The sequence below is a fragment of the Myotis myotis genome, unplaced genomic scaffold, assembly GCF_014108235.1.
Source record: "Myotis myotis isolate mMyoMyo1 unplaced genomic scaffold, mMyoMyo1.p scaffold_m19_p_3, whole genome shotgun sequence".
Lineage (NCBI taxonomy): Eukaryota > Metazoa > Chordata > Mammalia > Chiroptera > Vespertilionidae > Myotis > Myotis myotis.
The window spans coordinates 17479369-17551457 of NW_023416335.1; the positions used below are offsets into that span (position 1 = coordinate 17479369).

At 39.2% G+C, this 72089-nt stretch overlaps 1 long non-coding RNA gene across 1 annotated transcript; it reads right to left on the reverse strand.

Moving 5' to 3' along the window:
- Positions 1–8157: 8157 nt before the first annotated feature.
- Positions 8158–15911, reverse strand: LOC118650064. Its single transcript, XR_004965838.1, has 3 exons — positions 15806–15911; positions 11094–11195; positions 8158–8282 (listed from the first exon to the last, which is right to left on the reverse strand). It is a non-coding gene; the product is annotated as an uncharacterized LOC118650064 (long non-coding RNA).
- Between the last annotated feature and the right edge of the window lie 56178 nt (positions 15912–72089).

Below are 72089 nucleotides of genomic sequence, written 5' to 3' on the forward strand. Positions count from 1 at the left end.
GGGCCAGGGATCGAGCCCTTGACCGGAATCAAACCTGGGACCCTTCAGTCCTCGGGCCAATGCTCCATCCACTGAGCCAAACCAGCTAGGGCATTATTTCTTATTTTTCACTGTTCCTTCTATTCACTGATTTATCCCATGAGCATTTTTAAAGTAAACTTTTTATTTTAGATTTACAGAAAAAATGCAAAGCAAATACATAGAGTTCCCATTTAGACACCACAGCCAGTTTTCTCTATTATTGACACTTTACTTTAGTATGGTACATTAGTTCAGTTAATGAGCTAACACTGATGCATTATTATTAACTAAAGCCCATTTTCTATCCATATTTCCTTAGTTTTTACCTTGAGGAAGGAGGTACTAATAATATTAAGGGCTAACATTTATGTGGCTCTTATGAGAGAGAGTCTTATAAATGTTGTTTATGTTATAAATGTTTTGCATATTTATACGTGTAATCCTACTGTAAACTTAAATCTATAGGGTCAAGAAGCTGGGAGAACTCCAAACAGGATAAACCAAAGAAATCTATAACAAGACACATCATAATTAAACTTCTGAAAACTGAGGGCCCCCCCCCCAAAAAAAAAAAAATCTGGATAGCAACCAGAGAAAATTGATACCTTACCTATTGAGAAAAATAACTGGGATGACAGCAGGTTTCTCTTTAGGTAGTACTCATATATCGCCATTTATAGGTGAATAAACGGAGTCACTGAACATTCATGGTCACCCAGCCAAAAATGGAGAAGCCAGGTTGTCTGATTCCAGGGTCTGTGTTTTTATCCTATAGTCACTGAAGCCATGGTTTGGCAACCAGTATTTTTAAAATCCACTTGCATTCAAGCCAATACACCAGAATACCATGTTATATAGGGATGTGAACTGAAAGCCCCGGTTAATAATAAAATGTGATTCTATCTGAAATGTTTTTATACATATACTAGAGGTCCGATGCATGAAATTCATGCACGGGTGCTGTCCCTAGGCCTGGCCAGTGCTCGAAGCACAAGTGTCTGGCATGGAAGGACAGGTCCCAGCTGACCTCTGGGCCGTGGGCAGTACCTGCTCACACCCACCTTGGCCTGGTGCCACCTGCTCATCTCCTCCACCATCCCGCCATGGTGCCACTCTCATCGGGGCCCATCGGGGCTGGCAGCACCTCCACTACCGCACACTGCCAATGCTGCATCTCTGATGCCCACCATGTTTCTCACCACTGCTGGTGGTCAGTGCATGTCATAGCAACCAGTCGAACTCCTGGTTGAATGATCACTCAAGAGGACAATTTGTATATTAGGCTTTTATTATATTGGATTTGTTTCTTGGTACTCTCCCTGCAATTCCAGAGAAATTGAAAAATAGTGGAAGATTCAAATATTCTAGATCCTACAGAGACTCAACGTAGAAATAATAACTATATACATAACTATAAGCTTAAAAATGAGCATAACAAGCCCAGCTGGCATGGCTCAGTGATTGAGTGTTGAACTGTAAACCAGGAGGTCATGGTTCCATTCCCAGTTGGGACACATGCCCGGGTTGTGGGCTCAATCCACAGTGGGGGACATGCAGAAAGCAACAAATCAATAATTCTTTCTCATCATTGATCATTCTATCTCTCCCTCTCCCTTCCTCTCTGAAATCAATTTATATATATAACAACAATGTGGCACCTGTAACATAAAAATAGAATACCTACAAACCAACTAAAAGAAATGAAAGAAGATTTAAGGACTTCCACTTAGGGAATATGAAATAGATGCACTTTTTCCTGTTCCTTCTTCTAATTATAACTAAAAATCCTGGACATGATACACAAAACAAACATGGGAAGACTCTGAAAGACAGAAAGAAGGCAGATAGGCTCAGGATCTCAAGACCTAAGGAAAAATATGAGTTACATTAGTGGAGGTTTTTAGTTGGTTTTTATTTGTTTGCTTTTGCCTCTTATATGCCATTCTTGGAGCTAAAGAAGCTGGCAACCTGGGAATGCCAAGTGCAAGATAAAAAAATTCATCCCCGAATGACATAGAGACCAAAAAACAATACAGAAGATCAATGAAACCAAGAGCTGGTTCTTTGAAAGGATAAACAAGATTGATGAATCTCTAGCCAGGCTCATCAAGAAGCAAAGAGAGAGGCCCCAAATAAAAAAAAAATCAGAAATGAAAGGGGCGAAATAACAACAGGCCCCACAGAAACACAAAGGATCATTAAAAAATACTATGGGCAACTCTATTCTAACAAACTAGACAACCTGGAAGAAATGGACATATTCCTAGAAAAATACAACCTTGCAAAACTCAATCAGGAAGATTCTGAAAGTCTCAATAGGCCAATAATTATGGAAGAAAGTGAAGCAGTCATCAAAAAGCTTCCTGCAAACAAAAGCCCGGAACCAGACGGCTTCACAGGGGAGTTTTACCAAACATTCAAGGAAGAACTAAAACCTTTCCTCCTCAGACTATTCCAAAAAATTAAGAGGAAGGAATACTTCCAAGCTCATTCTATGAAGCCAGCATCACCCTAATACCAAAACCAGATAAAGACAACACAATGAAAGAGAATTACAGGCCAATATCCCTCATGAACATAGATGCCAAAATCCTAGCAAACCGGATCCAGCAGTATATCAGAAAGATCATACACCATGACCAAGTAGGATTTATCCCAGGGATGCAAGGATGGTACAATATCTGCAAATCAATAAACGTGATACATCACATAAACAAATTGAGAGAGAAAAAACACATAGTCATATCAATTGATGCAGAAAAAGCATTTGACAAAATCCAACACCCATTTTTGATAAAAACTCTCAGCAAGGTGGGAATAGAAGGATCATACCTCAACATAATAAAAGCCATATATGACAAACCCACAGTCAACATCATACTCAATAGGCAAAAACTAAAACCATTTCCCCTAACAACAGGAACAAGACAGGGATGCCCACTCTCACCACTCCTGTTCAACATAGTACTGGAAGTATTAGCCATTGCAATTAGACAAGAAGAAGAAATAAAAGGCATCCAAATTGGAAAAGAAGAAGTAAAACTGTCCTTATTCACAGATGACATGAGACTGTACATAGAAAACCCTAAAGACTCCATCAAAAAATTATTAGATTTAATAAATGAATTTGGCAATGTAGCAGGATACAAAATTAACGCCAAGAAATATATGGCATTTCTATACACCAACAATGAACTTACAGAAAGAGAGACTAAAAAAGCAATCCCATTTACCATCGCACCAAAAAAATTAAGATACCTAGGAAAAAACTTGACTAAGGAGGTAAAAGACCTATACATGGAAAACTACAGGACACTGAAAAAGGAGATAGAGGAAGATATAAACAGATGGAAGAACATACCGTGTTCATGGATTGGTAGAATCAACATCATCAAGATGTCCATACTACCCAAAGCAATCTATAGATTCAATGCACTCCCCATTAAAATACCAACGGCATATATCACAGACCTAGAACAAACATTCCAAAAATTCATCTCCAATAAAGAAGACCCCAAATAGCTGCAGCAATCCTGAGAAAGAAAAACAAAGTAGGTGGGATCTCAATACCAGATATCAAGCTGTATTACAAAGCCACTGTTCTCAAAACAGCCTGGTACTGGCACAAGAACAGACATATAGATCAATGGAATAGAATAGAGAACCCAGAAATCGACCCAAACCACTATGCTAATTAATATTCGACAAAGGAGGCATGAACATACAGTGGAGTCAAGACAGCCTCTTCAATAAATGGTGTTGGGAAAATTGGACAGATACATGCAAAAAATGAAACTAGAAAACCAACTTACACCATACACAAAATAAACTCAAAATGGATAAAGGACTGAAACATAAGACAGGAAACCATAAAAATACTAGAGGAATCCACAGGCAGCAAAATCTCAGACATATGCCGAAGCAATTTCTTCATTGATACTGCTCCTAGGGCAATGGAAACTAAGGAGAAAATAAACAAATGGGACTACATCAAAATAAAAAGCTTTTGCTCAGCAAAGAAAACCATCAACAAAACAACAAGAAAGCCCACTGCATGGGAGAACATATTTGAAAATGTTATCAATGATAAGGGTTTAATCTCCAACATTTACAGGGAACTCATACAACTTAACAAAAGGAAGATAAACAACCCAATCAAAAAATGGGCAACGGACTTAAATAGATACTTTTTGAAAGAAGACAGAAGAAAGGCCAAAGGACATATGAAAACATGTTTAAAGTCACTAATCATCCAAGAGTTGCAAATCAAAACAACAATGCAGTACCATCTCACACCTGTCAGAATGGCTATCATCAACAAATCAACAAATGAAAAGTGCTGGCGAGGATGTGGAGAAAAAGGTACCCTCGTGCACTGCTGGTGGGAATGCAGACTGGTGCAGCCACTGTGGAGAACAGTATGGAGTTTCCTCAAAAAACTAAAAATGTAACTCCCATTTGACCCAGTGATCCCACTTCTAGGAATATATCCCAAAAGACTAGAAACACCAATTAGAAAGGATATATGCACCCCTATGTTCATAGCAGCACAATTCACCATAGCTAAGATTTGGAAATAGCCTAAGTGCCCATCAGTAGATGAGTGGATTAAAAAACCGTGGTATATCTACACAATGGAATACTACACTGCGGTAAAAAAAAAGAAGGAACTTGCCTTGACCGGTTTGGCTGAGTGGATGGAGCATCGGCCTGTGGACTGAGGGGTCCCGGTTCGATTCCGGCCAAGGGCATGTACCTTGGTTGCGGGCACATCCCCAGTAGGAGGTGTGCAGGAGGCAGCTGATTGATGTTTCTCTCTCATCGATGTTTCTAACTCTCTATCCCTCTCTCTTCCTCTCTGTAAAAAATCAATGAAATATATTTAAAAAGAAAAAAAAAGAAGGAACTCTTGCCATTTGCAACAGCATGGATGGAAATGGAGAGCATTATGTTAAGTGAAATAAGCCAGTCAGAGAAAGATAAATACCACATGATCTCACTCATTTATGGACTATAATGAACAACATAAACTGATGAACAAAAACAGATCCAGAGAAGCATCGATCAGACCATCAAACCTCATAGAGAAGGTAGGGGAGGGTGGGGGTAAGGGGAGAGATCAACCAAAGGACTTATATGCAAGCATATAGGCCTAACCAATGGACACAGACAACAGGGGGGTGAGGGCATGTGGGGGGGGGGATAGGGGGTAATGTGGGGATAAGGACACATATGTAATAACTTAATCAATACAAAAAATTAAAAAATTAAATTTAAAAAATCATCCCAAACAAAGGTCTGCTATCTGTAGCCCAATTTCAGGATAGGGGCAACCTGGAAAGTGAAGAATTTTAAATAATTTACTCCAGCCAATCAGAATAAAATAATGGCTCCACTCATGTCAGTAAAGACTAACTGGAAAGTCTAGACTTTCACCCAAAAGGTTGCAACGAAGTGCCCCAAGACCCCTATGGAAGTAGTGTCAAAGAAGGAATCTACACTTTTACCCCCACAGAGATGTAAAGAGCTCCTACCTTCAGTGTGATGGCAGACCACCTGGGAAGTCTGGACTTCAGTACCTACCCAGCATTAATGAATCACCTCTTTCCCTCCTCATGGATGGTGTTAGCATAAGCATAATAGAAAGTGAGGACATTCACCATCACCCTTTATTAATGAGGCCACCCCCACTGTGGTGTCAGTGGAGACAATGGGAAGAGCTGGACGTGAAGCCCACCCAGCAATAACAAGGAGCCCACCACCTTGGGTACAAGCAAGGCTGAATGGGAGACCTGGACTACCAGCTCCACATCATAGTAACAAGAGCTGCTTCACCATCTGCTGTCAAAGCAATATTTGATAAAGCTAGAGAAAATAAACATTTAAATAAAAGTCAGAGTCCCATGATACAAAATGTCCATGGTTAAATAAAATATTACTAGTCATACTGTGAATGAGAATGTTCTCAAACTGAATGAAAAAGACAATCAGTACTGAAATGACAAACATGTTAAAATTATCTGACAAAGCTTTAATGTAGCCATGATAAAAATGCTACAGCAAGCAATTATGAACATGCTTGAATATAATAGAAATTACTCAATCTGAAAAACAGAGTGAAAATAGACTGGAAAAATGAACAGAGCCCTGTGTCTATGGAATTTAATAAAAGATCTAACATTCATATCATTGGATTGCTAAAAAAAAAAAAAAGAAAAGAAAAAAAAAGAAAAAGGGAGAAGTTGAAAAAATATTCAAAGAAATAATGCCTGAAAACTTTTCACATTTTGTAAGAGATTTAAACCTACAGATTCAAGAAACTGGACAAATCACAAATAGGATAAAGCAAAGAAGTTCTCATCAAGATGCATCATAATTAAACTTCAGAACACTAAATGAAAGAAAAAGTATGGAAAGCAGCAGAAAAAAATAAGTACTACCTAAAGGGAGAAACAGTCATGGCTGGTTTGGCTCAGTGGATAGAGCATCGGCCTGGGAACTGAAGGGTCGTGGGTTTGATTCCAGTCAAGGGCACATGCCTGGGTTGCAGGCTCAATTCCCACTTGGGGGCATGCAGGAGGCAGCTGATCAATGATTCTCATCATTGATGTTTCTATCTCTCTCTCCCTCTTCCTTCCTCTTTGAAATCAATAAAAACATATTTCAAAGGGGGAAACAATTTGATTTTAGAGAGAGAGGAAGGGAGAGGGAGAGAGAGAAAAATATTGATTGGCTACCTCCTGTACATCCCCTACTGGGGATTGAGCCCATAACCCAGGCATGTGCCCTGACCAGGAAATGATCCAGTGACCTATTGGTTCATGGGTCGATGCTCAACCACTGAGCCACACCAACCAGGCGCTACTATGGTTTTGTAAGATGTAAACCATTGGAAAAACTGGGTTAATGATGCATACAATCTCTCTGTATTACTTCTTACATTAAATGTACATATATAATTATCTCAAAATAAGGAAGTTAAAAAGAAATGTAGCCGAAACCGGTTTGGCTCAGTGGATAGAGCGTCAGCCTGCGGACTGGGAGGTCCCAGGTTCGATTCCGGTCAAGGGCATGTACCTGGGTTGCGGGCACATCCCCTGTGGGGGATGTGCAGGAGGCGGCTGATTGATGTTTCTCTCTCATCGATGTTTCTAACTCTCTCTATCTCTCTCCCTTCCTCTCTGTGAAAAATCAATAAAAAAAATATATTAAAAAAAAAAAAAAAAAGAAATGTAGCTTCATGGCACATGCCTATACAGTATACCAAATTTTGCTAAGGTTTATTTTTGTTCTAATTAATGTGCAGACTTTGTACAAGATAAATCACAATCCCCTAAACTTTATATTACAGATTGATCAAATGTAAACCCTCTGCATATACAGACACCAAGGGAGTGAAGGCATGAGCGGGGGTGGGGGGGGGGGAGGTAATGGGGAGATAAGGACACATATGTAATACCTTAACCAATAAAGGAAATAAAATCAATTAAAACATTTAAAAAGTTACAAAACATGAATTCAAATAAATAAAGAAAATTCTAAACCCCTAATAGAACACCAGGCAAAAATTTTTACAGAGAGTTTACACAAAGGAAAATACACATGGTCAGTAAATAGGCCTTATGAAATATTTAAAATCCTTAGTTATCAGAGAACATGAAATAAAACAATACTGCACATATCTCAACTCTCTAGCAGAGCTCTGACCAAACTATGAACCTTTCCACTACACCTGGAATACAATTTGCTAGATCATTTTTCCTCAGTAATCTAAATGAATTTATAACTATTCTTTCTGCATACATCCGTTAGAATAATTTACAAGACGCTGTACTTCCCTTGACTTCTTGGGCTAAGACTTCCTAATTTGTCTTCTTGGCCTTTCTTAGAATAACACTGTCAGGAGTCTTGTCATAGCTGGTGCTCTCCAGCTACAGGCCTGTATGTGCAAAAATACGGCCCTGCTGGCATGGTTCAGTGGTTGAGCATTGACCTATGAACCAGGAGGTCACAGTTCAATTACGGATCTGGGGCACATGTCTGGGTTATGGGAGCTATGCCGATCAATGATTCTCTCTCCCTTTCCCGTCCTCTCTGAAATCAATAAAAATATATTTGAAAAAAATAGGCCTACCTCTTAGGTTTCCAATTTTTAATGTGCTTCATGGTTCAGTCTTAATCCTCTCGGTTCCTTAGGCATTCATTGGAGAAAGTGAGATAGACCTGGAAAATTTGGTGAGTGCTCCTGTTCTTTTTTTATGCTGGGAAGGAGAGGGCAGAAAAGATACAGAAATCAGAGGTTCAGAATGTGGAGTATGTCTGCTTTTGCTCTCTCTTGTGGTATGATAGAGTGCTAAGATGGTAGCCAAAGTATTTCTCTTTTATGCTCCATCTCTATTCAAAAAGTAAGAGACAGCATTATAGTCAATCAATTGCAATTCACTTTGCTCTTCTATGAAATGTACTTCTACACAAGGCATTTCATTTCATTCTAACATGATAAGTTGCATTCAGGAGTAACTCTGATTTCTGATATTTGGTTCAGTAATAATAAACAACTTCACTTATTTATTGAATAAATATATATTAACAATTTTTGCATCAGTACAGTGTTATATACTGGGAGTATAATAGTAAACAAGACAAATATGATTCTGTTCCCATTAACTTTACAATCTAGGGGCAAAAACTGACAAAATAAGGCAAAAATATAATTATAAATTTTAATAAGTACCTTTAAGAAGGAAAAAAACGCAGAAGACTGAAATGAAAAATATATAGTGGAATGGTATAGCTGGATCTATTTCAGGTCTTTGCTCAAATAAAGATCTCTTTCAACACAAAAGACTGAAATGTAAAATATGTAGTGGAATGTGACTGTTGGATCTATTACAGGTCTTGGCTCAAATATAGATCTCTTTCTGAAAGAGGTTTTTTCTGACCTGTCAGAAATTGCAATCATTCAATTCCAGCACTCCTCATCTCCTTCTCAACTTTATTTTCTCATACACACATTTAATTTGCTTACTTATCCTGATTTTCCTTTTTGTCATTTATTGATTTACTTGAGAGAAAGAGAGATGCCCTGACCAGGGATCAAACCCACAACCTTGGTGTGTCAGGATGACACTCTCACCAACTAACCCTGAGCTACCCAGACAGAACCCTATTTAGTTTTTCTGTTTCTCTAATTATATGTAACTTCTCAGAGGACAAGGACTGCTGCCTTTTAATTATGATGGTTTTTTACTTTTTCTTCTGGGAATATAATAATGCCTGGCTCAGAGTAGATGTTCAATAAATACTTGTTGAATGAAGGAATAAATGAGACAGTCAGGAAAAGACTTTCTGAGAAGGAAACATTTAAACTGAGACCTAAAGGTGGATCTACTCATGCAAGAAGTAGGGGTGGGAGGAGGGTTTTAACAGGTGCAAAAACCTTGAGGCAGAAGAGATTGACAGAGAAGGAACTTAAGGTAGCCCATGTGCTGGAAGCATGTCTTGGCAGTGACTAGAGCTGAAGTTGGAGACATGGGCAGGGAAAAGTTGTGCTGTCTTAGAGACCAACGTAAAGATAAGGTTTCATTGTAAATATAATGGGAAGAAATATAAGCAAGACTTTAATATAATCATATTATTTCAATTTAAACATGATTATTCTAGCTTCTGTATAAAACAACTCTTGGAAAATGACAACAGTGTAATCAGAGAGACCAGTTGTGAGATCACCGCAACAACAGTGATAACATTAGCCAATATTTGTTGAACACTTACTCTTAGTAGGCACTGGTCTAAGTGTTTTATATATTACTAGAGGCCTGGTGCAGGAAATTCGTGGGCTTGTTTGGCGGGGTGGGGTCCCTCAGCTCAGCCTGTGCCCTGTCACAGTCCTGGAGCCCTCAGGGGATGCCCTACCTAAGAGCGGGCCTAAGCCATCAGTCAGACATCCTTAGTGCTGCTGCAGAGGCAGGAGAGGCTCCCACCACTACTGCTGCACTCACCAGCTGTGAGCCCGGTTTCTGGCTGAGTGGCACTCTCCCTGTGGGAGCAAACTGACCACCAGGGGGAAGCTCCTGTGTTGAACATCTGCCCCCTGGTGATCAGTGCACATCATAGCAACCAGTCATTCTGCTGTTCAGTTGATTTGCATATTAGCCTTTTATTATATAGGATTCCATTTAAGTAAAACTTTAGCTTAGCTAATTGATAGATTCTATCAATATTTGTCAAATTAATTTTCTTATGCTTTACTTTTCCACATTATAGTCTGTCTATTTTAGCATAAAACCAGATATAGCAAACAACACTTTTAACAAATTAAGGCTACTATGCTAGCATTTAATGGAACTCCAAAGAACACTATGATTTTAACATATTCTTTATCTTACAATTTTTGTAAAATGTTCCTGTAGATATTTAAGAACTACACTTGATTCTTAAACATTTGAAAATGATATCTGGAGAACAGTAATCTAGCAATGTGTGGGATAACCTGGGTAGGAGATTTCTAAAGCGGAGATTCAACTGAGACATGGGTAGGGTGATCCAGATATTTCATGATAAGCCTACACTAACATAGTCGCAGTAGGAAATCTTCAAATAAGGTAAAGGCAAGAAAAAGATACAATAAAATAAAATAAAATGGAAAGAATTTGATTGAACATGGGAAAGCATTAGACAGAGGGAGGAATTAAAAGTGTCTTTAAGGCTTTGAGAAAGAGGGATATAGTGAACACTGTTAATAACCTGCCAGATCCCTTTTTGTGCCCATTGCCTCTGTCCTCAACTGCTGTGGGTATTATTGGCTAAGACTCACACTTACCCTCTTGTCTGTGGAAATGCCCTAAGGATTGTCCTCAGCAGAGAGACTGGAGCTGCCCCTCCCCCAATAGGCAGAGAGGTTGGTTCTCCCTCCAGGGGCAGCTGACAGCCAAGGACTGATTGATATGGGCTATGTTTCAAGGTGGGACAGCTCCCAGGAGCTATTATGCTTCAGAGCTCCCTGTAGGATCAGGCTGAAGATAGTTTTCAGCTGAAACCACATCTTTGCTTAGCTTCTGCCCCTGCCTTACCTGTTTCCCTCACTTCCTTACAGATTTCTCCTGAGAGTTCTTCCTCAATAAATCACGTATACAAGAATCCCTCTCTTAGGCCCTGCTTCCATGCATATTGACCTAAAATACAAGAACAGGGAAATACCGGAGTAACTGACAGATAAGTAACTTAAGAGAGGAGTGCTAATTTGGGCTTGTTTAATGGATGGGTCAGGCTTTTCCCAGCATAGTCTGAGTTCCCTTGGAGCACCCTTCACACAGGACGGGCATGATCACAGTTGGAGGAAGGGACTGCAACATACTGAATAAGTGAGGCATAACTCAAGTTCATTCTAAAATTGACTTTCTGAAATCAATTCTTTAACTCCAGAGCCAAATGCCCATAGAATTAGTCCTAAGTACATTTTATTGAGTGACCCACATTTTACAGTCTCAGTGCTTTTGAAACAGAAAATGAAGAACCCACAAGCACGAGCACCTAGGGATCAGCAAAACATCCCCAACAATTTTTCAAACGTTTGATTTTTGGCAAAACTCGATTTAACTCATTTTGCAAGCGCTCATCCCTTCAGTTTTGAAACCCTGGGGTATTTCAAAGGAAATTTAATCCATATGTTTCTGATTCATTTACATTTTAAGTCATAAAAATGTTATTTTTGTAAAAGCTGTTTGATATCCAAAAAACTTTCTGAGCCTTTTTAAAAAAAATCTCTTTTAAGTCTTGTTGGTTGGAGCCAGGGAGCAGACATGGTGTGTGATGCACCACCCGAAAATGCGATCCAGACAGACTCAACCATAGACTGACCTCAGAACAATGCTTGCGACGTCCAGCCAAAAAAATAATGGCAACGAGATGATCAAGAAAGTTGGACTGGACACCAGGGAATCCTTGAGAAACACAAAAGAAGCCAATAGCAAATGATAATGAAGATTAAAGTGGGGTTCCCTAGTGCTCCAGGGATGTGTTGGGCATAGAAGGGCTAGACTCTTGCACATTGCCAAAAGCTATCATTCCTGGCAGCTCTCAGGGAGATCTGCAGACTTGTACAGGATAAAGTCCCATGTCGCCACCAAATGCTTCATGTGAAGAAAATTATGCCTTTTTTCAGCATTGTATGTACTAATAAAACATCAAACTAACAATATCCAAAGGGTTTTAAGAAATGCATTGCATATCTTTACTATAGAGTACTAGGCAGTGATTAAAAGAATGCTGTAAATATGTATTTAGTGCTGTAGAAAGATGTTTGTGATGCATTGCTAAATAAGAAATATGGTGACAAACCTGGTCATGGGTATTAGGACCACATTCTTTGTTAAGAAAAAAGGATTATCACCAACTGTTTTCATGTACAATAAATATTAGACAATAATCTATGCAGTTGGGTAGGATGGGGTGTTTTCCTTAGTTTGCTTGGTTTTATTTTTAATTTTCCTACGATATACAATGTGTGATTTTGAAAACACACACTTTTGCCTGACTTTAAAAATTGTATAGAATAATATTCCTATAATAGCGTAAGGGTGCAATGCCCTTCTTTTCCACCTTATTTCTTCTGCTTGGGAACAACCGTGCATGGGGTCCAAGCCGGAGGGGGGACTGCCGCAAAGGCTGGATGATCAAATCGTCTGAGAGTTGATGGAATGCAAGCGTTCCTCTGGAAGCACTGAATCTATGGTGACCATGCTTTCTGAACCCCAACTGTCACACTACCTAACATGTGAGGGGTGTCCGACAGGATAGATTATTTTAAATCAGAGCTGTTCTAAAAGTCCCGGGACATACAGTTGTTCTGGCTACAGGGCACATTGCTTCAGAAAGGAACACTCTGGGGGGGGGGGGGGGGGGAAGGCTGGTAATTTATAAAACCGTAGCTGCTGGTACTGAACATCCGCGGAGTGAGAAGAACTCTCCTGATTCTCCCTCATGTAAATGCAGACAGCATTTTAAATCCTGGACTATTACTTTCACATATGTTGGCATCTAGTCAGTTGCTGCTTAAAGTACTCCCTGTGCAAAATGTACACGACTGTCAATATTAGTTATCCCATAAATTCTGAAACCTGTAAAATAAATGCTTTCTCCTGAAGAGTCACTCTCTCTAATATCATTAGCACCCCATTTTCTCTCCCCTTTACTGCCATCGCCACCAAACTCAAGGCTGGCTCCGAATTACAAGCCATTTTCCCATCTGTTCCACGGGGCTCCTAAATTCCTCTTTGATCATAAAGAGAGGGTAAAGCAAAGCAGAGACATCCTTTTCTGAGGCCCCATTAGTAGAGAAAAGTTAGATTAAAAAACCTGTAATGTTTTCATTCTTTTTTAAAAAAGTGATTTCACAGCATTTTCATCTAAAGGAATAGGGTAAGTGGGGAAAGCAATTAATTATCACATAAAATCAAGTTATTTCAAAACTCTGGACATGCTTTCTGTGTTAACATTCTGTGATGATTCTCTTTAAATATATTGCATTCTCACATTCTGGAATGGCTGAGTTTATTTTAAACAGGTATTAACTTTGAAGCTCAAAATGTTGAAAAGCTAAACCAATTGGCCTGTTGTGGCCATCACTCTCCTACCAAACACTTTCTGCTCCACTCACAGAATGTGAGTTCTCAGCTCCAGGTTCTATGGGCCAGTTCTTAAACGCTGGGAAATCTCTTTTCCAACAGACAACATTTTCTTTAAAAGCTTACCAGGGCCCCGTTATGGATAGAAGTCATGTAGAGACAGAGTCCTCTTCAAATGAGACCTATATAAATGAACCTCAAAAATCCTTTATCTCAAAGCTATGGGGTGCTTTGCTGATTGCCTGACCTGAGAAAAGGGGTGTGTGTGTGTGTGTGTGTGTGTGTGTGTGTGTGTGTGTTTGAGAGAGGTTCACCCCACAGTGTTCCACAGTTGACAGTATGCCATGGTTTTGAATTCAAATATCACCAAAGCAGTGGCATACGACATTAGACTTGAGGTGAAATATTGTTATAAGTTGTAGGTGCCTAATAAATAATGTCATCATATTAACTAATGATTCGTTTATTCACTCATTCATTTAACAACTAACTGGAGAATCCCTAAATGGCAACTCTTAGGCACTGAGAACAGAGATGAGTGAGCCAAGACCCTTGCCCTCAAAGAATTAATACTCTAGCAGTTTGAGGGGAAAAACAATTAAATAAAAAATGCACGGGGAGTTGTATAAAACAATGAAAATTGTACATGGTACTATGAGAGGGAAGGTAACTTTCTCAGAAGAGTTGGCACTTGAGATGACTTTTGAAGGACAATTAAGAGATAGTCAAACCAAGGGTGGGGGGCAAAAGGAAGAACTTGTGCAAATGCAGGGAATGAATGAATGATATTTTTGATATCTTCTAATCATGGGTATCATATCCCTACCAATAGAGCTGGTGGGCTTATAGATTCCTCGCCCCCCCCGCCAAAAAATATAAATAACAGCTGAGCTGTGATCAGATTTCTATTTTAAAACAATCAATTAGAAAGATACATTTTAGTTTATTTAAAGAATCAGTGCACCTAATTCTAAAAAGACAAATCTTTAAATCAGAAGTCCAATGACATTTTATTCTATTGCTGCTACTGAATCACCTGCAACCATGCCCAAATTTTTCGGGAAAGCAAGTGGGAAATTGTCAATGTTTGAGAAGACTAATTTTTAACAGAATAGTATGTGTTTGAAAAAAAAAATGGCTTTAGGTTTGAATTCCAGCTTCCCCACATTAACAGCTGTGTGACAAATTAGGTTTTCTGAGACTCAGTTTCCTCATCTGTTTTATTAGTGACAATTCCTTTCCTACTTATTAGAGCTGTTGGGAGAATTAAATTAACTAATGTATAAAAAAGGTCCTAATATAGTATCTGGCACTGAGTACATGTTCATTCTGTTCCCTTTCCCTTTCCTTGGGAATGGGGACGGGGGGAGGTCCAAACAGGGGAAATGAGATAGCCAAGCTCCTCATCTTGGAAGTACTGCCCATGATCAGACATTTGCCTACTTGACCTCATGCATGTCAGCCAAGCCCAACTCAGTCTGATCATGTTCTTTTTCACAGCTGGAAAAAGAATAATATTTAGTTATGGATCTTGGATGCCAGGAGAGAGTTAGTGCTCACCAATTCATTTGCACAATGAAGAGACACCTGCAGCGTAGCTTGTAGAACAGAATTGAATTGATATAAAAAATATTTCCCATGGCAGCAAAGACACTTACAGTTAATGAGCTAATAAATATTGTCAAGTGACCTTTCTCTTGCCAAGTATTACATTGTAAAGAGAGGGGGAGGAGAGATTAGAACTGTGCATTTGCTGCAGAGTTCAAATCCTGGGCTTCTTCTGGGTAACTTTTATCCCTATTGGCCATATTTTAGGCTTGTCAGTTCACTAATTCCCCATATTGTTTGATACTGCAAGTTATCTAGGCCAGAGACCTCTTTCTTATAGGCTAATGTCTGATGGAAAGCATAGTGCTCTTGTTCATCTCAGGAATGGCCCTTTGCACATTTGCTTCTTCTGTTGATAGAGTGAAGGATGGATTGGTATTCTCTGCTTACCCACCTACTCCTGAATTTCTGACACAAAAACTGTGAGATAATATGTATTGCATTAAGCCACTAAGTTTTGCAAGTAATATATTATGCAGCAAACAATAACAAATAGAGGTAAAATATAAGATGTGTTTTTGTAGCTGTAGTGAGGCATAAAACTCCATTACCTTTGACTCCTCTCATGCTTAATTATGGATTGCAGAATCCATTTGCTCTGAACACTCATTTTTCCCAAAGAAATGGTGAGTTTCTCTTTATTCTTCCTGGAGCTGTTTCAATGTCTACCTATAAGAAATAGCAAGAAGATAATTTTATGTGTAAGTTCCAGCCCTCAGATCTCTGGGAAAAGGTATCGTCCCAGTGCAATGTGTTAGCCCTGAATGTGCTCACTCTTCCTGTGCTTATCTTCACTCTCCTCCTCTTCCCTTGAGCTCTCCTTCTCAACTGCCAGGTGTTTCCCAGGGGACAAGGACTAGCTGGGTGGGAGTGCTTGCTGCAGAGAAGGTGCACCTGGGAGATGGTTGGGTTGGGAGCCAGCTACAAGGCAAGAGCTGTCTTGCTTAAGCCTGAAGAAAATGAATGATTATTTCTAGAATGGAGACATAAAAATTAATCAAAGAGGGCCTGAGTCATAAGCAAGAGAGGGATAGAAAACTGCCTCCTTTTGGGGGTGCAAGCTTAAGATTTGGCTGGTGGGGCAGTTAAGTACTAAGAACTCTAGCAGCATTAGGATGTCCTGATGTTTTTTTCTATCATCTTTGGTGAGATCACAGGCCCCTAACTTTCCTCCCATCAAAGTAGCTGAACTTTTACTGTTTCTCCTTCCATTGATGGGTCTCTAAATGTTGGAATGCCACAGAATTTAATCTTGGGTTTCTTTTTCTATGCACTCACTAACTGACATCATCTTGACCCATGGCTTGAACCAATACGGCAATGACCCTGGATCTACATCTTTGGACACTGTTCTGGAGTCGAGATACATCCACCATATGTCTACTTGGGTATCTAAAAGACCACATGCCCCACAATTTCCACCTCACAACACATCAGCTTTTACTCTGTCTGCTTGCTCGCTTCACCAACTGCCCCAGCCCCCAATCTGGAAGTTAACTGGATCCCTCTCTTTCTCTGAATTTCCACATAAAACTCATCAGCAGCTGTTCTTTAAATTTATTTCCAAAACTGACCCTCTTCTCTCATCTAGCCTGCTTATCACAGTAGCCTAATGTGTCTTGCTCCAACTCTTCCTCTCAATGGCCTATTTGCTACTTCATAGCCAACCATAAGCATAAACAATGATTCACATCCTATTTTCCAATCTTTTTGTTTTTACTTCCCTGAGAACAAAATTTAAACTTCTCTCCTTGGCATTGTAAAGCCCTCTATAATCTTCCTCTACTTATATGTTGTCTCTCACTCACCCTTCCAAACACACTGCCTCTCTTCTGTTTCTCAAACATATCAGGCCCCTTCTTGTCTTTGGACCTTTGCACATGCTATGCCCTATGCTTGAATTCTCTCCTTCATGATATGTTACTTCTTGACATTTGGTCTTCAATTTTAGTACATTTTCCTCAGATTGGTCATTCCCAACCCCTTCTCTAAAGTGGCCATTCGGCCTCTCCCTACATCTCCTTTGCCTAGCTCTATCAAAAGTATCTGAATTATTTATTTCTTATTTTCTTTCTTATAATTTTTATCTTTTTGACTGTTAGATTTCCTTCACCTAGAACAGTTCCTGGCACAAAGTAAGGTCTCAGTTAATACTCGTGAAATAAATTAATGAATGGCGGCCCATGTCCCTATCATAAGACTCAATAATATTACCCAATTCTCCCCACTATTAAATTTTTGGTGAGCTTCTTTGATGTGTGGCAGTCAGAAATTTGGAAACAAGCAAGGGTTTCTGTCTGTCTGTTGGATGTTTGTGTCCTGAGAACAGTACGGTGCTTCATTTCCTGGAGGGCTTGGTGACAGGGCTGAGACAGGAGGCTGCCATATGGTACATTGGTATGCACCTGCCATGAGAACAGGGTGAATAGCACTCATTGGAATAATCAGGAAAATTATGGAAAGTGACTGGCTACAGAGGACTTGACATTTTGCTTCAAAGCTCTGAGGGGGCGGGGGGGGGGGGGGAGGCAGAACTGTTAAAAAAAAAAAGGTATACATATTAATTGGCATGTCATACAGCTCCCCCAAGTAACACTAATTTGAGAAGAAAAAACTTTCCAACATTTTTTAGAGCTGAATACCAAGTACTTGAGCTTTATTATGTGCAGGCAGGGGAACTTTCAGTGTGTACACATCCCAAATGCATATGTATTATGCATCTCTACTAATACCTGAAGGTGCAACTAAAAGTCACAGCTAAAAGATAAACAAAGCGTTACCTTCCACCCACCTTTCTTCAAGTTCTCCAAGGAACAGTGACATTATTTACAAAAATTATGAGCTATCATTATAATATAAAAAATGCTGAGTTGCTTAGGCAGAGGCATTTTAACTATGCGGATGGCTGGGAAATGCAAAGGCCAAATATAGTCATTTTTCTGAAGACTACTAGTACATTAGAGAATTTCAATTGCTTAATATAATATTAAAGGTTGCAAATGTTCAATAATAGCTGCTTTGACCAAAAGAAAAAAGAAGAAGGAGGAAAATAAAATAAGAGAAAACGTGAAAAAATGCCAAGTAGTCCCCTTTGTGCATGACAGCAAGTAAAAGTGGTATCTCATGAGAAAGCATCAGATGGATGAAAAACGAAGGAAAAGGATCCACTCTTGAAACTGAAGTGACTGTGACATCCGGCTTCCAGAAGCTGGACCTGGGTGTTGCCCACTATTAGTGGCAACAGAAGAATTTCTACATAAAAGTGGCTTTGGAGTTGCTGTTCTGCTGGAAGAAGCAGCTAGGAGCTTGTCTAGGAGCAAGGTGGGTAAGAAGCTACATCTGCATAGCAAGTGTACTTTTTTACCTTAGATTGTATCTTTATTGGGGTGGCCTTAGGGCATGGATAATAATTGAGGGAAGATAGCATCTGTCACAACTCCCCCTTTAGATCTGCCACTGTAGTTTATATCCATGTTCCTACCCCCTTATATACTTCTTTAAATGTTTTTATTGATTTTACAGAGAAAGGAAGGGAGAGGAAGAGAGAGAAACATTGATGAGAGAGAAACATTGATGTGAGAAACGCCAATTGGCTGCCTCCTGTATGGCCCCTGCTGACGATCAAGCCCTCAACCTAGGCACGTGCCCTGACTAGGAATCAAGTCAGTGACCCTTTGGTTCATGGGACAATGCTCAACCAGCTGAGCCTCTCCACCTGGGTACCCCTTTGTATACTTTTTGTAATGTAGAAACAACAGTTAGTTCATGAACAAATGAGATGAAGAAAAACTCTTATTAGAGCTAGAAGGGACCCTAGAAATCATGTGATCTGAAGGTCATACAGAAGCTGAACAAAATGTTGATAATTATTGAATCCAGTGATAGGCATGTAGGGATTTTATTATAGTACTGCCATTAGCATATATATTTAAAAGTTTATGGTAAAAGGTAAACAAAAAAAGGCAGGTAGAAGGAGGAAGGGAATGAGGAGAGAAGGAGGAAAGAAGGAAGGAGGAAGGAAGGAAGGAAGGAAGGAAGGAAGGAAGGAAGGAAGCAAGGGAGGGAGGGAGGGAGGGAGGGAGGGAGGGAGGGAGGCCTCAAGTCCAATGAAAAAAGGAACACTGGAAATTTCCTCCTAAGCTAAGGATAAAAAATGGGCACAGCCATGGACTTTGCACTCAGTCAGCACTTACATGTCTACATAAACCAGGACCCACATTCTGAGCCAAGCTTTAACATGCGGCTTTCTCTTTGTCAGGAATTGTCCCACCAACGGCCTCAGCACTTGGGAACAAACAGCCCCTTTCGAGATGTTCAGCAGTGAGGGTCTGGATCTATCCAAAGGCAGAAAATCAAATGTGAAGTCAAAATGCCCCGAGCATTCAGTGCTCTGACGATCTCTGTGCCACTAGAAAGGCAAACCCAGCACATCTGCCTCCCAGCTGCACAGCTTCATCACAGACAACCAGATGGGGTCTTGTTTTATGGATTCTATTTGCAATCATTGTATAGTCTCTATTATTTCTTGAAAATCCTTCACTACTCAGCAGGCCCAGAAATGCATGTCAGTTCTTCATATGCCAAATTAATAACCTGCCTTTTCGGATGCCAAGTTCAGAAAGTGTTTAGAAGGAAAATTAAGGGAACTTGACTTGATAAGTAGGGGGAGTTAGCTCTTTGTGGCAAACTGAAATGAATATCCACTTACTCATGCCTACTTTTATTCCAACCCAGGTGTTGTTTTTTCTCTCTGCTGCTGAGCACTTATCTGGCCATACACAGGCTGCAAACCCACTGGGAGTGTTGGTGAGGTCCCTTGGAATAATTTCATATATGGTCTAATCAATGAACCAAAAGGTTATTAAGAGCCTACTAGGTGCCAAGTACTGTCCTATGTGCTGGAAATAAGATACAAATGACCTCAAGGTCAAAGTCAAATGGGTAAGATTAGGAAAGCAGCGATGATAATACATTGTGACATGTACTGCTGGGCATTTACACAGGAGGAATCACACGAAGATAGAGAGAAAAGGCCACAAAAAAGGACAAATCATTAGAGGTGAGTCTTGAGGGATGACTCAGAGGGCACCTATTGATGGGATGGAAAGGGAGGGCACTGCAGGAAGAAGGAACAGCACGAAACAAGTCCCTGGACCACACACAGATGTGAAGTGTGCACACGCTATCCACTGGGTGAATGAGTCTCTGGGCAAACAGCATTATGTGCCTTCTATGTTCTGGTGGGGGTGGTGCGGACAGGAATCAGAGTGGCCCTGCATGAAGAGCTCACTGTAAATTCTGCTCAGGACTGCTAGGAGGGTCTCACCAGAGCTCAGGCTAGAGGCCAGGAAGCAGAAAGAGCTCTATTCCTGCCCTGGGCAACAGCAGCTCACACAGAATGAAACTAAAGACCCACAGGGTGTGAATTTAAGAGCTGGAGGAACAGAAGGGCAAGGTAAGCCTTAGGGACATTTTCGGAGTCAGGGAAGTATGGCTCTGCTGGTCCTTCCTCAACCCTGTCACTGGATTCTCCTAGATCCCTCCCTTCTTTCCTCAAATCCAGTTCTGGACCACCCTCACCCCCACAAACACACACACTCTCCAAAGACCCCACAACCTCATTTACCCTAGATCGCCTTTCCCAGAAAAGGCCTTTACTCCAAAACTGTGTACCTTCCCCAAAACATCTTCCATCTCTTCAGCTACGGGGACCTCATCCTGATGTTAGAGGAAAATGAGCAATGCGAACAATAAGATGTAAGTAACTAAAATTCTCTCAAATCTCCCTGGGAACTAACATTCTTTTAAATAGCACTGTTCAACTTGTACGTGGCAGTTAGGCAATTTAGAAGGGATGTTTTACAGTGGGGACTGGAAGTGGTCCTTAGAGTCTGCAACTAGAACACAGGCTCCACCACCCAGGTCTAATCTTGGCCTCCGCTGTTCTCTCCCCTGAGTTGCTCCACTGGTGTATGGTGAGCTCCGGGCAGCCCTGGACTCATCTGTATCTCCATGAAGGGCTGGTGAGCCTCTTTGAGAGGAGCCCTGGGAGAAGGCTGCCCCGAGGGCGAGGTAAACATGGCTCTGGGACCCATGTCTGCCCTGACCCTTTCCTAGCCACTGGCACCCAGCACATTCAGCCAGGACTCATGAAAGTGCAGTCTGCTCCATCAGAGCAGCTTCCTGTTCCCCACCCCCACTATCCCTCACCCCAACCTTGCCAACTCCCCTGTTCCTTCCTCAGGTGACAGGCATTGCATTGATGTTTAGGAGAATCTGATCCAAACTCTACATCCTCTCTGCTACCCACCAGGTGCAGCTCCTGCTTCTGCTCCCTCTCCGATTCTTACAATCGGTCCCGCCTTAGGTCCACAGCCCCTGTCAGTGGTGTACCGAATGCCCTATCTTCTGGGACACAGTCCTAACACAGTCATCTCAGGCTCAAATCCCAACCCTGATGGGCCTCCCCCAAGTAGAGAGTTCATCATGTGGGGACTGTAGCACCAGGCCCTCCTCAGAGCCTCGGGTCACATACCCACTGATGACCTAGCTCGTGTCCTAGGTGGTTGCTCCCGTGGCATTGCCACAGGGCTGAGTGGTCACTGAGGCCCATCCCCGGCAGCTGGGTGTGACATAACCTCCCCACCAGAACAGGCAGCTTCAAAGAAAACTGTGACCCAAACCCTGTCAAACTGGGAAGATCAGGAGTCTGGAATGTTTTCACCTCTTTGTTTCTCCAGTTTCAGGAAAGTAGACAACAGTAATCTTGAGGGGTGAAGGGAACCTTATCAGCTGAAGAGAACTCAAGGAAACCTCAGCTGTTTTGCAGGCGCGTTCCTTTGTTTTCTGTGCTGTCACCCTGATAGCCCCCAACTGCGCTCACTTCCCTTCCCTGTAAACAGCCGCCTCTAATTGAACTTGTTCTGTTGGATAAAGGTATATAACCTTGGTGAGAACAAAAAAAAAAAATGGCTTCACTCTTAAGACTTCAAAAAGTGTGTGGTCCCTTTTGTCAGGCCCGAGACAAGGTTAATTTATGCCGTCGCTATCTCACTCTGAAGGACTCTAGTTACTCCACATCTGTACTCTGTCTAATCTTGGTACACGCATTGTGGTGGTCTTGGCAGCCAAGGCATCTAGTGGTCTCTTAACTGTTTCCTGCCCACAACGACCAGGCACTCAGATTTGATTTTCTCTCACCCTTTGCCCCTGTAAAAGCCTCCCGTTTCCCCTGAGACGGTGTCCTGGCTGCTTGTGTGCTCCAACTCCAACACAAACAGAGGACTGCCCTGCTCCCCAGAGGGGCTGACCCAGCAGAGATGATGCAGCCCTGCAGGAGACAATCACCATTTCACCTCCAAAAGGAGAGGAGATGGTCTGAGAGAAGAAAGGGTGCAAAAAAATCTGGATGCTTGACAGCATTGCTATTCATTCTGGGTCTGCAATTAGAATCTTTCAATTAAACAGAATAAAAAATATCAGAGTATATTACATTAGGAAGAGCATGTTGTAAAATCTTTGCTCTGTGTGTGTGTGTGTGTGTGTGTGTGTGTGTGTTTTCTGGGTCATAATTTAAAATTCACTTCTTCCTATAAGTTGTAGCCAAAACAGTTTGAAACTACAGTGCAGTGTGTCAGGAGCTGCCTTTCGGATCGATGGCATTCCCATCTTCCCCCCGTGGGACTGCGGCAAATCCATTATCTCCTCTGAGTCTCTTCTCTGCAAACTGGAACCAATACCACATGCCCTACTGACCTCTCAAGATATTCCGAGGCCCTAATCATAAGACATGTGTAAGCTTCATACCAAAGCTCAGTACCAACCAAAATCCACCCCATAGACCAGAAAGGGCTCCACAAAGGATCCTCAAGTTCCACACAGTTGGAGAGCAAGGGAATCCTGGACACAGCCTTAGGTTCTGGCTTGGCCTCAAGTCCTCACACATTACTACACTTATTCAACCATATCCATTGGATGCCTGCTCTGCCTCAGGGACTGTTTTAGTGGTTGGGGACACACAGACAAAGTCTTTGCCTTCTGGGACTTACATTCTAGGTGAGGGAGCCAAATTCAAAAAAAGAAATAGTGTGTGATATGATGTTAAGTTCTACAGGGAAAAGTTAAAAGGTTTACTAGTAGGCCAGTGTATCTATTATCAGTTTTTTCTAAGATCCCATGCTTTCTTTGTTTTTTGTTTTAGTTTGTTTTTTTAGCAAGGTTTGGTGGCTAAAAATGCTGGAAAGTCACTGTAGAAAGTTGTTATTCTGGAGTAACTTGCTATGCAAGGTACCCAAATATCCCTTTTTCCAAAAAACACCCTCAAATGCTATCCCATTAAAATCTTCCCAGAATCATCATCTATTGCTTATGTAACCATCGGTTACATAAAAATAGACTCTAAATTAATTGTCTAGAAGAGAATAAAATATGGAATCTGTCACCTGAGCTGTAAAGCCAAAATGTAAGCAGCTTCAAGATGGGTTTAGATCAATGCAAGGATAGTAAATGCTTAAAGCCATTGAATATTTTTCAAAGACACTGTACAAACCAGGAGCCCTAAGACCCTGTGAGTGCCATAGGCTCCTTAGTGCGAGCGCTCTGCTCACTCGTCATCAGCATCAACACTGTGTAACTGCTCCCTTATGACTAATGTCTGGGTCTCAGTTTGGGGGATAATTTTTAGTAGCAAAGTTCAAAGGTTAGGAAAACAAACGTAGGGTTAGGAAACCTGAGTGCTCATCCCAGCAGGTCAGTTCCCATTTCTAAGACTCACGTTCTCCTTTGCAAAGCTAGTTAGGCTTTAATGAACTTTGAAGCCCCATTCAACACAGAGGCTTTTCGAGGTAAAAATGTACCTGTGAATTGGCTGTGATCAGAGATCTGACCATTCTCCTTACAGGAGCGGAGTCTTCAGTTTGTCAGCGCAAGAAGGTGAAACAGCTCCTCAGGGGCAGTGCACATTAACAAAACTCACTGGGATTTACATATAAAACAGAAATTCAAATTTTTACTAAAAGTGAAAAAAACACTTTTGTGGTCCCATGGTCTAGAACAAGGAAAGCAAACCGTGGCTGGTGGGCCAGCTCTGCCTGAAGCCTGTTTTTGTGAATGATGTTGCACTGAGCAGGCCCACGCCATTGGCTTACACGAATGTAAGGCTACTTTCTCACCACAGTGCAGAGCTGCGTAGGTGCAAGAGACACCATGGCCTGCAAAGTTATCTTGCCCTTTACAGAAAAAGTTTACCAAGTCCTGAATGTATTTTTGTCAATGCAACTAATTCATTCTCTCCTTGAAGGAGTAAATTAAACTACAATGAGAAGTTTGCTTAGTGGGCACAGGAGCAGAATAGGGGCCTCCTTGGGTGATATTAAGGAGTTACCATCAGCTAAGAAGGCACAGACATGGTGGTCTATTACAGGGAGTGTCTTGCCAGGGGAGCCATATATTAAAATCCACTGGACAGGTGTGTTTTTTCCTTGGGGCTGTGCTGAAATGGACACTGCCAATGCTTGCTTCTGTCTGTCTTTGGTTATTGTGCCTCCGTTGCTGAAGAATCCCCATCAGATCAATACTTTATGTAGCATGAACAAAATTGGCCGTATTCCCTCCCTCCACAGAGTTCACCTCAGCGTAGTGACACAGCTGAAAGAAATGCAGACGTGGCTCCAAAACCATTTAGTGCAACATAGATATGGACTCTCAGACCAAAGGGCGGCTACCCTTGGCAACAGAGCAAATATCTGAAAATCGTCTTTAGCTATTTCACTAATGTTATACATCCAAATCTTCTCTTTCCTTCTTCAGAATGCCACCTCTGCTAGCTTCTGTCTTCAGAGGCTTCCCCAGCACAGGCAGACTGCCTGTTTCCTTCTGAATTTTATGTCTGCGTGTTGCCAAGTCTTTCCTTGAGTACATCAGCTTAGCTCCTCCTAGTTATGGTCTTGTTCCTCACAAAGATTCCATGGCTAGGCAAACAAGAAGAAAAAAAGGAAAGGAGGGCGGAAGGGGGAGGAAAAGAAGAAAAAGGAACAGGAGAAGAAAGCTGATGATTTTAAAAATCTTACCTCTGCCATATTTCAATATGCAAGATGCTATTTGTTAAATAATTGTGTCCTCCCCCACAAAACAGATATGTTGAAGTCCCAATCTCTACCTCAGAATGTGACCTTATTTCAAAATTGAGTTGTTGCAGGTATAATTAGGTAAGATAAGGTCATAAAGGAGTAGGGTGGGCCCCGGCTCCAATATCACCAGTGTTTTTATAAGAAGGCAGCCATGTGAAGAAAGAGACAGGCAGGGAGAATGCCATGTGACAATGAAGGAAAGGTTGGAGTGATGCATCGGTAAGCCAACTACTGCCAGAGGTTGCTGGCAAACACCGGAAGCCAGGAGCAGCCAAGGAGGGTTCCCCTGCACATTCCAGAGACGCAATGGCCATGCTGTACTCTTGATTCCATACTCTGGCCTCCACGCTATGAGATGGTAAATTTCTATTGCGTTAAGCCATCCAGTTTGTGGGTCTTTGTTACAGCAGCCCTAGCCAACTACTGTAATACAGAAATGCACTGAACCAAGTAGTGCATTGCAATTCAGTGCAAGACTTTGTGCACCTCTAATCTACTCCAGGACATTGATTTTAGAGCTGAACCCATTTCTCTTTTTCTAATTTTGTGGAGCTCCTTATGTCTGGCCTCACTTACTTTCTACACTAGGGAGAGCATACATGAGCTATAAGAATTGTTTACTTCCTGTCTACCTTGATAAATGTTTTTTAGAAGAGCTTTGCACAAAACACTATGGCTTTTGCAAGAGCACATTGACTAAAAAAATAAAATGTGTGGAAGTATCTTAGACATTTGTAACACAAGCATAGTTCTCTCTTCCATGAGTGTACAGCGGGTTAAGGAACAAACACTCACCCTATCCACCCCACCCCCAGGCCCTTCCTTTTTATGACTATGATTTACTGCACTACCCATTACCTTCAGCGTCTGGCACCAGCCCATGCTCCTCTCCCAAATCAGACACAACCCATGTAGATCAACATCATTTAAGAAACATAGCAACTCGCGCAGGTTCTGGCCCCGTCACTGGTAAATAACACTGACGATGATGACAGGAGTCTTTGGCTTTTTAAGCTATAAACTTAGCTCAAGAATTTTGATTCATCGCTCGATACAAAATACTGTGCAAATGTTGATTAGCAGGTGGTCCCATCAGGTGGATGGATTGCTTACACTTTCTTATAGTTAGTCACAGTTCATTTTCCCTTCAGAATTTTTAGGTACGAGCTTGGAGCTCTAACATGTTTGGGTTTTAGATTCTGGAAGGAATGCAGTAGAAATTTTTGGCACTCTATGTTGAGTGATTTATGGACTGCTCCCACTGGATAATTTGTTTTACGCATGTGTGACAGGACCGGTGCTGGACTTCTACCTTGGAAATGTTTGTTTCCAATTTGCAATTGTTGGCCCTTCTGGACCCTGAAACTTACATTTGAATGAAAAAATCCTTTCTCAAGAGACTACACTTCACCCCATGGGAAAACGGTCTGAGCTCCTTTCTCTCCTTTTTTCCATTGGGAAGAATCATTAAGAAGCAAAGAGGAGGAACACTGATTTTAAGATTGGCAAGGAAAATACCCAGCTAAAATAACTTCAAAATGTGTTGGAAATTTCTTTCAAGAACATGTTGTATGGAGAAAATATAATTAAAACAAGAATTGCTGAGGCCTCCCTAAGCAGCAAACTCTGCTAAGGCATCTGGTTAGAGCTTCTCTTTGGTGATAGTAAATGACCAGTGGCACTTCCATTTCTGAGAATGAGCATTCATTGCCCTTGTTAAACAGAAAAAGAGTGACAAACAGATCACCTCCAACTTATACTGTTGGTAACAAGGTCGAAGCATCAGCCCCCTTGGAATAACTCCTGTCAGAGTCAGACTCTAGGACAGTAACGAACTAGCTAAATTCATAAAGAATAAGGTAAGTAACAACGTCACAGACTTTAGAGTTGGAAGGTAACAGAGATATTTCATTGGGTTTTAGACAGGCTGCCAAGTCTATTTAATATTTCAGCCCTTTTCAGTAAATAACATAATGTAGTCTCAATCTTTTTTTTTCTTTTTTTAATCCTCACCTGAGTATATTTTTCCATTGATTTTTAGAGAGAATGGAAGAGAAGGGAAAGACAGAGAGAAATATTGATGTGAGAGAACACATCAATTGCTTGCCTCCTGCATGAGCCCCAACCAGGGCCCAGGCCAGGGAGGAGCCTACAACCGAGGTATGTGCCCTTGACTGGAGTTGAACCAGGGACCCTTTGGTCCGAAAGCCGATGCTCTATCCACTGAGCCAAAAGGCTAGGGCTACAGTCTCAATCTTTCACTGTTGATTGGAAACCTGGCAGGGTGAAGGGTCAAGTCCGTGTGCAATAAACAGAACACCAATGCTAACAGAGGTCCCATTTGGCAGTATGGTTTGTCAGCATGAATCCTAGATTCACACAGAATTGAGCCCAGCTCATTAATATCTTTCTTAATCTAGGGTAACAAGTGATTTTGTAGTAGTAAGTCACCGGGCTTGGTGCCATAGGAGAAACAAATGTACTCAGATCCATCCCTGTAAAGGCAAATATTAATCTGGGTGCTCTTTGGGGGAAGGCATTGAACCAATTAGGGTACATGAGGTAGACAGATGGTGCATTAAAGAGTTTAAGCAAAGAGAGTTTAATGAAGAAACAGGGTTAAAGGAACCATCAAGAGATGTTGAAGTGTTAGGGGACAAGCAACAGCAAAAACTGTCGCCACCCCTGAGCCTGAAAGGTCACAGGGAGGGAGTAGCATTATTAGAACCTGGAAAGTTAGAGAAATGGAAGAGGGCACAGGCCCTTTTGCATAGTCAATTAAGCCACTGCCAGACGGCTGTGAGACACAAAGAAAATAGGGGAGTGAACACTTGGTTGGCCCCTCTTTCTTCCCAACATGCAGTCTTGTGAAGGTGCCATTCTAGAGCCCAAACTCATGGGAAGCACTGAGCAAGGGTGGTCTGGTGATGCTGTCTGAAGAAGGAAGCCCACTTGGGCATAGAGCAGGATAGAAGAGAGTGGAGAATGGATTAGGGGATTAGGGGATTAGGAGAAGGAAAACCAGAAAGTACTTCTGACACAGGCACCTAAAAATAAAATAACCACTCCATTGTCTAAGATTGTCACCGTAGGTTACACCTTGGGGTGAATCACTTTTGTTCTGCATAGCATCACTTGTGTGATTTACCATCCCTCCCCCAACATATATGCTCATTGTATTAGCTGTGTAAATGTAAAGTAATCAGGTATTCCTTGCTGGGTAGAGGGGAGAATAAGGAAGCTTACCTTTGCCAGAAATATATAATACTTAAAATAAACCTAGGTATGGAAATGTGGTTTCTGCAAAGGAATTGGACTAATTTACAAAAAGGGCTAAATGCCTTCCAAAGGAGAGCTAACCAAGAAGACAGAAGGTACGTGGGCTGATAACAAAGGCTGAAAACAGGGCTTCCTGGAGATTCCTATAGGGGAGCTGATTTCTGCACCACCAGTGGCTAATGTAGAAGAAGACTCTTCAGATCTAGCTACTCAGAGCCAGCGTTATTCTTGAGGAACAAGGGCTGGAAGTGTGTGAATGTGAATCAGAAAGAACTGTAATTTTAGCAGCCCACACAAGTCACTGCTGGGGCCCAGATCAGCAGTCATCCCAGCAGTAGTGGACAAATAAATAGTCAGCAAACTAGCATAACCTGTATTCAACAGCTAGTGCAAGTAGCAGCAAGAAACAACAGCAATTGTGAGCTGGTCAAAATCTGGTTCTCTCTCCACTGCATGTGCACCACTGGCTGGAGAGAAGGCCGATTGTCTCAGCTTTAAGAAGCCTACGACTCAGATAGGGAAGCAAGACTTACACAGAGAATAATACAAGAAAGTGAACAAAATTGGTATAATGTGCCAGAGGGATTCAGGGGCAAGAGAGATTGTTGTGGATGGTCACAAAGGACTCAAGGAGGCTAGGACTGGAATTGAGCCCAACAGGATGAAGACTATTTAGGGAAGCAGATAAAAATTTTAGGAGAAAGCCACATTCCAAGCAAAGTTTCCCTAGGTGGAAATACATAAGACACGCTGGGAAGAGAGTGAGTAACTCATTTGTCTGGAGAAGAGTGCACTGAACACGTTTTAGCCGGGAGAGGTGATGAAAGCAGTGTTTAAAGAAAATCATTCTGGCCATGGGGTGCCAAATGAATTGCATTGGGAAGCAACCAGAGACACGTTAGAAAACTATTTTAGCTAGGAAATAGTTCAGGCATGAAGTGATAAGGGCTCAGACTAGAGTTACAACAGTGGGAATGAAAGGCCAGGGAGGACTCAGGAGAGACTGGTAAGGAATGATTAATAGGCCTTGATGACTAATTGAAAGTAACAGGAGGGCTGAGGAGAAGAACCAATGATGAACATGAGGTTTGAAGCCTTAGTGACTCAGAAAATCATGATGCTAGAAAGAGATATGGCAAATTAGTTGAGAGTAGGGGTAAGCTAATAGTTTATGGAAACAATAATGATGAATTTGTGGTTTTAGTACATCATTGCGGTGATATTCATTGAATATTTGCAGACAAATACTTCCCCAGGTTGAAGAGCTCATTAAATGACACTATTGTCAACCATTTCCCAAACCCAAAACTCAGTTCTTTCCCCATCACTCCCAAACTAAGCAGTCTCCACATTTTTTAAAATTGCTTTTATTATCTTTCATATCTACCCACTTTTTCAATCTCATTGTTTAGATCACAATCATCTTTCACCTAGAATTCGGTAATTATTTCCCAAATGGTGTCCTGCCCCCTTCAATCACTTTCTTTCTTTCTTTCTTTTTTTCAATTAAGAAATATAATGGGGGGTTCCATTTTTTAATTTGTTTTTTCGGAGTTCAGATTTATTACAATGACTTGAAACATTCTTTGGCATTTTCTTTCTTTGATGTCATAATGCTGAAGAGAATTTTTTAAAGGACTTTTTGTTCACATGCATTTTTTTATTGTTTAAAGTATTGCAATTACTTTCTAAATAAAAAGTCTGATCCTGCCCTCTGACGATTATATACCTTTGGTGGCAATAGTCTTCTCATAATTGGCAACTATTTCATTGTCTGACCTCATCTCTCAGCATTCTATGGCTCATGTTCTATGCCCTAACCATATTGAGCTATCAACAATTCCTCAAATATGTCATGCCCTCTCTCACTTCCAACCTTGCACATGACTGCCCCTTCTGTTTAGAATATCTTCCTTCTTTATATTGCACCAGGGAATCTTTGCTGACATCATAAGGCCAGTCTAGGTAAATATTTTTTTGTGTTTCCTAAATATTTTATTCATCCTTCTATCATACCTCATGTCACTTTATAGAGTTAATTGCCTATTTATCTGACTCCCACTCCAGATCTATGTGCATAACTTAAAATATAGTGTTTAATGAATGAATAAATAAATAGAAATATGGCTTCACTGGTATTTAAGTCAATTCAACAAATTAGCATTGAATACCTACTATTTTCCATGCTCTACGCTGGAGGTTGGAAATATAATGGTAAATACACGCCTGCAAACAAGAAATGTGCAATCTAGTATTATAGAGTCAGTGACTAGTCAGCAAATACAGTGAAAGTGTCCAGTAATATTGGAGAGTCAGAAGAGTGCAACAGAAAAAACTTGTAGTTAAACTCAGACAGGGGTTCAATTTACTCTCCAGTTTTTATATGGCCTTAAACAAAAAGCTTAACCTCTCAAGCCCAAAGTCCTTTAATCTATAATGAGAATATAAATCTTATCTGAGATCTTATTAGGATTAAATAACCACTCTAGAGCATCATATAGATGTTCCATACATGCTATTTTCTCCCCTTTATAAGGATTGCCACTGTTATTGTTTCAATTGTTTGAGACTTAAGACATCCTCAGACACATCTTGTTAAAACATAACACTAGGCAAGGTGTGGGGACAGGGCTGAATTTAATCACAGAAAGGGGTCCAGATCTTTACCGAGAGCTTTTAATAGGGGAAAAAGAAAAGGGTCTCTGGGAAGTGAAAATGACACTGTTGGAGAAAAGAGGTAAGGGGAGAGTCCAATACTGCTTCTCCAGCTTGTGATGGACACACACAGGAGAAACTGGGATCTCACTGGCATGTTTGCCTACGGTTGATACTGGCTCGCTCACTTAAAAATCACTAGTAATTCAAAAGTCTACAGTGTACCCAGCTACAGCTAATACAGTTCCATCCACAGTTCTAACACATTTTCTCCTTCCTTCAAACCAGTTCAAAAGGACCTCATCAGCAATGTAACTGACCCCATCAGCAATGTAACTGACCCCATCAGCAACAGCAGCCTCAGAACAAAGCTGAAATTACAACCTTGCCTCTAGCTAAATGTTTACCTTCAGAGTATCATTCTTTTTTTCTCTTTAACTGATCAGCTATTTTCTTCCCTTTGGATGACAAACAGTTTAGGAAATCTACTAAATTTCACCAGGATAGGGTTTTAATGTAGTGTTGGGTTATACCCTGTGAACAACAACAAAAAATGACTATAAAACAATAAAATGAGAATAAGGGGGGAAAAACAGATGAAACCAAATCATATCAAAAGCAAATGAAGAGAGAACAGAGGAAGAAAATTGGACTCTATTTGCAGATGGCATGAATATTTATGTTGAAAATCCCCCAAAATCTACACAACTACTAGAATTAATATGTAAATTTAGCAAGGTTGAAGTAAGTATTCAGAGTTAATCTCATTGTATTTTTATATGCTCATAATAAATAATTGGGTATTAAATTTCAAAAATTCTACTTATAAGAGTACTTAAAATCCAAAAATACTTGGGAATACATTTAACAAAAGGCATGTGAGAACTCTTTATTGAAAAGTACAGAATATTGCTGAAAGAAATTAAGTAAGAATCATATAAGTGAGGAATAAACCATGTTCATAGATTTTGGGAAGATTCTAATATGTATTTCATTGGAATTCATAGGTTCATTGAAAGTTTCCATTTCTAAGATATTAATTCTACCTAAATTGATCTATGGATTCAAAGGAATGCCAGTCAAAATTTCATCAGATATTTTCACTGAAACTGACAAGCTGACTCTAAATTTTATTTGGAAATCTGATGACTTTAGAATAGCCAAAACAATTTTGAAGAAGAACAAGATGGAACTTTATATTGTAAAAACTTACACTACTTATAAAAATCAAGATAGTGTAGTATTGGCATAAAGATAGACATAACGAATAATAAAACACAATAAAATCAAGAAACAGAGGCACACTTTCATGGCTAATTAATGTTGAATAAAGGTGGTAAAGAAATTCAATGGCATTTAAACAGTTATATATTCATATGCAAAATAAAAAAATTAATGCCAACTCAAACGATATACAAAAATTAACTCAAAATTATTATAGACCTAAGTGTAAAGCCTAATAGTATAAAATTTCTAGGAAAAAAAAGAAATTCAATCAACCTTGGGTTTTAAAGATTTCTTAAATAGGAAACCAAATTTATGAGCTATATAAGAGAAACATCAATAAATCAGAATTTATCAAAAAAATTTTTTTTTGCTTTTTGAGAGACAGAGTTAAGAAAATTAAGACAGCCAAAAGAATTGGGCAAATATTTATAAAGCACATATTCAACAAAAGACTTGGATCCAGACTATGTAAAGATTCTTATAACTCAATAACGAGAGGATGAATAATAAACTAAAAATGAACAAAAGATTTAGAGACTTCACTAATAAAAGTATACAAATGGCATTTAAGATATAAACCACATTAATCATCAGGAAAGTGGAAATTAATACTACAGTGAGATACCACCATGTATCCCTTAGAATGACTATAATTAATACGATTGGCAATACTAAATGTTGGTGAGGATGTTGAGTAACTTGAACTTTCATATAGCCCTGGTGGAAATGTAATATGGTTCAATAACTTTGAAAAACTGTTAGGTAATTTCTAAAAAGTTAAACATATGACCCAGACATTCTACTCCCAACTATTTATACAAAAGAAGTGAAAACATATGTCCACATAAAGACTTGTACACAAATATTTATAGCAGCTTTATGTACAACAACCCCAAATTGGAAATAATCCATAGCAGCTTTATGCACAATAACCAAAAATTGAAACAATCCAGATGTTCACCAACAGGTGATGGATAAACAAAAAATGATGCATTCATATAATAGAATATTACTTAATAAAAAGAAACAAATTACTAATATACAACAAAATCAATGAATGTCAAAATCATTATGTTGAGTGCAAGATACCAGACATGAGTATGATTTTATTTATGTAAAAGTCTAGAAAAATGCAATAAAAAGTTGTGATAAAAAAGCAGCTCATTGTTGAATATGTCCAGGGATGGAGAGAGAGAGGGATAGAAAAGAGGCAAGAAGAAATTTTGAAGGGTAATTAGAAATATTACTAATTAGAAAAATTACTATCATGATTGTGATAGTAATTTCACAGGTGTATACACTGAGTTGTTCACTTTAAATGAATGCAGCATATCTGTATAAATAATATCTCAATAAAACTGATTTTAAAATCAATAGGGAAAGCTAGCCCAATGCTATGTCTCTACATAAAACTACTAATCTCAGGAATTTGAACTCAGTTGTTTTTTTTAAAAAAAAAAATAACATCATTTTCCTCACCAGTCTCATATAATGTCATGTCAACTTTCCTTTCCTTGCTCTCATGTATACCCCACATTCCACTCCATCTACTACTCTACTCACAAAATAAAGGCATGAAGGTCCCTTACAACTAATGCAAAATCTCTTCTAATGCAAAGGCTTTCCTGCAAAAACAACAACATGTTTGTATGATGTATGTGTGTCCTTTCTCAAATAGTCCTTTACTGGGGGTGAGGGGCCGCTATACAGAAAGGCTAGTGATGTCGTTTTGTATTATAACTACATGGTTGGAAGGGCAGGAATGAAGAATCACAGGAGTGTAACTCCTATGTGGTCATATGTAAATCATACCTCTTTGGCGTGGACTATTGAGGAGGATCAACTAAACTAGCTTGTTTCCTTCAATCTAGTGAGCATTTTTTTTCTGGTGGGGAATCCATAAAGGCGCAGTTAGCTAGTCTGACCCAATAATTTGCTATTATCTCAAAGCCCATCATAAAAATTCCCCCTGATCCCAAGAAGGTACATCCAGTATCTAGAAAAGCTTTCTTACTATTGTTTACATACCCAGTCCTATTATTCTAACCAGCTGCTGATTGATATTTGTGTCGGTCTGAGTCCTGCAACTCAGTGTAGCAGCATTTGCTGACTCAGAGAGGCATCACTGCAGTCGAAGTGGAAGCCTTGTTAACCTCTGTCTCCTACGGGAGGCCAGCTGGTGTAGCTTCTGAGCTAGGGCATTGGAATCCTAAAATTTTGTTGAAGACAATCATAACATATTTAATTCCTGCCAGTTGCCCTCTGGTCAGAAAGTATAATTAGAGGGTCTGCAGATGGTCTGGCAAGACTTCCAGATGCAGTGGAAACCAGCAGCTGACTGCACAGCTATATGAAATTGAAAACTGTTTCAAGATATGTACCATATGTACACATATGAATCCATTAGGGAACATGGTGAGCTCTTTGCATTATATGGGTATTAGATGCTATGTCAAATGAATAGGGAGAAACGAGAAATACATGGGGGTGGAGGGGGGGAGAAACACAAAATCTTAACCTAGGATAGTTGGTTCCCAGACTGAGTAGGATAAACTTTGGTTAAGAAAACAGAGAAAACAGATGCAAGATGTAAAACTCAAACACTGTTCAGGGAAAACGAGTGAAAATGGCCATGCTTCTTTTCTAGAATCCTTAAAAGGTATTAGGTGTGTTGTTTTAAATTAGAGACTACATTTTATAACAAGTGAAAAGTCTTTATTATTATAGCAAGTCCAGAAGTATGCTTTTCATTTTATAAGTGTTACATATTTACATAACATTGTAGGAGCAAGGAGAATGATCATTACACCTTTTGAAGAAATTAGTTGATGAGGTTAGACTAGTGGAGAAATGACAGATCAAGGGGAATCTTTGAAAAGACAATGAGCTCTCTCTCTTTTTTCCCCACAAACAGCCCCCACCACCAGAGCAGAGGTAATTGCAGGGTGTTAGGGGTGGGAGTGGAACAGGGCATGGAGGAGATAAATGGTGCTGAAAAAAATTAAATTAAATTTTAAAAGAAAAGACAATGAGATATTTGAATGCATTCATGGGCTGTGCAATTGACACAGTAGGTTAAATGGCCTTTCAAGGTCCCTTCACAAAGGGTCCTTCATTATGTTTTTGTTGAGCAGATATAAGGGATTCTATAAAAGATGTCAAGGAAACGTGTTTACCAGCTGTTTGGCTAAAAGTTCATTTTAAAAGATTCAGGGATAAAATCTGTGTGTTTCATCTTATTTGAGACTCTTCAAGAGACCAAAACTAGGATTAAGACTGAGAATTTTTATCAGCTTTTTGAATATTGGGGCAATATGGTGTTCAGTTTTAATGCATATGTTTAGCATTTTTAGGGTCAGCTTTTTCCCTGGTTTCATGAGCCATTAGGAAACTTCTCCTTTCAGTTGCATAAGGCAAGGTACCCCTTACTAAACCAGGGTATGAACCTAGTTTTTACACACTTTAATGACCTCCATCCCCAGGATTTCTCTTGTACAAGTTAGTCTGACACTGATGGCAAGTATGGGAAGGCCTGCCTAGTCTGCAATTCTAGGCAATAATGGGGTTTCAGAGTAAGAATTAATCATGATCTGACTCCTTCTGAGTTTAGAAACAAATCAGTAATAGACATGAGGAAGGTCAAGATGGGAACACTGGGAGTAGCAAAGAACACTTCCCCCAGCTATGGAATTATCATCAGAAGTTTTTCTTTGACTCAGGTTAAATTCCAAAAGGCATTTCTCTAAGTAAAAGTTAATAATAAATTAGAGTTCTGAGAGTGGCCTAAAATTTTAAATACTGTAATCTGAGGCCATTTCATTAGGGTAGCAAAGTTGAAAACTATATCCTAGCCTGAGATCTTTGACTGAAATAATTTTAAAGGACCAACATCACAATTTTTAATAGTCCCTGTTATTATTACTTCTATTCAAAAACAAATTTCTCACAGGTTCTTTGCATATTGTTAAATGTACAAAAATTCAGACACTTTTTTTTTTCAAGTAAGCAGAATTTTTAAGAATTTTGGGCCTCACTGTTCAGTTTACATAATAAGTGGATGGGAAAGTATAAGGATGACCTGCATTCTTGAGTCACACTAAAGAATGAACGCCTTGGAATTTCTTCCCATCTTTTTTCTTGAGTTTTGGTACTTGGCTCTTCTATATATAAGATGGAAGGTTGCACTATCTATCTACATATATAAAAGGCTAAGTGTTCATCCAACCGGTAGCTATGACCTGCACTGACGACCAGGGGCCAGACGCTCAACGTAGGAGCTGCCATGACATGCACTGGCCATTTAAATATAAATGGCATCACGGACCTGGTGCTGACAAACCAACACTCAGCTTCCCCCAAGTGGGACACAGGCCCCATCACTACCCCAGAGCGACACCCCACCAAATTGCAGCCAACGTTGCCAAGACCCCATGGAGCAAAATGCGGCCCACAGCCCAGCCCAGCCCAGAAACAGTCGCCGTGGGCGCCGGGTAATGACATCACATAGCAACACCTCTCCCTAGCAACTAGCCTCCTTGGAGTTTCTTCAGCCCAGGAACACGACTTGCTTTATAGTCAGGTGCAAACATTTTACACTTTAACCAAATGTTTGTGAAGTGTTTTCACGTGCCTCATCTCATTTGATCCTCACAGAAGTAGGATCCTCACTGGAGTAGGTAGATAGGAGACTCGGTAGGACCCTATTTTCTTTTAATTAGCCGGGAAACAGAGGTTTAGAAAGTTTAGAAACTTGACCCAACTGAAAAGAAGTAAGAAATGGTGGAACTTGAAAATGACTTCAGGTTTTCTCACTGCACAGAATATAGTCAAACACTGCTGCAGTTAAATATTTTACCCTTTGTTCTCCCTGCGTGATCTACAATAATAATTTGCTTTGTGTTGATATTTACTGCTGTGTTGCTGACAATTACCTGAAAGAGAAGTTGGGGTGTTTCACTGGGCTGGAAAAAATTTAGCTAAATCAGAAAGCAGGTCTAATTAAGCAAGCTTACTCTATATATATAAAAGGCTAAGTTGACTCGCACATGTGCAATACATATAAAGCTCTCGCCTGCAACAATTGCACGCACATGTTTCGATCTGTCATTGTTGATCGTGAATTTGGTTGACACTTCTGTTATAGAGAAAGAGCGAATAGCGATATTAAAATATTTCTTCTAATTAATTTCCTTTCGATGTGCATTAATCCATGCACCGGGACACTAGTCTTCTATATAGATAGTGCATTATATGGGTACTAGAGGCCCGATGCATGAAATTCATGCAAGAGTAGGCCTTCCTTCCCCCAGCTGCCAGCACCGGCTTCCCTCTGGCACCTGGGACCCAGGCTTCCCTCACAGCCCTGACTTCATTTGGAAGGTCGTCCGGAAGGACGTCTGGAAGGATGCCTGGTCTAATTAGCATATTATGTTTTTATTATTATAGATTAGATGCCATGTCAAATGAATAGGGAGAATTGGAGAAATACATGGTGGGGAGAGATACACAAATCAAAATCTTAACCTAGGATAGTTGGTTGCCAGACTGAGTAAGATATACTTTGGTTAAGAAAACAGAGAAAACAGGTGCATATAAATTCCCAACTTAGAATTCTATTTCTGCCCTTATATCAATGTCTGACACATAGATGATATTCAGCAAAGGGTTGTTGAATCAATTATTATTGAACAAATGGTCATTAAATAAAAAAAATTTCTACCATAAAGCAAAATATTAAATACTATGTCCAAGTTACTGTGAAACAGAAAGTGGAAAGTCCACACACCCTAGTAAGAGAATTTTGGGTAGTATTTTTGATGCTGGACTAAATTTTCACTTTTAAATTATTTCTTCCTTCTTTTTCCAGAGGTAACTGAAGTTCATTGCTTATTTTATTTAGAGTATTCTCAAGCAGGCCTCCTCCAAACTCCAACCCTTTTCTCAAATAATCACTACAAACTCTTATGCATACTTCAGAGCCATTTTTGAGGAATTAGCACACAGCTCAAGATTCTAAGACTATGCTATTTTGTGCTACAAATCAAATTTATTTAGTTAGGCCAGGAAACTTCAATAGCTACTTGTTTCCTCAGAAGAAAAATCTATAGTTTTCCCCTTGTTTACTCTTGGGAAGTGATGAAGCAGTGTAGAATTAGAAAATCTTGAAAAGTTTGTGATGTTGGCTCAAATACTGCCATAACTACTAAGTACCCAAGATTTCTTTGTTTTTTTCGCCATTCTATCATATCACCCGAAGAAGGAAGAGAACTTTGAACGCTCTTCCGGAGAATAATTAATGAGTGATTTGCTATGCTTGGAATGTGTAATGGAGTGGATTCCAGAGAATGCGCCTATCCTTGTCAGTGGGCAGGAGAAAATGTGCAAATATTTCTCAAGAAAATATCTCTGATTGGATATCCTGCTAATGATCATGAGTGTGATTTGGGGGTTTAAAGTCTGCTCTGAAATTCAACCCTAAACAGAAATTCTATTTTAATAAACAGGCAAAGATACAGACTAAGAAAAAAACTACCTTATCCAGCATGTATTCTTAAAAACTCCACATATCTTCCTTTGCAGGAGTAGTCTTTGGCAATAATTCTCATTCTGTCTCTGATATTCATTAGATTATATGACCTTGAATAAATCAATAGCCTATAAAATAACTCAAAAAGTTGTTTTCAAGATTACATAAATCAAAGATGTCAGACATTTAACATCATTTCTGAAATAGGAAAGCTATTCATTAAATGCTAGTTTTCTTTCTCTTCTCCATATGTAACATTTTAAACATATTTTGTACACCACTTGAAATTTTATATAAACTTTGGGAAATACAAATGTAACATTGTATGAAAATCAGGGCCAAAGCTCTTTTGAGGGTTTTGAGGCTAGTTAGGTATTCTTCACACTGAAGCATGTTGCTCTGCTTCACCTGCTCGAAATGATGACCAGAGGTTAAAACAACTGTGCAGAGCACTTTAAGAATCTTGAGCAGTCATGGGCATCAAAAGAAAATTATTATCTGTATTACTTTCCTTCTAATAGTGTACTTAAGAATGAAAGTACATCTGGATGGGTTCCAATAGAAAAAAAAATCCCCCTATGAAATAAAGGATTTTGCCAACTCTTCTGAGATTTCTGTACATGTATTCAATGTGATTTTGTGCCAAATTGTTGGCATGAAAAACTAAGATGAATGATGGAAAAAAGAAAAATTATTCTTCAAATTTCTCCCCCCCACCCCCCTCCAGCTAAAGCTCTATTTCTGTCTAAAGGGCTATATTTAAAAGGCTATGTTGAGACCAACATAGATGATTCTTTGTTTTGGTCAGTGTTTAATACATAAAGGCCTTCAAAGAAACTATCTCCTAAAGTTGTGAAGTTTCCCACTTCCTTCAAACTGGTCCACCACCCATGTTCTGATGCAATTTAAAAGAAATGAATTTTCCTAGATGTGATGATTAGGAATGACACTCAGTTGCCTCCACAATATTGACTTCTAACAACTTCCTTTAATGCTTACAGAACCTGCCTCCCATCAGGAAGAGTGAAAATATATTTGCATCCCAGACTCTTTTGGGGATAATATATGGGCATGTGACCCAATTCCAGCCAATGATTTTAAAGAGAAAGAATTCTGGTGGTAGAAATTCCAAAGAAAAATGTTCCCTCCAGTTAAAGAGACATGTACAATCCAAAACTGCTCTCTGGGTGTATTCATATGAAGACATGATACATGGAGAGCCCCAGTCATTTTACAACCACAGGGACAAACCTGAAAGTGAAAGCTGTCAAACTGAGGATGTCCCTGAGGAAAGATAATGAAAACACCTGGGTCCTTGAGGACTTCATCTTTACTCCAGCCCTCTGGTTAAGTACACCCATAAACTTATCATTTGAGCTATTTTAATTGAGGTGTACTTTACTCACAGCCAAAAGCATTCCATTTGATATATAATAGTTCTTATCAGAGGCTGAAAAAGTACTCCAATCAAGGCTAATCATACTTAAAAAGAGAGAAACAAATGTTCCATGTGGTATGACTGGAAAACTCTTGAAATACATACCCTCTACCTCTTCACATTCTTTGTATAAAATTCTCAGCAACAGGGGCCTGATGATAGATATTCGTCCCACAAACAAACTTTGACTTCCTTTTATGTACAGGATTGTCAGATAAATATTTGGAGCATAGTCATACTAAAAATGTATTCATCATTTATCTGAAATCGAAATGTAACTGTGTGCCCTGTTTTTATTTGCTAAATCTGGCGGCCTTACTATGCATTATGTCCTGTGGTAGGCTCTGGGGATAAAATAGCATTTCCTAATTCAAGGGACTCATCTCCTCAAAGCATCTAACTGATTCTAATGCGCAGACCGGGTGGAAACCCACTGCCTTAGAAACTCTCTGGTTAAGCTCCATGTTCTACAGACCAGGAAGCAGCCTAAAGAGGTCCTGGGATTTGCCCAAAGGCACACAGCTGCTCTAAAGCAAAGGTGGAATGGCATCCCACATTTCAGAATTCTTTCTAGAATATCTCTTTGCAGTTACCTCTTCATTCCTGTTCCTGAAGGCTCTTTGTTCTGAGATAGAATAAGAACTAATTTTGTTTGACTTAGTGAGATAAAGAGGCTTGTAATATAAATGACCTAATTTCCTTTGATGAGGAAGATTATCACATTTGAGTCACTTTCTTACATAGGAGAGTATTTTGAATAAGAAGAGAAAGGCATAATTGTGGAGCCAGGAAATCTTTTTCAAATCTACAAAAATATTTTTTGAAAAGAAAATTTCCAAATATTATTTTGTATAAGATATATATATATATATATATATCAGATATGCACATATATGCCAGGTATACATGTATATAGCTTATTACATATAGCTTGTATAGGTGATATGTGGCTCAAAGCTACACCATGACTTACTGTAATTTGCATGTATTGAAAAGGAAGACTTCCCTTTATTTCTTCTCAGCTATCTCTTACTAACATTTTGATTGGCCAAGTTCCAAGCCTCTGTAAATAACAAACGTTGCTTGAAATTTATAAGCAGTGACCATGGTGACTCGCCAGTGGAGAAGTCATTGCTCCTTCTGAATGAGGGCAGCCTTGAATTTGAAGCTCTCTGCATGGCCTGCTATCTATCACATTTCCAACACACAGTTCATACGGACAGAGGCTCAGATTTCTGCCTAGAAACCTTTTTACCTAACCTAATCCTCTCATTTTGCAATGTTAGTCCAAATCATGTGATCCTGTCACTAGAGAAGATAGACTGAATTAAGTCAATTCTCTGTAGACCTTAACCTAGCATAGGTTGCATTTAAGTCCTTTGTTCACGTTTCCTATAAGCCAAATCCAATTATCCTAAATGAAAACAATAAGGCAAAATTCATTTTAATAAAAAAAAATCCCAATACATATTCCCATTATAGTCTGAATTTAAAACAACAACAACAAACAAAACAAACAAAAATCACAGGAAATCCCAGGATAAGTAGCATAAATTCAGATGATCTTTCGAATTTCTTATAATGAAATGTTACTAAAAATTTCAGTTCTTTAGATCTAGGCATCCTCAATCAGTTACGATGTACTGAGTCTTGGCATTCTTTCTCATGAAATGTCCAATATGGGAGAGAAGCACATATTCTTTCTCAAATAACCACTCTCTATTTCAAGCTCTTCTTGTCACAGGCAGGGAAAGTCTGTGAAACCCCAAAAGAAACTCCTATTTGAAAAACAAGATTCAGCACTGCAGCTTCAACCTTTCTAATTAAGGTGATTCTCTGCACTGGCTCCCAGCTACCTACATGTTGGCTATTTCCAGAATTCAAATCTATTCTCAAAAAACCAGATTTATTCCTTCTGAGAAGAGTCAATATTTATTTGATTGAATACATTCTGTTATGAGTATTGACCTTTCTAAATTAATCACATTACCTTATAGTTTCACCTGTGCAGATGAAAATATTATCCCATGTTAAGTATTTCTGTAATTGAAATGTTAAAAGTACACCCTAAGAGTTCTACAGGATGGTGGATTCGTCTCACCTGCCTGGACATGTTGTTGAATTGAGGGCACAGTTACGCAAATAACATTCCAAACATTTCTCCCACTGAATTAAATGGGGGCAGTTCAATCTTCTCTCTCTCCTGTTGGTTAGCAGATTCTGACACAGGGACCTAGAGAGTTCTCCAGTTCTAGAATGAAGCTATTGTTATTCACATGACTTGTGTGAGTTCATGAATCCTCTCTCCTACCTCCCTGCATTATTATGGCCCCTTAGTCAGCACAATTCAACACTTGGAAACTAGGCAACCTGACTAAGAATGTTCTACTTCAACTTTTATTGCTTTGAGAAGAGTGCCATGTCTTAAATGTTGACCATTTACTGATTAATTAAAAAGATAGAATTCCCCCAAACTGTGAAATAAAATTTAAAGCTAACTTTCTTTTTTATACTCTGGATAATGGGATTACTGCACACTACATCTTTGGGGTATTTCTTCTTTTTTTCCCCCCAAGATTCCCTGGCCATTGGAAATTGGTCTCTTCCTTATCAGGCACATCCATCTAAAAAATGATAAAAATAACTGCTGATGAAAGGGTTACTAACCCATAGTTATAAAGAGGTTCCTTTGATACCTATTAGAAAATAGCTTCAAGCATGTGATAATAAAAACATACAAAACATGACTGAGGGCCAGACATGAGCTGTGTTTATAGCTGATGGCATAACTATATTTATTGGCGACAATATTTCCACCTATGATTCCAAATTACACCCATATACCACACTATTTTACTCTGAACAGTTGAGCTACCAATTTGGGAGTGTTCTTTCTTTTTCAAGAGTTTAAAGAGAAGTAAAAGTGTTTCATACATTTACTATAAGAGTGAGTAAAGGTGTACTGGAGGAGGTAGGGATGTGTGGAGGGAATAAATGTGATTAAAGGGAAAAGAGTAAAATAAGACAGAAAAAAACAGTATTTGTTTAGGATGTCCCCATCAAAAACGTCCTGGCTCTAAATTCGGTTACTTTTTCTCACAAGAAATAATAAGAATTAACCTAAGAATTAGTAATCACGATAATATTTGCTTTTATTACTATCTAAATTCCATCCATCTAAATGTTCTGTTCCAAAAAGCAACCCCAAAGAGATGACAGAATAAGTAGCCCTCTCTGAGTTAAACCTAAAGTTGTTTCCGCATTGTCATCCTACCCAGCTTCCTTTCCAAGCCATGTTCAATCCTGTCATTGATATACTTATCTGAGCTCTTTTGGAATCCACTTATCTCACAAAGAGGTAAAGCATTCAATTGAGAACAAAAATATGTGTAGTCTTTTTGATAAAATTTCTCACTGACTTTTTGTTGTTCTGAGAGTATATCCTGTCCATGCTATAGCTTAATTTTTTTTTTCTCACAGGAGCAATTGCTCTCAAGTGAGCTAGATAGTTTTATGTTATTGTTACCTTTATTTATATTCAAACAAAAGGGATAAACAAATTTCTCAAAGAAAGTACTACTATCAGTAATTTCCATTTACTAATATCTTTCTTTAATTAGTATCTAGCTGGTGAATAAATACCTAGTACAAATAATTCTGATAGGCTCATAATGCCATCTAGTGGACAATTTTCAAAATATTGTCCCATGGGCCATTTTCTTTCTACCCATCAAAATACACTTATTATTCTTGAAGAAGTAGCCCGAGCTACTAACCAAGGATTATTGTTAATATCACTGAATTCTCAGACAAAGCCATGAGAGCATTTCTAATATTGGGGAAGTCTTAGGAAAAACTAACTTACCATCTTGTGTGATTTGATCTCCGCATCTCTTCAATGGATGCAGCCAATGCCAGTGGGGGAAAAAAAAGAATTACCAAAAGTAGTAATGCAATGTAGTCCATTTATCCTTATTAACAGTATACTAGGTAACTCATGCTATCTGGAGTAGACAAGACTATCCTTTCAGTTCTCTTGAATACCATAAGTAATAAGTGATATGTATATAACTTTACTATAGAAGAATTTTACAATTTCATCTAACCCTAACATCTACTGTGTGAATCGGGTAGAATACACCCATATTACACTTGAGGAAATTAAAATTAATAAAAAATAAGTGACATGATCAGAGTCAGAATATCTAGAAAAAAAGCACAAACTCAACCATAGGTTTTTTAAATCTTAAAAATTATTTTAATAAGCTAGCAATATATTAAGAAGGATACTTCATGAGAAAGAACACCTTTTCTCAGAAACACAGGATTAAATATATGCTTATCTATTAACGTGACACACTAATTTAGCAGATATCAAAAGAAAAATATATGATCTCAATAGATTCTTTAAAAGTATTTTATAAAGCTCAACTCTGCTGCAGTACCAACCGGTCCTTGCAGCCAAGTGGCATGGGGGTGAATCCCTCCCAGTGGCACCAACAGCAGTAAAAGCTCCACTACAACAATACAGTTCACACAGCCCTCATAGGGGTCCAGCTGGAGCACCCAGCTCGGTTGACTGGGGAGGCTATGCCACTGGGCCCTACAAGACACCTACTATACAAGGCCATTCTACCAAGTCTGGGATACGTAGCAGCTCCACCTAACACACAGAAACAAACATAGGAATCAGCCAAAATGTGGAGACAAAGAAACAGGTACCAAATGAAAGAACAGGAGAAATCTCCAGAAAAATAGCTAAATGAAATGGAGGCAATCAAACTATGAAATACGGAGTTCAAAACAATGGTTATATGGAGGCTCAAGGAACTTAGTGAGAACTTCAACAGCATGATAAAGAACGTAGAAACCATAAAAAGAACCAGCCAGAAATGAAGGATACACTAACCAAAATGAAAAATAATTGCAGGGACAGTAGGGTAAATGAAGCCGAGAATCAAATCAGTGATTTGAAATATATAAGGAAGCAAAAAACACCCAATCAGAACAGCAAAAAGCAAAAAGAATCTAAAAAATGAAGATAGTATAAGGGCAACTTCAAGTGTAGCAATATTTGCACCATGGGGGAGGTGGAAGGAAAAGAGAGAGAGCAAGAAATTGAAACCTCATTGGAAAAATAATGACAGAAAACTTTCCTAACCTGGTGAAGAAAATAGACATACAAGTCCAAGAAGCACAGAGAGTACCAAATAAGATGAACCCAAAGAGGACCACATCAAGACACAGCATAATTAAAATGCAAAAGGTTAAGACAGAGAGAATCCTAAAAGCAGCAAGAGAAAAGCAGTTAGTTACTTACAAAGGTGCTCCCACAATACTGTCAGCTAATTTCTCAACAGATACTTTGCAGGCCAGAGTGAGTGGCAAGAAATAGTTGAAGTGTTGGAAAACAAGAAACTACAACCAAGATTACTCTACCCAGCAAAGCTATCATTTAGAATTGAAGGTCAGATGAACAGCTTCCCAGACAAGAATAAGCTAAAGGAGTTCATAGCCACCAAATCAGCATTCAGGAAATGTTAAAGGGAGGAGGAGGAGGAGGAGGAGGAGGAGGAGGAGGAGGAGGAGGAGGAGGAGGAGGAGGAGGAGAAGAAGAAGAAAAATATGAATAATAAAATGGCAATAAATATATACTTATCAACAACTGAATCTAAAAAATGAAATAAATGACCAAGCAGAACAGTAACAGACTCAGATACAGAGAACACTGTAATGGTTGCCAGATGGGAGAGTGGTTGGGAGGATGGGTGAAAAAGGTGAGGGATTAAGAGGTACAAATTGGTTGTTACAGAATAGTGATGGGGATGTAAAGTACAGCATAAAAAACATAGTCAATAATATTCTAATAACTATGCATGGTGTAAAATTTATTAGGATGATGATTTAGATATATAATGTCTAATCACTGGAGTGTATGCCTGAAACTAATATAATATTATATGTCAACTGTAATTGAAAAATTAAAAACGATTTTAAAAACCTCAGCTCCCATTCTTGATAATAATAGAAGTCTTAGTAGGTAGTAAAAGGATGCTCTATAGCTTGATAAAGATTATATACAACAATCCTATTATAATCTTCACATATAATGGTGAAAGATTATAATTCTTTTTAATTACATTTAGCAATAAGGCTAATATTTCTACTATTATCACTATTAATTGATCAATGTACTTGAAGCCTGAGGCAGAGCAATATGATAATGTAAAGAACTAATAGACTTGATTGATTTTTTTACCCAGAAATTCCAAAAAATTAACAAGTAAAATCACAGCTTACAAAATGGATATGAAACAGTGCCAAAATATAAAATAAACATATAGAAATCAATAACATTCCTATAAAATCAAGTGATTAGTGTTTATAATATTAACTTATGGAAGTTCTTTTATATATAGGATATTCCCCCAAAAAAATACATGCACACTTTAACAGCTGATAGCTCAATTTTGAAAATGAAATATATTTTAATAAACATTGCCTTTATAATTATTCAAAGTGTGTGTATACATTTTTGGGACACCCTATATTTCAAAGATTAACTTATCAGATTCATAGTTTTCTAATATTTTCTCCCATTCCATAAATTGTTTTCTTTGCACTGCAGAAGCTTTTTAGTTTGATGTAGTCCCACTTTTGTTGTTTTTGTTGCCTGTGCTTTTGATATCATATCTATGCTATCCGTGTAATTATTTCCAAAACAATATCACGAATCTTTTGCCTTGTTTTACTCTAGTAGTTTTAGTTTCAGGTTTTATGTTTAAATCTTTATAGTTGACTTTAATGTAGGGAGTAAGAGTTCAATTTCACTCTTCTGCATGTGACTATTCAGTTACCCAATACCATTTGCTGAAGATGCTATCTTTTCCCCATTGTGTTCTTGTTGAAGACCAACTGATTGTATATACATGGATTGATTTCTGGGTTCTCTATTCTGTTCCATTGACCTACCAATCTACGTGTGTGTTTATTCCAGTGACATACTGTTTTGATTACTGTAGCTTTATGATATATTTTAAAATCAGGAAGTATGATGTCCCAGCTTTGTCTGTTTCAAGACTTATTTGTCTATCTCCTGGTCTTTTGTGTTCCAAATAAATTTTAGAATTAAAAAATGCCATTGGAATTTTGATTGAAATTGTACTGAATCTGTAGATCACTTTGGGAAGTCTGTATACCTTAACAGTGCTAAGGCTCCCATGCATGAACATGAGGTGTCTTTCCATTTGTTTGTGTCTTGCTTAATTTATTAAATATTTCATAGTTTTCAGCACACGATTATTTCACTGTCTTGTTTGTTCTTTCATATTTTCTTCTTTTTTGGTGCTATAGTAAATGATACTGTTTTCCTAATTTTCTTTTAAGACAGTTCATTGTCAGTATAAAAATACATTAAAAATGAATTGCCTGTGTATAATGTATGTATTTACTGTGTATCCTTACCTTTACTGAATTCATTTATTCTTATAGTTTTTAATGAAGTTTTTAATGAAGTTTTCTCTACATAAAATTATGGGAATATTGTTTTTCCTTTATAGTTTGGATGCCTTTTTTTTTTCTTGATTAGTTGCTTTAGCTAGGACTTCCAATAACTATATTTAATAGAAGTGATATGAGTGGAAATCCTTGCCTTCTTCCTGATCTTAAAAGAAAAGCTTTCTATTTTATACTGTGGAGTGTAAGATTTGCTGTGGGACTTTTATATATGGTCTTTATTATATTGAGGTAATTTCTTTCTATTCCTAGTTTATTGAACATTTTTATAATGATAGAATGTTGAATTTTGTCAAACACTTTCCTACATCTTTTGAGAAATCATCTAATTTTAATCCTTTATTCTGTTAATGTGGTATATCATGTTAACTGGCATTCATAGGTTGATCCATTCTTGCATTCCAGGTGTGAATCCACTTGGTCCTGGTGTATGATCCTTTAATGTGTTGATAGATTTGATTTGTTCATATTTTGTTGAGAATTTTGCATCTATATCCATCAGAGATATTGACCTGTAGTTTTCTTCTCTTGTGGTATCGTTGTCTGGCTTTGGAATCAGGGTAATGCTGGCCTTATAACTCGAGTTTGGAACTGCTTTGAGCTTACATTTAAGGAAATGATTAATAGGAAAGAATATACAACCGCCATTTCGTTCATTGTTTTCTGTTAGTCTTGTATTTCATTTGTCTGTATTTTCCTCTCTCACTGTCTTCCTTTGTATTTTATTAATTTTTGATATTTATATACTTTGATTCTTTTTCTTTTGTTTAAATTTATATAAGTACTAGAGGCCTGGTGCACAAAAATTTGTGCACTCGGGGTGGGGGGGGAGGATGGGGTGCCTCAGCCCGGCCTGTGCCCTCTCGCAGTCTGGGACCCCTCAGGAGATAACGCCCTGCTGGCTTACGCCTGCTCCCGGCTGGCAGAGGGCAGGCCCAATCCCTAGATGCAGCCCCTGGTTGGGCTCAGAGCAGGGCCAATTGGGGAGTTGGGGCACCGCCCCCTGTCATGCACAGAGCAGGGCAGATTGGGAGGTTGCGATGCCACCCTCAGTCACACTCAGGGTAGGGCCGATTGGGGGGTTGGGGCACCGTCCCCTGTCACACTCAAGGCAGGGTCGATAGGGAGGTTGTGGCGCCACCCCCTGTCACGCACAGAGCAGGGCCCATCAGGGGAGCTGGGGAGCTCCCCCCTGTCGCACAGAGCAGGGCCCATCAGGGGGTTGGGGAGCTCCCCCCTGTCACGCACAGAGCAGGGCCCATCAGGGGGTTGAGGAGCTCCCCCCGTCACTCACAGAGTAGGGCTGATAGGGGAGTTGGGGCACCGCCCCCTGTCACACACAGAGCAGGGCGGATCAGGAGGTTGGGGTGCCGCCCTCTATCACCCGCAGAGCAGTGCCGATCAGGGGGTTGGGGCGCTGCCACTCTCACACTCAGGGCAGGGCCGATGGGGAGGTTATGGCTCTACCCCGTCACACACAGAGCAGGGCTGATCAGGGGGTTTGGGCGCTGCCCCCTGTCACGCTGATCCCAGTGCTGGGAGGCCTTGCAGCTCCACTGATCCTGGTGCTGGGAGGCATATTACCCTTTTACTATATAGCATAGAGGCCTGGTGCACAGGTGGGGGCCGGCTGGTTTGCCCTGAAGGGTGTCCTGGATCAGGGTGGGGGTCCCCACTGGGGTTCCTGGCCAGCCTGGGTGAGGGGATGATGGCTGTTTGCAGCTGGTCACATACCCTTCAGGGTGGGGGTCCCCACTGGGATGCCTGGCCAGTCTGGGTGAGGGGTTGAGGGCTGTTTTCTGGCAGGCGGGTGACTGAAGCTCTCAACCGCTCCTTTTTTTCTTTTTTTCTTTTTTTATTCTGGGCCAGGTTTAGCTCTGGCTCCAGCTCTGAGGCCTCTGCTGCTGAAATCAGGTATCTGGTTTGTTTGGGTTCTATAATCAAAACAATGTATAACTCCAGCTCTGAGATCCCAGCTCACTGAAAGCAGGTTTCTGGGGTTTTGTTTAGCTTCTATATTTGTTACAATGTTTCAAACTGCCAGCTCAGAGGCCGGCAAGGCAGGTGGGGAACGTTGGAGTCCTCCGTCACTGAAGCAAGCAAGCCTCATGTTAGTTTCAAGCTGCCTGGCTGCTGGCCGCCATCTTGGCTGGCAGTTAATGTGCATATCGCCCTGATTAGCCAATGGGAAGGGTAGCGGTCGTACGCCAATTACCATGTTTCTCTTTTATTAGATAGGATTGTGTTTATATGTATTAGTGAGCACCGGCACTAATTCATTGGATCAAAGGAGAAGAGAGAAGAGAAATCATCTGTGCTTCTCTTATATGAAATTAGCATGGACTGAAAGGTGAGCCATTGAGAAAATGTACCATCCTCTATGTATACATTTAATCATGTAATTAAAATATATTTTATAATGATCTATGTCTTTATTTCTCCTTCTTCCCCTCCCATTGTTCTGCAGTATAGCTACATGGATACACATAATTTTCTACTAAAACTAATTCACAACTTTAAATACAAAAATTAAGGCAAAATATAAAACTAAAATGCTAAAGGTTACATATTTTATCTAAAATTCAAGACTCCAATTAATTATTGTGTTTGCCACCAGCCACATCAAATTATATACAAGATTGGTGGTAGAGGGAGGATGGCTAATGCATTGTCATTTCTCTGTTGTTAGAGATACTTCCATGGAAAATTTTAAAAGGAAGTGAAGTAATAAAACATTATTTTACTACAAATGTTCCATTCTGTATTTAAGGACTATTCCCATGTAGATGCCCAGAGAACAGGGAGTCTCTCTTAGGGTTTGCTTTCTTTGAAGTTCCTTTTAGTGTTTTTGCTCCATTTTACTTTCTGCAGTTGAACGCTTTGGCGATTTCTGGAGGAATTCAGTTGCAGTCATTTTTGTAAAAATAAAAGTGTCTTGTAGAAGATCTGCTCTTCCTTTGCCTATTTTAACAGTTCCTAGCATCTTTTCTGTATTAGGACAAGAAAGCAGCAATTCAAAATCAACTGACTTGTTCAAGGTCAAAGACCCAAATCAGTACCACAGTTGTGACTAAAGCAAGATTCTGGATATTCACAGACAAAAAGTTTGTGATCATGTTATCATAGGACTTGGGTGGCGGCAACCGACTTTCAAGTGGGTGAGTGAGGGACTCGGATTTGGACAACTATTTTAACATGTCAGTGCCTTGATTTCCTCATGTATAAAGAGGAAGCCACATGGACTAAATCATTGGTTTTCAAATTGTGGTGGTATCTCAGTGACCTCCGCTGGGAAAGAGGGAACAAGGCGTTCTAGGCTCCTTACTCCCAATTCAACCACAGTGGTTCCATTTTTAACTGTGGTATATATTGAGTTCATGAGAAAACTTTTATTAAATAAAGAATTGCATATACTTACACATGCAAAGTGAGTGTGTGTATTATGTGTGATATGATGTAGGAATATATATATATATATATATATATACACACACACACAATATATATATATGCTGAACCATTTACCAGACTTCTTCTGTTTCCTTTAAATCCTTTTCAGACATTACAACTGTAAGTAGAACACCCAATTGAAAAGAATTTAATTCCCTTTTGAGTTCATCTCTACTGACATAAAGGAACAAGGTCTATAGGGGTCTTCTTCAAGAGCTAAACAATCCAAGGAAAATTCCCCAGGGTTTTTCATTTATTTCATAGGTTTTTTATTTTTATTCTTTTTGCAAATGTTTATCTGGATTAAAATAAATCAACTGTTTATCTACTGGATTACATTTAAATTTAATCTTTGAGAACAACAACTGTCCCTATATATTAAACAAAAAGTTAATCTTCTTAACAAAAGCTTATTCTTCCTCCTATATTTAATTTAGTCCATGACAAATTAAAATAGTCATTTCTTCCTCTACATGAACTGGATTCATCTAATACATAGATTACTTGTAGATTTGTCTTTTGAATCTTCTTCTCTTTCACTGAGAGAACATAATTTTCTAATATCCAGACAATTCACATTAATATAAACAACATGGATGAGTCCCTATTCCATTCATCTCTTAATTATTCTGTTTTAACTATTTAAATCATCCCATTAAGTATAATACATCTGTAAATCATGCATACTATTTTAAAGAAAGGAGTCATCAAAATACTCCTTGCAATGAGTATTTTCGGGTGCTCATATTACTGAAAACATCATCACTCTCACAAAACACACCATAGGAAAATGACTAGGACATTATGATGTAATTTCATCAATAATTAAAACTAAAGCACTCTTGCTGAGATACAAAGTTAATTTGGAGATGCCTAGAATCATAGATCTCAAATCTAGAAATAAATTCAGAGTCCACTGAACCAACCCCATTATTGCAGCTGATTTTATAGTTGAGGACACTGAGGATCAAAGAGGCAACTTTCAAGGTTATCCAGAAATTTACTGGTAGATCTGGGGCAAGTATCCAGGAATATGATTTTGTTCAAAAGTTCTCATGAAAATGAGTTAAAATGACTAGGGCTTTGTGTTACTTAATAACTGTGGGAGAAAGAACAGGTTGCTTAATCTCTGTGAGTTTTACTTTCCAGTCGGGATAAAGGACATAATTATCACCACCTCCCAGCAATGTTGTTGTGAGGATCATTTGAAGTAATTGTGTGAAAGCACCCTACAAATATAGCAGTCTTACTAGTGGAATACTAATGCGTAGTTTGGAACCTAAAATGGAACCGTTAATGAGCTCTGCAAGAAACCAGGATGTTATGGTGCCCTTATCAGGAGCACTTTACTTCTTACCGAGATTAAAAATGACTGATACAGATATCCCCTTAGTTCCTTGGATTGCCTTAAAAACAGGAAATTGGTTTTTGCAAATCAATACTTGCTCCAGCTCTAACTATAACTTTAACAGCTGTTTCATCTGTCTTAAATAGAACTAGCCATACCACTGAAATCTGAGCATATTCCCTGTGACTGACAGATTTTTTCTTAAGGCTATAACTGAGCTTGTTGGATAAAGGTTAATTGCTAACTGTGGAGTGCTAATGATGCCATATTGATGAAATTACGGGATCACTGATCGGGAACGGGCTCCTAAAGCCCTGGAAGCTGCAGGGAAGCTCTAAATAATAGTTATTGATTTGTTTCTCTGAAGGCCGCTAAGTAGCACAAACTACTCAAAAGAATAAAAATTATCCACAGAGTTACCATTCTTTTATAATTCATCTCTTTGCTTCCAATTTTCTACCTGCCAATAGCCAATTATAATTTTAATAATTATGCCTCTCACAATAAGTAGTTTATAGCTTGGGGAAAGAATTGCTACAAATTTTTTGATTCCCTTTTATTGAATTTCCTCTCCTCTATTGAATGTGTGTCACAAAGCATAATAATCAGGCAGCAGTTCCTAAACCTCATGTCTTTAAGACACATGAGGCACCAAAAGAGTGGTAGATGGAAAGTATTAAAAAACAGCTCATTTTAGAAGAGGTTCCATGACCCTTAATTCCCAAATCAGGCTTCACTCTCATCCACATTTGAACTTAGGATTTATCTCCATGGCTTGTTCCATCTCCAGTAGATTGAACCCCACTCAGCTCTCAGCTGATGCTTTCCCCCAATCTCCTTTTTATTATTGTGAGCATGTAGTGACTGAGCACCTCGAAACAGGCTCTGTTGAATTTTATATGCATATCATATCCACCTTAAGAGGTTGGTAGGATTATCTCCATTTGATAGTTGAGAAAACTGGAAATCATGGAGTTAACAAACTCCCTTAAGTTCTCTGAGTTGGTAAGGGCCAGGCTGAAATTGGACTTCTGCATCCATGCAGGCCACCCAGGACCGCAGTATGGAAAATATTCCTCCTTTTTACTTGCTTAGCTCCTTCCCCAGGGATTTCAAATGTTTCCAATACATTCGTTTTCCTATGAAATGTATTTAGTCCAACAGAGAGATCCCTACCAAGTTCTCGGGTTTCAGTACATAGTTTAATCTACCCAATCATTTAAGTGTTTGGTATGAATTTAGATCATATATTACCCAAGATTGCTCACTTACACCTGGAAATACACTCAGGGATAATGGAGGAAGGAGCAATGATATAATGCATCAAAGAGAAAAGAATATTTAGTTATAAGTTAAGGGAATCAAGGCAGTCTTCATAGAGGAGGTGAAGTTTAAGCCTTGGGGATAATACATATATCACCACAGGAGTACAAATCTATTCTGTAAGTCTAACTCCCACACTCCAGAAGTGGAAGATATTAGTAATTATCATTCTGCTAATAATAGGTTTTTTAATCCACAAAATTGTGTAAATATTCCAAATAAACAATTTGAGGGTTTTTTTAAGTCTGCAATGGATTAATTAAATGTTCACTATAAAAAGAAGCCAAGTCTCATCAATTTATTTTAGATGTGAGACTTCCATGGTTTAGGGAATCAGAGATGTGCTCTGTGCCAATGATTGCATCCGAAAGAAAGAAAATAGAAGTCCTCAAGTGTAAGGCATTTCAGAACATAAACTTTGCCACAATGAAATTGAAAAGTAGATAATTAAGTCTATACACAGAACTGTCATCGACACACTCTGTGATGAATTCTTTACTGAATGTTTATGAGTTCTCTCCCCAGCTGTTCTCAGCTCATCATAGCACTAGTGAGAAAAAAATAATTGCTGCAATTATGAAAACAAGAATTCCCAAGTTACATATGATCTTACTTTAATCTAGTTGCATGCCCTCCTCATATGTGACAAAGGACACAAAGACGCAGTGAAGTGACGGTATAAGATGCCACAGCCACTTAGGGATGAAGTCAGGCTGCAACTAATCTTTTGGGTCCTAACTCACTGTCTTTCCAACACCGCCTTGTTTTCTCCATCACCTTGTGTCCTCTCGTTCAGGAGAGGCACCTGAAGCCATGTCATTGCTAGCCTCCCCCACTGGGTCCTCTGAGCAAAGTGAGTAGGAGATCATAGAGGAACAGAACTGTTTGCTTCTGGGGTCAACTTTATCCACTGTAACAGTGCTACTTTAGCATCAATTCTTCACCCCAAAACATACATCTCTCAAAGTGACCTATGCCTGAAGAGACCCAGAGACCTTTCTAGTAAGTTTCCACAGAAACAGTTTCTGAAAACAAAAAATATGACTCAGTTTTGGCTGTGGGTGTTTGGTCCTCAAGGGGCTGTTTCTAAGTGCCCTTTATCGGGGTCTTGGATGCGTGTTATTATCGCCCTCATGTTGCTCCTACTTGTCACATCTCAGATTCTTCAGAATAAAATTACAAGGGGTGCAATCAGAGATCTGAAATTCCTTTTCTCTGCTCAGCAATGCAGAAACCCATACAAACATTCCATTCGTTTTATCTTATTTTGCTGAACATATAGGTTGAAACTCCTTCTTTGAATTTTATATAGTCCCACAGTTAAAGAAATCTCAGTAGCTAAGACTTACTGGTTCCAAAGGCTAGGTATTGGCCCAGTTGAGCATTTCCAGGCACTTGGATTACTACTGTGCTTCCTTTTTGCTAAAGCAAGATGCCTTAGAGCAGCAGTTCTCAACCTGTGGGTCGCGACCCCTTTGGTGGTCGAACGACCCTTTCACAGGGGTCACCTAAGACCATCCTGCATATCAGATATTTACATTACGATTCATAACAGTAGCAACATTACAGTTATGAAGTAGCAACAAAAATAATTTTATGGTAGGGTCACAACAGGAGGAACTGTATTTAAAGGGCCAGAAGGTTGAGAACCACTGCTCTAGAACTTCACTACCCCATGTTTGGTCCACAGACCAGGGACTGCATCCCCTGGGAGTTTGTTAGAAATGCAGAATCTCTACCCGTGCCCCAAACCTACTGAATTAGAATCTGCATTGTAACAAGATCCCTATGTGATTCTCTGCACAATAAAAATTGAGAAGCACTGCTCTATGAGATTTTTGCCTGAAACTTTAGGTGATGCAAGACAAATGCATTTCTCTTGTTTGAATCACTTGGATAATTGCCACCATTTTCCCTTGCCTTTTACAAGATAGTTAGAGCTTTAGGCAAAAGCTATCTTTGATAAGAGGATTTTAAGAGATGCCTGGTTCCCCAGGGCTGCCTGAGGAACTTCTGTTTTAAGGCAAATTCTCAGAACAGGACTGACAAAGCCTCCAGTCTTTGCAGACAGCTGCTCAAGAAAGTGAGTTTGCCCATGGAAAGGCCAAGCAATCCCTACTTGCCTGAAGGTTGAATAGGTAAAGTTCCACTCTGTGTTTATTTTCCTATTTAATTCACTGAAAATCTTGAGTTAATTCTGAACAGTAATCCCAATTAAACGAGTCATAAATAGGTCAGAACTAGTCCCCAGCGTTGGCAACACTGCTTGCCCAAACTTGACTCTGTTAAAACTGCAGTTTCACTTTACTCTCCAGTGAAATCAGTCATTAACCAAGTTGGCTAACTTCGTTTTCTTTTAGATACACCTATTTTCCATGGAATGATGAAAAAGACTGGAATTCAGGTCAGAAATCCTTTATACATATGTTATTGATTTCAGAGAGGAAGGGAGAGGGAGAAAGAGATAGAAACACCAATGATGAGAGAAACTCATTGATTGACTACCTCCTACAACCTGGGCATGTGCCCTGCCTGACCTAGAATCAAGCCATGATTTCCTGGTTCATAAGTCAATGCTCAACTACAGAGTCATGCCAGTCAGGCAGAAATCCTTTCTTATTAATTGGTTTTATTGTGAGGCCTTGAGCAAATCACTTAACCACTGTAAATCCTTTGTTTCTTTATTTATAAAATGGGGGCAATAGTGCCTAACACAAACTGTACGGTGTTAGAGTTTTATTTATTCTTTTCTTTATTTAGGATAAAGAGAAAATCTTTTTGAAAGTACATTTAAAAGCTGTAATGTGTTTTGCAAATATGATTTTTGTGCCAAATCAATGAGCTTCAAGTCATACCTCAGAGATTTCAAGTCTATTTCAAATAATCCTGGACCCTCTGCTTTTCTTCTTCTTGGGATCTATTCATATCAAGTGTAGATCTAACACTCATACCTGTGAAGACCTTCCTGACACCACCCTTGCACTCTCAATTTGCCATCTTTTATCTTTCATCTTCCAACCAGGCTTCTGTAACACAACACCACTTGTGCCCATACAGTCACTGACAGTACAATTTGCAAATGAGATCCTTTGGGACACTAAATCAGATATTTCCCAGAAGTCTAGACACATTCCAGTGAGCCTACTCCACTCATTATTTATGCATGGGTCTACCTTTTAATCAGCAAAGGTTTCTAGAATAAGAGCTTGCTTTCCCACCCCTTTACATGGTATAGATTACAAGTCAGAGAAATTCCTGACACTGTCATAGGGCTTTATATTTTGTACCGGACTGTAACAGCCAAGATCTATTTTGACTTTTTTTTTAATCCAATTTACAGGGAAAGGATACTTGCATCCCTTATATAAACCTAGAAACAACTTATCCCAAAGTCACCAGCTATTAAATGGCAGATATGGGTCTAATCTTCAAGCTCTGACCATGATCCCTGGATATCTGATAGCATAAATGAGAGCCAGGGTGAGCTGTGGAGCAGAAGGTCAAGTGTAAATAGGAACGAACCCTCACTCATCAGTGTCAACTGTTTCCAAATGTACACACACACACACCACACACATACACACATCCTCTCTCTCACTGTCCCTCTCCCTCCCTGTCTCCCCCTGCCCCCCCCCCCTCTCTCTCTCAGCTCCTAGAAGTTATTTTTATATTTTTGTGCCTATCACATTTTGTAACCTTTTTATATATTTTGACTCTGCTGGTTTCCAAACTTCTGGAGGGAGAAAAATAAAGCTGCTTTAATTTGTAGCTCCTGAATCTAACATGCTATTTGGCACTTAGGCCTGCACCCTCTCACAGTCTGGGAGTCCTCAGGGGATGTCCTACTGATGGCTTAGGCCCGCTCCCCTAAGCCACAGTCTGGCCTCCCTCTGTGGGAGGTGACCAGGCTGGCCAATCAGGGGACAGCACTGCCCCCATGACCTCACCGCTGCTGCTGGACCTCCCTCTGCAGGAGGCAACCAGACAGATGATCAGGGAACGGCGCCGCCCTCATCACCCCGCCACTGCCCCTGCCCAGCCTCCCTCTGCGGGAGGCGAGGACAGGGTATCAGGTGACAGAACCGCCCCCATCACCCTGCTGTTGCTGCCCGGCCTCCCCTGCGGGAGGCGACCAGATGGGCCAAGCAGGGGACGGTGCTGCCCCCCCATCACCCCTCCACTGCCACTGGTTGCCGCCCCCCCCCATCGCCATTCCCTCCCTCTACCCACTGGCATGCGCCTTGGCTGGCCTGGCACTGCCTACTCGATGACCCCGCCCCCCGCCGACTGGTCATTCTGCCATTCGGTCAATTTGCACATTATGCTTTTATTATATACGATTACATTATGGAGACTAAGAACACAAATGAACCTAGACTACCTGGATTTGACCCTTGGCTCCACTAGTTATGTGTCCAAGAGTAAGTTACCTTTCCTCTCTGTGCCTCAGTTTCTTTATGTATAAAACTAGAGGCCTGGTGCATGAAACTCATGCACGGGAGGGGGTGTCCCTTAGCCTGGCCTGCACCCTCTCCAATCTTGGATCCCTTGGGGGATGTCCGACTGCCGGTTTAGGCCCAATCCCACAGTTGGACATCCCTCTCACAATCCGGGACTGCTGGCTCCTAACCGTTTCCCTGCCTGCCTGATTGCCCCTAACCACTCCTCTGCTGGCCCGATCGCTCCCAACTGTCCTCCCCTGCCGGCCATCTTGTGGTGACCATCTTGTGGTGGCCATCTTGTGACAACGTCGCATGACGCCACCTAGGCTTTTATTATGTAGGATGAGGAGAAATTATATTACCTATTTCTTGGAATTGGAAGATTAAAATATTTTATATTTATAGAGCAATTAAGCACATTAATAGTATTTATTAGTATCATTAGAGCCACCATTTCCCATTTCATTTTGGTACTAGGGCCAACAACTTCCAGACTGTTCCATTACAGGGGTTTTTTAATCCTCACCTGAGAATATGTTTTTATTGATATTTAGAGAGAGAGGAAGGGAGAAACACCGATCCGTATGTGCCTTCTGTATGCGCCCTGACTGGAAATCAAACCTGCAATCTTTTGGTGTACAAGGTGACTCTCCAATCAACTGAGCCACTTGGCCAGAATCAAACTTGTCCATTTTTAATGTTAATAATTATGTCAAATGCCCTAACCAGTTTGGCTCAGCGGATAGAGCATTGGCCTGTGGACTGAAAGGTCCTGGGTTTGATTCCGGTCAAGGGCACATGCCCAGGATGTAGGCTTGATCCCCAGTAGGGGGTGTGCACAAGGCAGCCAATCAATGATTCTCTCTCAGCATTGATGTTTCTATCTCTCCCTCTCCCTTCCTCTCTGAAATCAATAAAAATATATTTAAAAATAATAATTATTATTATGTCAGATAACACTAAATTTTATCTCTGTTCTTATCCCAATGTCATCAAATGATGCCAAATCATCAAATAACTTCACTTACCTTGCTGTATGAGTGTTTATTTTACACTTATTATTTGCCTGGCACTATTCTGAGCTCTAGAAAAAAATCTGAACTTTGTGCATATATTTGTTCAGCATAGACAACAGTGCACTGTTGCACAGTATAAAACTGCACTGTCAAATAGAGTGTATGAAGATATAAATTTATGCTTAAATTCATTAAAATAAAATAAAAAATTTGGTTCTTCAGTTGCACTGGCCACATTGCAAATACTCAGTCACTACATGTGGCTAGTGGCTACAATATGTAACAGATACAGAAAAACTCCTACAGGGCAGAAAGTTCTGTTGTCTAGAGCTGCACTACAAATACCAAGGTAGAAGCTGACATTCTACTAGGGAAGATAGATAATAAACAAATACATACATAGTAATTATACATTAATAATTTTCTATGAAGAAACACATTATATTCAGTTACTAAAACATATTCTTGGAAAAGTTAATTTTGATATATAATTCCTAAGTGAATTACTACATAATTATATCAAAATTATGTCTGGCTTATCAATTACAAAAACAAAATATCTTTATTGTAGAAAATCTTAAAAATACAGAAAATTATAAAAAGCAACCCAATATATATATATAGTAAAAGATTCATACACATGTGTATCCTGACTTTATTTCATATTTGTAGTTTAAGCATTTTACCATGTCAATCTTCAAAATGTAATTTTCAGTGTCTACATAATAGTCCAATTTGTGAATGTACTGTTATTTATCACTGCCTCATTGGAATTTAGTTTGTTTTTAATGTTTTTATTATAATTCTAATACCGAATTGAACATTCAGACATATATATATATAATGCTTTACCTATCTTTTTGTTATTTCCTCATTACAAATTCTTACAGCACATTCTAGAACAGTTATTAAACATTTTTAGACTTGACTCCTATTAGGAAAAGACTTTCCAAAAACCTGAACTTTATTTGTTCACATATTTGTTCACCCTTGACAACAGTGCAGATATGTTTTATTTCTTTAATAGTGAAAAATATATTTTGTTTAAATTTGTATATCTTTGATTAATGCTGAGAACAAACATCACTTCATATATTAACCATTTATATTTCTCCTCTGAATTACCTATTTTAGTTTTTTATTTTTATTTTAGAAAGGAAAAGAGAGAGAGAAAGAGAGAGAGAGAGAGAGAGAGAGAGAGAGAGAGAGAGAGAGAGAGAAATAGCAGTTGGTTACGTCCTACACACACCCCAACCAGGGATTGAACTCAAAACCTAGGTATGTGCCCTGACCAGGAATCAAACCCGAGACCCTTCCCTGTACAGGATGACATTCCAACCAACCAAACCACACCAGTTTTTCAATTGCAAAATTATATGAGCTCTTTATTTTTTAAGAATATTAACCCTTTGTCTTTCCTATTTTTGGCAAACATTTAAACATTTTCTCTAGTTCCTGGGATATCATAATTGTGTTTCTATTTTTTTTTTTTTTTTTTTTTTTTTTTTTTTTTTTTTAGTGCAAATATTCTGAAACTCTTATGTGGACAAATTATTTTCCACTGCTTTTAAGCTCTGAAAAGTTCCTGTGTTTAGAAGACTGTCTGACATACAATGAAAGTTAATAAATATATGATAAATAAGTGGGTGAATGAACTAATGAAACATCTGACCCATAATGGCAAACAATAGCCTCATTCTTTTTCCTACATATGAAGGTCAGTGCTCCAATTATTTAAATATAATCTGAAACTAGAAGAAATAATTAGGATTAGTATTGATTTTCTGTTGGGGTCCAACCCCAACAGGTCCAGGGTTGGATGGAGTCAGCGAAGAAGGAATGACACGAGACAGTGTTCAGTTGATCAGCAGCCTAGTCATGTTCTCTAGTCAGGTTCTGTCCAGGTTCTCCAGCCAGGTTCTGTCTTTATTCTCCTGTTACATCTGTATTTATACCAGTTGATTTTAATCCTATCCATTCTATTCCAAAGGTTAGGGTGTTTGTTATCTCCATTCCAAGGTCACTACTCTATTGTTCTGTTAAGCTACAAGGAAGTAACTGAAGGAGATTATCCTAAGTAAAGATTATGTAGTTTAAGCGTGATTGTTGGTAGTTAAAGTGATTAACTACCCACCTGGCACTTAGTTAAGGGGTTTTACTGATTCATTCCCTTCCTTAGTCCTGTTAATCCCTAACTCCAGGGGAAAATCCCCACCTGGGGAAACAACCTTTCTCGGAGAGGTGACCGCTGTTAAAACACATAGCGCTAAGTAGGGGAGCAAACATATTAAGAACAGTATGCCATATACGCCAGGTCCCTTGAAACATATGCTGTGCAGATGTTTCTTCCCTGCAGTGACTGTGTCAAGCAGGAAGGATGGACCGGCTTCCAGCAATTTTCTGATGGTTGCATGCACAGTATCTTGGAAATTAGCAAAGGAGTCTCTAATAAAGCCTATGATCCTGAATCTTGTGTACTTTCATCCCTCATGGTCATTCTAGATGTTTTCCATTCCATAGATGAATGCTTTTTTATTTTTTTACACTAGAGGCCTGGTGCACAAAATTCATGCACTCGGGGAGGGGGAGGTCCCTCAGCCCAGATTACAAGAGGGCGTAAGCCAGACTGAGGGACCCAACCAGTGCATGACTGAGGCTGGGGAGGGATGCGGGGGGTTGGCCAGCTGGGGAGGGACCGTGGGAGGGCTGATCGGCCTTACCCTATCATTAGCATATTACGCTTTGATTGGTTGAACAGATGACCGGACACTTAGCATATTAGACTTTTATTATATGGGATTTTTTAAATTTATTTTAGAGAAAAAGGGAGAGGGAAAGAGAAATAGAAACATGGATGAGAGAGAAACATCAATTGGCTGCCTCCTGCACACCCCCTTCCTCTCTGAAATCAATTAAAAAAATATATATATACTAGAGGCCCTATGAATGAAATTCATGCAAGGGGCTCAGCCCTTGAAGCCACAGCAGCTTGCCTCAGCCCTCGCAGCCCCAGCTTTGTCTGGAAGGTCGTCCAGAAGGACATCCGGAAGGTTGTTCAGCTGTCTGGTCTAACTAGCATATTACGCTTTTATTATTATAGATTTTTTATTTGTATAAACAGATGAAATTTCTTAACACAAAGAAACTGCTCAATATATGTTACTATCCATGAACCTAAGTAATTATTATTCTATTTCATAGGATGGTTGTAAAGTTTAAATAAGATAAATTTGTAGAATTGCTTCATTAAAAAATAATTTGCTGTATGAATATCATGTATTAGAATTCTTTTTATGGCGTTTCCTCCCTTCTTAAATCTCTCTAGACTTTTGGTTCACTTCTTGTATGATATTCTCTATAGATATTCAGTCAGTCTCCTATTTTTTTTTTTTTTTTTTACTGGAGCTTCTCTACTTCCAATTAACATACCTTGTCTTTCGTAAACCCCTTCTCATGTTAAATCCTTTGGAATCTCTTTCTTAGTCCTTCCTTTCTGCTTTTGTCTACTCTTGCTGTCAACCTTTTCTCTATGGGGCTCAAATTCCCAGACTTTATGATAATGAGCACATCCTGGCTATTTTTGCTCTATTCCATTACTTTCTTAAGATAGGACATGACAGTTTCAGGCCCGACTTAATAGTTTTAGGAAACTTCTTTCATTTCTTTTCTTCTAAAATATGTCATCTTTTAATGTTTCTGCAAGGCTCTGAATTGTTATAGGGCTTTAGTTTCCTTTCATAGGAATGATTTTGAGTGGCTCTGCAATTTTCTTTAGCGTGGCTATTAAGAAATCAGCTCAACAAATGTTTATTTAATACATGCTTTGTGACACGTGCTATACAGATGCTGAGGATAAAAGGTTAGTTTCACACACTTCTCAAAACTACCACTAGTGAGAGACGTTTAAGGTTGCTACCAAGCTGTCAGTCCTTTCCCTACACTTTGTTATTTCACTTAAATACATGAAAGGGGAACATAGGAGGTGCTATGTTACACTCATTTTTTTCTTTTGATTCTTCCTACATACAGTAGAGACTAAAGTAAATTTGACAGTACCTAACTTAGATGATCGTAAAAATGACTTCTACTCCTGCTCACCTCCCAACTAACTGTCCTCTCACATAGAGCTCCTTGTATTCAGAGAAGCTACTCCAGAGTTACACAGTGATTATCAAGGTACTCCCTACGTGATGCTACAATCATTGATAAGCATAATTCAACCATCATATATGGTCTTCTAGAAATCTCTTTTGGACACAATTGCCAACAGGCTAAATTTATTAGAGGGAAAAAAAAGCCTGAAAATTATTGAGGTATAAAGCTTTAATATTTTTAGAATGGGAGCTGGAAAACAATGTTGTTTCCCACTGTAAAAATGACTGTTTCTTTGCCTCAGAAATTTCAGAAATCTATTTCATTCCCTTTCTGAAAAATCCTGCAAAGTAGGAAACTTGTTGCTGGCAATATAGTCATAGCAAGCTAATATGTCAGTATCTCAGATTTTTTTAATTTTGTTTTTTGAGGTCTTATTCCCTTCTTTTCCCACCTGTCCAGAATCTCAAGGGCCAACTTCATATGTGATGCACATTGCCTATGTTAGCTGAGGACTTGCAGTCAATTTTAGGGAGGATTCTTGTGGGAAGTCAGAGGCTGTGCAAACCTACTGTCTGGGAGAGCCTTTCTTTTTGTTACAGACACAATCATTTCTGTTGGCTGCATGTGTCTGTGCAGCATCTGAATAAGGAATACTTAGCATTGCTGCATTCTTTCTGATAAAACTCTGGAGAACAAGCCCACTGTGGATGCTGTCTGCCAACAGTGTGTCCCAATCTTCCCTAGTTAGTCACATCCAGAGGCTGAGTTGGCCAAGGAGATCCTGGAGAATTCAGAGCATCTCTTACTTTAAAAACCAAAAACAAAAACAAAAAACAACACACACACGGTTTCCCCCATTGTTAGCCAAAGGAAAGTCTTAAATTGAAAAGAGAAAAAGCAAAAAGGTGCCTGGAAATATCAATGGAAGGTGACAACAAATCAATTATGATTTCTGAAACCTAAATGGTCTCCAAGCACTAGGAGATGGCAAATTGTTTTAATCTCCCAAGCCAATCCCAATTAACCAGCAGTGACTATCTGGAGTGCTGTTTTAAAAATGGTCCTGAAGCTGTATGCCTGTTCCGTGGAAGAGTGTGCTTCTCCAGAAGCAAGGTCTGCCATGAGTGAAGAGAGAGGAATGGTGGCTTATATGTCTTGAAGTTACCACTCCCAGGTTGAGTTCAATTTCAGCAATAATCACTAATAAAACTCACTGTGCTGGAAACTTCAGATCAGGAACTATATAAACTTTAGTACCTTCAAATAATACCAATCAAAAGAGAACAGGAAATTCGCTCATTTTAATACACGGGTGTTTATAGGGTGGCATTCCTATAATGATGGCATTCTAAAAATGAATATTGTTGATTCTAATTAACACTTGAGGCAAACTAACAATGTCGGAGTGGGTGTGGCCTAGGAACAGGCTGAGGTCCCTGAGTGAGTGCACAGAGGTGGAGTTGCCTGCCAGCCTGGACCATTGTCCCCTAGACTGTTATTTCAGAGAGCAATAAAGTTCTATCTGGTTTAAGCCTCTCTATTTTAAGGTCTCCTTTTATCATAGAAGCTTTACGCCAAAGCTAACTCAAGTGGTAATCAACAGGAAGTAGGGTATATAAGCAGATTATCAGGACGATGGTGACAGGGATGTCTAGCATAGCTAGGGAGGTCGCCATTGTAAGTACTGGAGTTCAGGATCAGGATTCAAATCCCTGCAAGGTGTGCAAGGATAAAAAGGACTCAAGTCCTGACTGACATTGAGCATAAGTCAAGTAACTAAGTACCCTAAGCAAAGATGACAAGAAGTCAACCAGTTACTTGGTCAGAAAAGAATACACAGGAGGCTGACTTGATGCTGCCTAAATTATTTTTACTAGTTCTTCCCTGCTTAAGATCTAGATTGGTCTTAGACACTGGATGTGAGTGAAGCTCTATGTGAAAGTTAAGAAACCTCAACTGCAAAGGTTGCAGGATTTTGTGTCAGGAAGCCAAGCATGTCACGGTTTAAACTCTTCTGGAATTCCCATTTTTGCCATATCTTTACATGCTTTCACCTCCCCACACAACCACCTGTACTGGGCCTGTTCTGTGACCTCCAGTTCAAATGTCCTTCCTAGTCCTAGGGCCTTATGAGCCAACATGCGCCCCTTGATTAACCAACACAAAGATTCTTTGGATGGCACCATGAATTAACTTTCCCTTATCTTTCATCTGGAATTCAGTCAAAGGCTAGCTATAAAGGAATTCCCATTAAAAATGGGTACCATTTCCTTGAAAATCTGCTTCTTCTATCCTGTTTTATTTCTCTCAGTGACATCATCCATTCCACATTCTTTCTTCTGTTTTCCTCTAACCCTTATCATCCTACTTCAGAAATACTTCTCTGACCACCCTCTCTGATACTATCTAGAGCAGGCTTTATAAGCACTTCTTAAATTTTGTTTTTCAGGTTCAAATCTCTCCTTATTCCACCTTATCCAGCACCTGTCAGATAATTATTTATAAAATACAGATTCCGTCATATTACTGCCTACCACCCTCTCTCCGGAAATCTCACACAACCACCCATTTCTTTCAGAAGGATATAGTCAAAAGTTTCAAACCTTTAAAAACTGTCTGCAGATCTCTCCAGCCTTGGCTGCCATTATCTACTCACAGGATCAACACAAAGACCAGTGGAAGCCAGTTCACTTCCTGACTTTAAACCCCAAACAGTGAGAAAGAGAGTTAGGTTGATTTCATTTTCTGACCCCTTTAGAGAGTTCACTGTAACTGATGTCCTAAAAACCTTCACGTTTTACAGAAGGTCCTTCTCTTGTTAGGCACAAAATTCTAAGAAATAATGGCAGAGATTTCTGCCCCGTGTTATATTAGTAAACGTGCCCAAGGTCAATGAAGAAGTTTGGGACTTTCAAAAATATTCTCCTTGTATTACTGCACAGAGTTATTTTCCTGGGGCTGTATGGCAGGGAGTCTTTTATTTGATATTTTCAGAGTTACAGTGTTATGATATTGCTCTGCCATGTTGACCATATCATAGAGTACCGTTTTCAGGTCACCCTTTCTTTCTATCAACTTCTCTTATTTTTATGGCTCCTAATCTTTAATCTTTATAACCACTCTCCATCAATAAAATCAAGCTGCAGAAAATAAACTAGAGATAAGGCTCACTGACGTGATAATGGGGTTTTCACTGCTTCCCTTGAATTTTCTATTTCAAAGATTCTTGCTGCCAAAATTTCCTTTTGATCCCCAACTCAGAAAGTCCTTTGATGTGAATGGCAACTTACCACATTGAAATATAAAAACTGGCAACTTGTAGGCACCTCATTTTCCTTTGGATTTACTGCCTCTCACATATCAGTATTTTTTTTTTTTATCTTGAGATAACTCTTTGCACTTTTGTAGTTAAAGTGTATTATTGGTTCTGTTATTTGTCCTTATCAATAACTTGTTTCACTTAATTGTTTTGAGGGCTTGTTAAGTTTTCTTCACCCTATAATATTATGAACTCATTATACATTGAATTCAAAATGTGTGCAGTACATCACCTCATGTTCCTTTCTATCAATAGCTTCGTTGCATTTATTCTATATTTTATCTTGAATTTCTCACCCACTCTCACTTCTGAAGAACATGTACATCTTTAAATGACTACAGACTGAAATAAGCAATGAATTTGCTAAGGCTGTGGGTTTACAAAAATCTTATGAGGCTGATCTATTCTACTAAATTACTTTGGAAGTTGGTTGATATGAGGTTCAGCCAAGGGAACTATACCATGTCATGTTACCTCTCCTCCAGTGTCACTGTTCTAAGTCCTCTCTCCCTAGAAACCAATAAGAAGGCCCTGGATACATCTCAAATCCAGTGTGTCCCTCATTAAACTTTCTGTCCTCTTCCATTACATATCTGTTCCACCTCTTAACCTCGCTCTTCTTATTCAGATGACCCTCATCCCAGTCTCCAGAATAAAAGTGTTCCTTAGACCAGCATTCAACCCCATCATCCATCTGGTCACACCTACATCTCCAACCTTATTTCCTATTCCTCTCTTCATATGCTATGTACTCCAGCCAAACCTTCAGGAAGTAATGATGTTCTCTCTCCCCCATTTTGTATGTCCAAATCTTATCCATCTTTAAAAGCTGAGCTCAAATATCTCATGCAGAGGGATAAAGGGAGGCATAAATTTACATATACAGCCATATTTCCAGTAATGAATGGTTAACTATCATTTCTTTTAGCAATAGTCTTTTAAGTAAGCACATTTAGTCAGCTGCCAGTCTAGAAGGCAAATGCTTTCTTTTTTCTGGAAAAAATGGATAAGTTTTCTGAGTGTGACCTGGGGTACCTTCCTGACAATTGCAGATGGATGAACTGACTGATGGTAGGGTTTGAATTCAGCTTGATAAATGGGGAATGGATGTTCATCATCACACCTTGCTTTCTGAGTGTGTATGCAAACAAGGAAGTTTCCCACTTTTACCTTTAAAAAAAAGTGTTTCCTACAACGAGAAAAGAAGAAAGAGAGCCATTTCCTGGCATCCCATTGAGGAGTGTGGCTGAGAGGATGGCACATCCTGAACCGTAGTCTAGAGATGTGTCAGCTGGAAGAGATCTGTGAGGTCATCTAGTTCAGTCTTCAGACCCATCATTTTACCATTGGAGAAACTGAGAGAATACCTTGCCCAAGATTGCAAGAAACAACGTGACCAGGGCTCCCATGTTGCCTCCAAGGGCATAAAGTGGAGGAAAGTTGAAGAAGCTGCTATACTGGTTATGAGAAGAAGAGCAGAAAACCTGTCAAGCTCAAACACAATGTTGGGGATCCTTATATGTCTTCTAGGGGAAACAGCATGACCCTTAGACTAATAAATACAATAAATTATGCGCTTCTGCCATTTATGGTATTCTTGAGCAAAGCGGTTTCCTCATCTGTGAAATGTGGTTATCTCCTTTACAGGGCTGTACAGAGGATTGCAAGAGATGAAACATTTGGACCAAGTCTGACACATAGCAAATAACCAATATATGTTGCTTCTACTTTTAAGAAGTTTAAACTTGAAATGCAAAAAAAAAATAAAATTAGGGAATTGGAAGAGAAAAGGAAAGCTAAGAAATGTCTATTCCAATCAGCAGAGGTTTGAAAAGGCAATCTGAAGCATATTTAGTCTCTTGGACAAGTAACAGAGGATATAAAGGAATTAATCTAATTTTTCATTAAGTGTTTAAGACATATGGACAATCCAAGCCTGGCCTTTTTCTCTTTGCCCAGAAAACATTCTAGCCACAATAAAACTTGGAGCATGATCAATGTAATATCTTCAATGGAGTTTCTGGTGTGTGCATACTTTCACATAACTTTGTCTGAAGGTCTCTCGGTAGAATCTCTCACCACCTTCATCTAATGGGCAGCAGCTGCCTGGAAACAATCCTTCCATATTACTCACCTTATCAGGCCACAATAAAACATCTCCCTTCATTCTACCCTGGGAAGACTATCTGTTCTTCTAGCTATTTGTAATGTTGACAATCCCTTTTAGGGCAGTTTTTCCTACATCAGGTGCTAATTCCTCCCTGAGTTTATTTGAATTTTAGTTTGTTTCTTTATGAACAACACATTTGTATTTTCTACTCTCTCCTGGACGCCTACTTGGCAGAAATAATAATAAGCAGCTGTCCACCCTGGGAATTGGCATGGAGATTCCCGTGTCATCATTATGGTTGAAAGCTCGTCATACCCACCTCGATCAACCTGCTCCTTTGGTTTATTGCAGTCAGATTTCTGATTCAAGGCCAAATCAATTTTGGTACTGACAGGTATGCCATTGTTTTTTTTTCCTACTGTTCTCCCATTATATATCCTTTATTGGATATGGGGGAAAGGAGGCAAATGATGTGGGTTTGGTCTTTGTATTCTTATCATTTTTAGAAAGTTCAGCCCTCCACAATATATATTAATCAATTGATTAATCAATCTATCAATAAATCTATGCCTCTTTTCAAGTCTTCAAATGCCAGAATGATTATAATAAACCTGTGAGTAAACCTGATAAATAAATAGTTAATACTAAAAGAAAAAAACTGGAATAAATGGCAAAGGTAATTACGAAAAGATCCCAATATCTTATGCCCTTATAGCTTCAAATGTATGATTTTTTTTAGATATATACTACCCACTACTATAATTTAAAATAGAGATGATAATAAAGTGTTGACTAATGGACCTTTTGTCTTCTCTATAAATTTGAGAATGAAATACAATAAAATGAAACTATTTAATCAACTAAAAGTTACAAATCCTAGTCTCAGGTTCTAGATCTGGCCCTGACTACGTGATCTAGAATTATACATATACATACATGTTTGATATGCACATATACACATGTTCTTATATGTATGCATATATGAACATGGATACCCATATACTATATACATATATATTGAAATACATATACTAAAATTTTAATAAAGATACTTTAGAAACAAATTAAAAATAATTTAAGAAATTCATATGTGAGAATACAGCAAAGGTAAAAATAATTAGAACGTTTTCAATACTATTAAAATAGTTGGACAATTGTGTGTGTGGCAAAGGCTAGCTAGCTACTCACTGAACCCAATTTCTCTTCTTCTTGGGTTTAAAGGCAGACTATATTTCCCAGACTCCTTTGCAGTTAGATCAGGCATCTGACTGATTGGGGCCAATAGTATGAGTAGAGGGGCATACAGCACTTCCAGCCCTGGTCCATAAAAACCTCTACCAAGAATTTTCATTCTCTTACCCCTTTCAGTGAGGACAGCAGGCCAACTTGGAAATCCCATGTTTCAGATTCATGAAGCCTAAGTCCTAGCATTGCTGCCTGGGAGATGCTGCTGGCCAATTAGAGCACTTGTTTAGGAAGACATGGACATGAAATACACATCGTATGGGGTTAAACCTGAGATTTGGAGGTTTACTTATTAAAGCTATAGAAGTGATGGGTGGTAGAATCAAGTGGTCAATGGGCAGGTTGCCAAGCTGCTGGAAGTCACATTTTAATTGGGAAGAGCCCAATGCTGACTGTTAACTAAAAAAAAATAGGTCTATATGAGGTCTATGCAATGACTGGTCTAAACATAATCTAGTCAAATTTGTGGTGCCAACAGGGATAAATTTTGAGGTGCTTGGAGAAGACTTCTGCCAATCCTACAGGACAGTAAAGGTTTCTCAACCATGGGAAACTATCTCAACTGGTCCTGATTACCTCTTTTAAAATACTTGCTCATGGGTTTGTCCATTATGGAAAAATATTATTGTAAATTCTAAATTAGGTGGAATTTGAATACCTGGAATTATAAAAAAAAATGGTAGATCTCAGACTGTCTCCTTTCATTTGAACTCAATTTTCTACATTTCTGTGAGGCTTAATTGACCAAGGAGCTGGAATCGTGCATAGCTAACAGTCAGTCTTTTTATTGACACCCCAAAACCACTAAGAATAAATTGAAAAACAACTCAGACAAAAATGGTAAAAATAAACAGTTCCCAACTTTAAACAGTATTCACATGCCAGCTAGTAGTCATAAGTCTCAACAGAAACCTAAGATTAGAAAACAGTTCCCCTCCAACATAAACTCTTCTAGATCTGGTAAATGCTATTGCATATTTTCCACACCATTATTACCAAATGTGAGGCCACGAAACTTGTATTCATTAAATTCCTAGGAAGTTATTTGTTTTCTAGCTAATTCAACAATGAGGGGGTAGCTTTTTCCTTTCTCCTTGTCTAAGGTCTGTGTGTTTTAATAACTCACACGTCACTCCCCATGTCAGATTATTAGAGATTTGACCCTTTGGCAGAGGCAAATCAATAAAAAGTAAAGTTAAACCCAGGGGAAAGACCGGGAGCACAATCTGGTGCTTTTGGAATGGCTGTCTGGTTACTCCATAAATCCTACTGTCTGATGTTGCTCAAACATCACATTTTCACATAGGTACAAAGTATCAGCAATGAAATGCAATTAATAAGATCAGTGAAAATTGAGTCATACCAAAAATTCAATTAATATCATAACTAATAACACTCAAATCTGATTTATTCACTCAAAAATCAGTCTAGCCCAGCCAATGCAGCTCAGTGGTTGAGCGTTGACCCATGAACCAGGATGTCACAGTTCGGTTCCTGATCAAGGCACACGCCCGGGGTGTGGGCTTGTTCCCCAGTGGCGAGCATATAGGAGGCAGCCGACCAATGATTCTCTCTCATCATTGATGTTTCTATCTCTCTCTCCCTCTCACTTTCTCTCTCTGAGATCAATAAAAACATTTTTTAAAATTAGTCCAGTGGAGGACTCCCAACTACTCCAAACATAGCTTAGTGTTATTACTGCCATACCTGTTCTGTCCGC